The sequence below is a fragment of the Notolepis coatsorum genome (genome assembly GCF_963971535.1).
Source record: "Notolepis coatsorum genome assembly, chromosome: 13".
Lineage (NCBI taxonomy): Eukaryota > Metazoa > Chordata > Actinopteri > Aulopiformes > Paralepididae > Notolepis > Notolepis coatsorum.
The window spans coordinates 67,750,364-67,822,452 of NC_140177.1; the positions used below are offsets into that span (position 1 = coordinate 67,750,364).

At 43.7% G+C, this 72,089-nt stretch overlaps 1 protein-coding gene across 1 annotated transcript; it reads right to left on the reverse strand.

Moving 5' to 3' along the window:
* Positions 1-7,427: 7,427 nt before the first annotated feature.
* Positions 7,428-59,181, reverse strand: LOC311239636 (serine protease 1-like). The gene is made up of 6 exons (XM_084328013.1): positions 59,081-59,181; positions 51,691-51,711; positions 50,047-50,215; positions 39,298-39,551; positions 17,645-17,790; positions 7,428-8,506 (listed from the first exon to the last, which is right to left on the reverse strand). The coding sequence occupies exons 1-6, from the start codon at positions 59,136-59,138 to the stop codon at positions 8,129-8,131; spliced, it is 1,026 nt and encodes a 341-aa protein (XP_084184139.1). The 5' UTR covers positions 59,139-59,181; the 3' UTR covers positions 7,428-8,128.
* Between the last annotated feature and the right edge of the window lie 12,908 nt (positions 59,182-72,089).

Consider the following 72,089-nt stretch of genomic DNA (forward strand, 5'->3'; position numbering starts at 1 on the left):
GGACTTACACGTCTTCAGTGACGCCTCAGAGGTCGCATACGGATCAGTAGCCTACTTGCGGGCCCAAGAAGAGGGGGGAGAGATCTACACAGCATTTGTCCTCGCCCGCTCGAGAATAGCCCCACGCAAGCAACAATCTATCCCACGCCTAGAGCTCTGCGCAGCCCTAGCCGGAGCGCACCTAGCCACGCTCATCCAACGTGAGCTCACCATACCGGTGTCTAGAACAATCCTGTGGTCAGATTCCACGACAGTACTCGCCTGGATCAAATCGGACTCATGCAAGTACAAAGTCTTCGTGGGAGTCAGAGTCACCGAGATTCAAGACTTAACCGAAGAGTTAACCGGAGAAACAGAGTGGCGCTACGTTGATACAAAACAGAACCCAGCTGACGTCATCACCCGGGGAATGCCCCTAGATGACCTCACCCGTCGCAATGTCTACAGTGACGGCCCAGCATTCCTAAAGCTCCCGGAAGGAGAGTGGCCCACGCCTATCCCGAGGGAAGCCAGTCAGGAGGAGGCTGAGAATAAGAAGCCTGTGTTCTGTGGATTGAGCACTGTTATCTCCGCAGACCCCAACATAGATGATTGCACTACCATAGAGAGTGCACAACAAAGGACATTCCTGCGGCACCACCCGGAGTGTAAGTCCCCCGCTGAAATGTCAGCAGCTAACTACGAGGAAGCAGAATTGCTTCTACTGCAGCGAGCCCAGAGAGACTCGTTCCCCGATGAATTGGCCTGTCTACAGGGAGGAAAGCCCGTCCCATCCGACAGCAGATTAATTCATCTGGCCCCCGAGAGCGACGCTCATACCCTCATCAGAGTGGGTGGTCGCCTACGCAGAGCCCCCAATCTACCGGATGACATTAAATACCCGATCGTATTGGACAGCCGACACAAGGTCACAGAGCTGATTATAAAGAAATACGATGAGGATGTACATCACGCAGGAGCAGAAAGAGTCTTCGCGGAGATCAGACGTCGTTACTGGATCCTACAAGGAAGAGAGGCGGTACGACGCTTCCAGCGAACATGTCTAGACTGCCGCAAGTGGCGCGCGCAGCCCAGCATACCAAGGATGGCTGACCTTCCTCCATGTCGCCTCCGAATCGGTGACAAGCCATTCCACTCAACGGGTATGGACTGCTTTGGCCCGCTGCACATAAAGAAAGGAAGAGGAACCGAGAAGCGGTGGGGTATTGTATTCAAATGCATGACCACCAGAGCGATACACATCGAGCTTCTCCCGACCATGAGCACAGACTCATTCCTTATGGCCTTCCGTAGATTCACATCACGGAAAGGAAGACCGTCTACACTATTGTCCGATCATGGGACAAACTTCAAAGGCGGCGAAAGAGAGCTGAGAGAGAGCTTCCAAGCTATGGGCCCAGAACTTAAGACCCACCTCGCTCCAGCACAGATTGACTTCCAATTCAACCCCCCAAACGCACCCCACTTCGGTGGTACTTGGGAACGGGAAGTGCGTTCCATAAAGACAGCCCTGTACGCAGTACTTGGGGCCCAGACTGTGGCGGAAGAAGTCCTAATGACAGTCCTCACGGAGATTGAGGGAGTATTGAACTCTAAGCCCCTCGGCTACGTCTCCAGCGATGTGGCGGATATCGACCCAGTTACCCCCAACACACTCCTGATGGGGCGGCTAGATCCTGCGTTACCCCAGACAATGTACCGGCCTGAAGAAGCGAACGGCCGACGAATGTGGAGGTACAGCCAAGTATTAGCCGACAAGTTTTGGAGCAGTTTCCTACTGCACTACCTACCGTCTCTACAGACCCGCCAGAAGTGGGTAAAGGAGAGAGACAATTTGACAGAAGGAACAGTCGTCATGATTATTGATCAATCACTGCCCAGAGCTATGTGGCCGGCCGGCCGCGTAAGCAAAGTGATCACCGGTGCCGACGGCAAGGTCCGAGCAGCTGAAGTGCTTGTCCAGGGTCGCACTTACACCCGTCCCGTGGCGAGGCTCATAGAACTGCCCCGACTCCCAGACACAATCGATGATGACCATGACCCTATAACCCTATGACTTTGTGAAGTTGACTGACCCCTACAGCAAACCCTTATGTGTAAATAGACAACGCGATTAATCTGTCTCTGCTTAACTGATTAGGTCTGGGACCAATCAGGGGGTGGCTGTTGTGAAGGGCCAGATTAAACCGAATATATATATTTATTATATATATATATATTTAATTGTATTTGTATATTCTCTAATATTCCTTGATATCCCTTGTATATTCCTTGTACAATATGCATTGAATATCCATTCTAGCCTACTGAACATCCCATAATAGTCTCCATTCTACAATTGGTCGAGACCTTGGTGCCAGGCTGCCATACCCCCCAGACCCAGTTCAAACGTACCGCTCAACATGTACGAACAAGTCCTAGTTCCGCGTAGGAATCTGGCTACCGCACCACTAACGGTACTATTTGTTCATAGTGCGTATATATACTGCGCTACTAAAGTAGGACTTCATTTTCAGTCCAGTTTCTTACCCTCCAATAGAGTGACAGACGTAAAGCCTCCCCACGACGCCACGTGTGGGAGTAAGGCCAAGTTCGGCCTACCATCGGTATTGAGACATCGTGTATATTAATATTTGAATAGTCATATTTGGCACTATATCGTCGAGTTGGACGTAGTCTATTAAGCTAATAATAGTCTATTCATATGTAGTGCTTCGTGCGGTGAGAATACTATCGTAGTCAGTACCCCATCGTTTCGGGCAGAGAACTGGCTGCTTATCCAGGGTGGCCGACCCCATGTGAGGCTGCACCCGAGGAGCCCCAGAGCCGACGAGCGAGTGGACCTGCATACCGGATTATTCTACCGACGACAGCCCGCCTTCCCAGGCACGGATTATGCTTTGTATACAGTGATTATTCTATGGATAAAGACCAACACTGCCGTGTGTTGGAAACCCCCCCCCCGGAGAGGACGACAGGTGAGGAGACGCTCTACACGACGAGGTCGCTTCACGTCTCTCCATCGTGGACCGGAGGAAGCCGGCCCACAGAGAGTCCAACTGCTTTCATCTGTGGATCGAGGATCGCTGAGGCACCGAGCCGCACAACCGTGGGTTCTCCCAGGATACCCTCGGCCAGACGGATACAGCCAGACTCTACCCCCCCCCCCCCTTCTCCAGTTGTCTTACAAGCGACCGAAATTCCCCCCTAGTGTATCCAGTTCTATAATCATTAAAGTATCATTGCTATTATTCCTTAAATATTCCAGGTTGTATATTTACCGCCTGCGCCACCAGAGATTGGACGTTCTCTATTGATATACCAACGAATACTCATTTGCCATAAAAGTGCATCCTATTTCAAATCATAAATGTAATTAAGTGATTGCTCTACATACCTTTTGCTATGTATTAATTATTATTAAACGCAGACTTTCGACTTGGTACATTTGTGTTGGATCGTTTCATCTACGTGGGAGTGTTTACCATAATTATTTATGCCTAGTACTGGGTGGCCAGAGTCTAAAGTACAAGAGGTAGTGGTAGTAAGTATCATATCTAACAATACAGTCAGGGAATTGTACCCCTCAGTTACACCCACCCTCAACCAATCAAAACACTCCTGAGGCCGTGTCTGGCCTGTAAGTCAGAAAGACGATCCTCCCTCTGTTAGTTCTAAGAAAATAGTTTTCTTCCAATTAAAAACCTTTAGATTAATGTTTTCCAAATTAGAGTTAGGCGATCAGTATCTACCTCTTAAAGACAAAGATATAGATTCTTTACTTAATATTTGTACTGTTTGATTTAAGCTAAAAGCTAGGTTAAAGAATATTATCCAGCCAACCAGTCATTCTGAAGCCCTTGTTGGAATGTGCACCAGGGAGGAAGCCTCCCTCTTCGTAAATGCAACTGTGTTTGTCACACAAGGTCTTTGATTGATTAAAATACACTTGTTTTCAGCAGTTGGACTATTACAGCATATTTGGACCTTATGTCCCAGTGCTGAAGTAAAGTTTCAGCCCCTCTTATCCACTGAATCAAACGATACCAAACGATCTGCTCAATAATTCCAGTTATAATATAAACCAAGTGTTTGATATCCCTTTATTCAGATGGAGAGCCACCAGTCCTATATTTTGTTAGCTTTTGTTATTGCTTAATTTTAACTAGATATTGCTTGTAATCAAAACTCCTCTGTCTCACAAAAATGGAGGGAAAATCTACATGTGGCTTTTAGCAGCGAGTCTGTTTCTTAGATTCTCGTTTGAGGCTGGTCATAAACCCCTCGTCTCTGTATGTTCCCATGGCAACCTAACTTATCAATCACCATCTATCGCGGTCAGGCCGACAGAACCAATCCAAAGTGGTTCACAATCTGCTTTTAACATCTACTCTAAGTTACCTTTATCATCCAAAGTGAGTGTCCTGTTTACCTTAGACAAACTGATCCGTCCTTCAGGGCTTTCCCAACTAATTCTACTCAAGGTCTGTATCTGACCAATGTGTAACATATTTGCATGTAGTATTAGCCTATACGATTACGGATACCAAAATAGCTATACTAACCATTTTCCTAAAAACCAAAAGCAAATTACTCATTCTTAAATGTATATCAGCATTGTTCCACAAGTTAACCCCAACAATAGAAATACACCTCCTGGGCGGCCGGGTAGCGCAGCGGACTAAGCGTCTGTCTACCACCGCAGGGACAGTGGGATAGAATCCAGCTGCGGTACCTCTGGCTTGGTTGGCCGTCCACACTGACACAATTGTCAGTGTCAGAGGGTGGGAAAGCCAGTGGGGTGGGTCCTGGTCGTTGTAAACAGCGACTCCTACAGTTCGGTCGGGGCGCCTGCACAGCGAGGGAAGGATCTGGGAGAGGTAGTGTGATCCTTCCACACGTTACACTCCCCCAGTGAGAGTCCGCGCTGCCAGGTGAAAAGAAGCGGTGGGCTGGGTACACATGTGTCGGAGGAAGCATGTGATAGTCTCCGCCCTCCCAGACCGACGGTAGGGGGTAGAGTGCGCAACGACCAGGAAGGGGATTGGGAATTGGGAATTGGCATAACGACTAACATTGGGATGGGAGAAAAAACGGAAAAAAGGAGCGGAAAAAAGATAATACAAAAAAATATATAAAATACACCCCCTTTTAATCCCTTTCTTAGCTTTTTGAACAGTAAATTTACAAATATCTCTCAAATCATATTTTCTTTCATGTATTGAAAAAAACCTTTGCACACGGTCCGGGAGTAACTTTGCTTTAGCTCTGTACATTATTTGCATAATTTTATAATAAACCAAATAATTACATTTCATAACATGAGATTTTATGTACAGTGGATTTGTGTGGTCATAGTAACCAGCCATAATATATATAGAAATATATATAGAAGGTTGGGTAAGGTCAGGTTCATGTATCCCACCCCTTAACCATTCCCTCTCTCTCTCTTTGCCTTCTCCTACAGGGCCTGCCAGGGGCACGTCTGAACCCATATATATATATATCACTAGATGACTCACCCGCGCTGCTGGCCAACGGAGACCGACATTGCCACAAACAAGATTACAAACATCACAAAACAAACTGGTCAGACTACTACTTGACCTTACTCCTAGAACCCACCTCACCCCTGCCCACTTTGACTACCTAGGATGGCTTAGAGTAGACGACAGAGTACAGCAACTTGCAATGGGCCTGGTCTACAAGATACACTATACGACCGGGGTGCCCATGTACATGTCAAAATACTTCCCAAAGGTCAGTGAATACCACGACCACAACACCAGAGGAAGCTCAACAAATCATGTTAAACCCAGATTCGGCTCAAACAAGGGACTAAACACGTTTTCGCAATTATGCCACATCAATGTGGAATGCCCTACCCAAAGCTGTAAAGGAATGTGAATCCCTACCCACATTCAAAACCGCTCTTAAAGAGCACCTACGGGAGACTGCAATTCTAAACTGGACACGGTAAATGTGCAAACCCCCCCAGCCCCACCCCCTCCTAATAGACAGTCTCCTCCCCACCGTATGTATATATTATTATATTCTCTCCCCACCGTATGTATATTTCTCTCCCACCCACCCACCCCCTCCTAATGTACAGTCTCCTCCCCACCGTATGTATATTTCTCTACCACCCACCCACCCCCTCCTAATGTACAGTCTCCTCCCCATCACATGTACTCTCTGTCAGGATCTATGGGTAACAGTACTGTATATTTGCATATCGTATATGTCACAAATGTAACAGTACTATATACCTGTATGTCATGTATGTCCCTATAGGACAAATGTAGTTATCATACTGCATATGGACTTTCATTATAAAAGAGAAAATGTATTAAAAAAAAATCTTCAAGATTTCAGTGAGTTAAGAGTTATTTTTGTTTGTGCACATCATCACCTTAAAGCAGTAGTCCACTCAAGCAAGATGGCCGCCGGTGAACTACGCGGGAGACTCCGCCTTGAGCCATCTAGTGATATTTATCTATGTCTGGACCTGCTAGAGATGCTGCTTCTGGGAGATGTCACCTCCAGGGGCGTCCATTTGGTATGGCAAGGTATGGCACTCGCCATACCTTGACAAAAAAAAATGTAAAAAAAATGTAATTTTTCTTTTTTTTTTTACGATTTTTTATGTTGATTTAGAATTCGAATGTCAACATTATGAACGAAGCTTCGAACTATTCGGTACAGCCCTAGCATGTTTTGATATGGTCAATTATCTCACATTTACTAGGTGACTTTTGCTGTGACTAACTAAAATGGACATAGGGACGTTTTTTTGTATCAAAGGGCAGCAGAGACAAGTGACAGGGACACAGGTAAGGTCTGGCTTAGTGATTATAATAGTGCAGTTCAGCATTCAGTAACCCATACTTTTTGTGAATGTGTTTTTGATACTACATTCTGTTGAACACACACCTCAAAACCGTACCTAAGGAAAATTGGCTCAATTGCAAGAAAAGTAATAGACAGTTATGATATTACATTCTGCATAATTCGTATGCAAAATGTTGTGGTTCCCTGCTTTAGTCTGTTGACACATTTCTATACTAAAAATGCTTGTGTAGTCCTGTGTCATACCTAAATGTCATATAACTGAATTGTATAGAAACAACTCACCAAAAGTGACTATTGCACAACTGATTTGACAAAAAAAAATCACCAAGGGGGGGAAACCCCCCCTTCACCCACCCCCCCACCCTACTCGCCATACTTTGCCTTTTAGTGAAAGGACGCCACTGGTCACCTCACTGCACCCTCACTCTTACTGGGTTTCCTCATCTGACCTTCCACCACAGCCGTCTATACTAATATAATAACAAGGATAATACAAAGCTATAGAGGCTAAAAAGATGCATTACTCTACCATGTCAATTTCTAATTAATAAAAAACAAAACGTCACACAATAATGTGCATTTCAAGTATTTATTCATGGGAGAACATTATTACAAAAAATTACATTATATATGATGTAATTTGTGCAAAAGAAACGTCAGTGCTAAATGAATATATTTCCATGAGAATGCGTTAAAATTCAATATATTATGATGATATATTCATGTAATATTTTGGTGACCCGTTTAACCCTGTCATTCAGTATGCAAAAATAAAAAAAATAAAGAAGGCATACATTAGTTATACATGGCATGTGTTGGTTGCCTAACATTGCTATCAAAAGGCTCAAAGATGCCTTCATGGAACAATATTTCGTAGAGTGTATTATTATATATGAGAAACATTAAGATATTTAATGACAAAGACACTATGCGCAATGCTATAAGGCCATAGAGAATATGTAGCAGGGCTGCCCACAGTGGGTTCCGTGGGCCACCAAATTCTTTTGAGGGTTGTAGAGATTGATACAATATTCAAGTTGGTCTACTTTGATGCCATTTAATCACACCAGGGAACACATTTCTAGATAGCTTGCTTATTACAAAGCCCTTTAACAAACGCCATGGTGACGTGATGACCTTCCTACTTGTTAAATCTCTCATCTCCATTTATAATGACATTTTTGGCCTGCAGCCCACCACCCAATTTACATTTCGGCCCTCTAGGTCAAAAGGTTTGTCCAGCCCTGATGTATTAGGAACACTCCCCTGAAAGGACTTATGCTTCACCCGCCTGGGCATAGATGGACAGCGCAATAGGAAGGAGCGAGAAGAGAGCGAGGTGGGGGAAATTAATCATATTTGTACCACCGTTAAAGATACTGTCATCATCGACAGTGGTGGTGCTGCCGGTAGTTGTATGGATGTCATCGTCACATGTCACATACTCATCCCAATCCATTCCAACAGTAGAGTAGAAAATGTAGCCTGGCTGATCTCCCATGATGTGGTCGTTGATCCACATTTTGTACTGGGACACTCGGGCATAGACACCGGGAAACCAAGGAAGGGCGCAGCCAGTGCCAAAACTCACAATTCCAACCTGGATCCATTTAGCCTTTTGGTTTTTTATCACCATGGGTCCACCTGAATCTCCCTGCACAAAGAGGTTAATAACAATGTTAATTTTGGGAGCAGGTTAGAGGAACACGCCAATGCTTAGCACAATGAATGGAAGCGGACATGACCGGTTAGCCTTCGGGAGAGGTGTTAGTTGGACAATGCCTAGGCTAACCGGTCATGTTTCAAGTTTCAAGTTTGTTTATTATTTGTCATAATAAAATACAGAATACTTTATGATGAAATGCTTGTTTCTGTATGAGCCCCTGGGAGTGTGCTACATACAGTAAAAAAAAGTAAGTAAAAAAAATAAAGTAATTAAGAAGTAAGTAAAAAGTAAGTAAAGGAATGTTCAGTCAATATATAATATACAATATACAATACATAGTAAAATGAGTAACAGTAGAATAGAATAGAATAGAATAGAAATACTTTTATTATCCTGAGGGAAATTTGACACTGCAAATCGCTCAACATTTAAACATTTAGACAGAACAGGTCACGAATAAGAATAGCAAATCAAATTGCCTAAGATAAGAATAGAATAAAAATGGAATAAAATATACAGTAAATAAATACAGTAAAAATATACTGAGGTCTACAGTAGGTGTAGTATTGCACAGTGCTGTTTCAAAACTAAGAGTCCAGGAAGATGGTAACTGTCACTCTGTGCTCAGTGATGCAGTGAGGCACAGTGATACATTGTATAGTCTGATGGCTGTTGGAATTAAGGACTTCCTGTGCCGTTCAGTGCTGCATTTAGGTAGTGTAAGCCTTAGCCTGGCACTGAACATGCTTCTCCTGTCAGCCAAGTCTGTGTATAGTGGGTGGGAGGGGTTTTCCCTCCATTCATTGTGCTAAGCTAGGCTAACATGCAGCCAGATAGCTTTCTACTGAACGCACAGAGAGGAAACAGGTATCTATCTTCTTGTCTCTCTCTCTGGAGAAGACGGTAAGTAAATTTCCCAAAATGTTGGCATGTTCTTTTAACCTCTTATGATTTATGTCACGTCACAAATAAATCAATACAGTCCTTATTAAGTGATGTTGCGTTTCTTTTTCAAATGTAGCCAAGAGTAAAAACCCTAACCCTATCAAAACAGCAGTCAAAGTGTATCTTTTCAGCACTATGTTTGTTTACCAATGATTTTAAGTAGGGATGTCCAATATTATCGGCCTACCGATATTATCGGCCAATATCGGCATAAAAATGTGATATCGGAAAATATCGGTATCGGCTTTTTTTTTTCTTTCATTTCTATAACCTTTATTTACCCAGGCAAGCAAGTAAGAACAAATTCTGGTTTTATTTATTGTCAAAAGTATGCATAAATTCTGTGTTAATTCCACAACAAGAGATATGTAATGTTAATTACCTGAAATTATTAGATTTTTTGGGGGGGGGAATCCCTGCATATATCGGTATCGGTTGATATCGGTTGATATCGGTATCGGAAATTAAGAGTTGGACAATATCGGTATATCGGTATCGGTAAAAAAGCCAATATCGAGCATCCCTAATTTTAAGTGTTATTAGCAAAATATGAGCTTATAGAAATCTCTGCGCATTGCACCAGAAACCGGATGATTTAGACATGACGCCGTGACTCCTACAGTGACTCCTACGGGTCGGTCGGGGGGGCTTGTTCAGCAGGGAGGTGATAGCGTGAACCTCCGCCCATGTTACGCTCTCCCAGTGAAACTCCTACTGTAGCTGTCGGTTGAAAAGAAGCGGCTGGCGATTTCAGTATGACATTTCGCTTTTTGTTTCTAGCTTGGGAAGAGACTTGTTCATTCATAAATCAAGACTGTTGATATGTGGACAGAGTGTACAGACAGGTCTTGTGGTAGGCTAACTCATGTGACGAGAAGCATAACATGGCAATTACAGAGAAGGTCAACAGCATTTTGATAGCATCGCATTAACATTAGTTGTTGCTGCTTACATATAGCCCTGCCCTATACTTTGTTGTCACCACATAGAGTTTAGAGGAAGTGTCAGGCAACATAAAAGCATACAGGTATATATGGAAACATTAACAGCTGGGTGTTTATGTTGGGCAATTATAGGGAAAGTACACTAAAACACTTCCAAGCTATTCAGAAAAACCAGCTGGCAATATATTAACATTTTCACGTTTTAACAGGGAAAATCTCTTTTGGGATGATGCAGTGCCTTGTTACATGTGGTTTAAACCTGCAATAACTATTTTCTGACCACTAGGGCCATGAGTCGCCACTAAACAAAGCCTTGAGTTCCCAAAACGAAAGCTTTGTCACATATAAACATACAAATGCCTTGCTGTACGTTCAGATACAACGCAGAGAAAGATATTGTCCCACTTTCTTAAATTTTTATATATCTTTTATTGGTGAAACATAGGTGGTACAGAGAAGCAAAGGTTGGTTATCAATCATATCACCATGATTCTTTTTTTGCTTTTATGAGACATGATGAACCCACTTTCAGTTTGACAGTTGATAACTAGTGAAACTAGCATGACAATCTGCTTGTGTGTTGGGTCTCAACAGTGGCATTGTTGACATTTACAAAAACGAGACCATTTCTAAATGTAGGATAACCTATATCTAAATATCTATAGGCTATTCATAGCAGTCTATGTGTTTCAATTTACTTTGTATGCATTATATATTACCTTTACATTATGCATCATACATTACCTTTACATTTAGCATAATTTACATTTCTACCACCTCTGAATTTAGTTTTGTGCTGTATTCTAATGTACAGCTGCAGGCACAATCTTGTTAGCCTGCATAAAATAGGTGGGGCTAGGTGGGCCAGGGTTTGTCAAGAAAAGAAAGGATGGAATAACAACAGACTGGCGGCGCAGGGTTGTTTGAGTATACACACGACTCAGTGAGACATTCTGATGGCAGATGGTCATAAGACGTTTTGAAAATGTTAGAAATACCTAAATACTGGAGATTCCTGCAAATATTGACCATTTTAGCAATTGGGTGGCAACCACTCCTTTCAGGAAATGGCTCAGAAAATCCCACTTATTGTCTGAATGTCTTATTGTCTCTGAATAGCCCAGGTTTCTAGTTTCTAGTTGTAACGTTTCATGAGGCTGTGATTATACTAGTCACAATAGGTCATTTTACATTATTGAGGTCAAGTTTCCAAAACGGTATCACCACATTCAAAGGGCTACTATGAGGAATCACATCGTCACACATGAATACAGTCATGGTCACTGGAGCCACAAGAGATGCTCATCATTACAGCCATTCAAGTAAAGCCACAGTAGGCCAGTGGAGGTTTCTCCATGACAACACGTGAAACACGAATTCACTCATAATTCATAATTATTATTAATTTACATATATATATATATAATTATAATTTTTTTTTAATTATTATTATTATTATTATTATTTGTATTAGAAATGTTTTCCTCTGTAAAAAAAATATTCTGTGCATTTTTTTTTCTTTTCAAAAATGGCCAAAAGTGACAGCTCTGAGCTCTCTGGTCAGGCCTGCAGTCAGTCATGGCTAGCTGTCAATCACTCAAGTGCAACTTTCCCTGCACGTGTTGATATTTTTATTCTATTATCCAATCAAAATAGGCTATTTGAGTCATCTAAGCCGTGACCGTGCAGATTTGCCTCACGCCACCCACGAACGCGGGTTGAATCATTGACAACCTTCAAATCCAATCAGAGATTGGCCCCAGCTAAACCTACGGAACTGTAGCTGGACTGTTTTGACTGTGTGCAATGTCAGCCTTGAAAGAGGCTGAAGAGCTGAAGAGATTAATTTGCCTAATATAATTCATATTTTAAGATCTTTATTCAATTGTTGAACTTCATCAACTTATTGTGCACTGCATCGTTTGATGATATATTTTGGCAACTTGGTCCATATATGGGCTTATGCGAGTGCGTGACGCGAGGGATTCCCCTCTGCAGTCTGCAAGCATCCAGTTTACGGAGGAGACCAGACTTATGACGGAGACCAGCGCTGCTCAAGCATGCAATTATGACTTTTGAAGAGAAGAGGATTATTATTGCAAGAGGCTTTTAGGACTTCATGTACAAATAAGGTAGGAAGTGTGCATATTTTGAGCATTATTTTGTATATTTGTGTATTGCATTGTAAATAGCTGCTGCGATTTGTTGGCCCGCTGTGTTTATTATGTGTGTGTGTGTGTGTGTGTGTGTGTGTGTGTGTGTGTGTGTGTGTGTGTGTGTGTGTGTGTGTGTGTGTGTGTGTGTGTGTGTGTGTGTGTGTGTGTGTAATTAATTGGCCCGCTGTAGCCTTGCGTGTGTAATGCAGGACCTCTTTAGGGGGTCTTTATTCAGCATGCAACGAACTGGACATGCAATTGGAGCGGCACACACACACCGGGATACACACACACACACACACATGCATTGTCTTTCCTCAGTCGGCGATGCGACGCGCGGCGCACGTGAGTGTGTGTTGGCGACGCGCGCCGTGGTTATTGATATTGAGTTGGAGCCTGTGTTGATTATGAATTAATTGGCTGTGGGTCCGCTGTGGCCTGGCCTCTGTGTGTGCGTGTGTGTGTGTGTGTGTGTCAGGCCACGTGAGCGGATCGGCGCGGCCGAGAAATCCGCTCTTCGCTCTTTAAAGCTTGGTCCGCTCCGCTAATCGCTCATGTTGACCCCGCCCCCAAGTCGCTCTCCGCTCCCTCACCGCTCACCTTGAATCGAGTGCTCCCCGCTCCCCGCGCCAGATCGCTCGGCTTTTTTTTATTTTTTTTTGGAGCATGGTGTAAATTAGCTCAAACTACAACAGTCTACACCCCCTGGGCCCCTTAACAATTGTTTGTATTGAGCAGCATTGTAATTGTACCCATTCTGCAATGTTAAATAACGTTGTTTATCCATTCACTAGCTCTATTAAGCGATGATAGTTAGCCAAGCCACAATGCTATGGTCGCTGCCATTAACGTTAGCATGTAAGCTAACGACAACAACAATGGCGTCGATACTTTTCTAACAGGAGTGAGTGAAGGAGGAGGAGTGAAGCCTGAACAGGATATCACAGGTTCACCCTTCTCAATTCTCATTGGTTGAAAATGGCCTTCATGTTTGTACATCGCCATCTGTTGCTTTGGCATTGTACTACATGTATATTATTACATCAGTGTTAAACCACTGTGTGAGCGTCCCGGAGTGGATTGGAGCGGAGGAGAACTCTCGCTCCGGACGTCGCGCCGACCCATTTTAAAACCCACTCCTCGCTCACGTCAAAACCGCCCGCTCCGCTCCCCGCGCCGCTCACGCTCCGATCCGCTCACATGGCCTGGTGTGTGTGCACGCACGTGTGTGTGTCGTTCATTTCCTATAGTGCTGAGTGATGTGAATGTAATGTCCGACTCCTAAGCCAACCCCCTCCAATGTACAGTAAATTACCTGACCCAAGAATACACGAGACCCTCTTCTACCAAGTATGGTTTCGTCGATATTCCAATGTACAGTTTTGCTTGTACAGTTGTACAGTTTCCCCCACCCCGCCTACCCATATAATTTCCTATAATTTCCTTTGTTGTGAGGGACCAGATTGGGAGACAGTAAGATATTGGTGAAAGAAAAATTACATGTAGATATGTGTTTGAAACAGTGAGGGTGAGAAATGGTCTGATGATCTGGCTGTAAACAAATAGTTTTTGATTTGCCTTCTTGACTAAGCTATTGATGTGATGTTTGTAAGTGAGGCGTGTGTGTCAAGAGTTACTCCTAGGTATTTTACTAGTGCCTGTTGTCTTTAACTGTAGTGTCTGTCTGCTGTCTTCATAACCACACTGTGTGTCTGTACTTCTTTATTAAATTTTTTTTTTATCTCTCCCGTCCTCCCCAATATTTTTAACTCACAGCCACCACTGACACACATTGGGGGATGTTTTACAAATATAATTTAACATATAATATAATATAATAATTTGTGCTTCACCAAAAGATTTGGTCAGCAGCCGCCACTGCAGTAGGCCTATGCGGAAATAAAAAAAAATGTTTAACTGCTTGGGACAAGCATTGGCACTATAGCAACCGTTCATAATACATTGGAGGTAAAGTAGAGTTATGTTTGCAATTTGCAGCGTGGCCACAATTGACAGACCTGTGCTACGATTAAGTTACTAACTCACATTAGTCTGCCTTGCTAAAACATTAATTCTGTGAAATGTAGTTATTTACCAACTATAGAGCTACAGTAGACTCGATAGGATTGGACAAACTGGCAACACCAAAAATGTACATTACAACCTTTAATTTGATCATGTCTGTGATGCGTTGAACATGAACAACTGACCATTTCTGCCATTGTAAGAGATTTTAGAGTGGATTCTTCGTTTAAAGGTCACACATTATACTCATTTTGGACACACATTATACTCCTTAGCTCTAAATTAAAATTAACCATGTTTTTACGGTTCAGATAAATTCAGATAAAACTGTGAAACTAGGAGTAGCAGATACAAAATATGAATTAAGATCCAGCAATAAGATCCTACATGCATTGTAAAATGTTCTCAGAAACAATATTTTATTGAACTTTTAGATGGAAAAAGAGAATGAGCAAGCTGCCATCTTGTATACATAGGACCAAGAAGCAAATCTGAACGGTTCATCTAAAGACCGTTTATGAATACTTGCACAATCTGACTGGGTTGTCTTATTTCATGGTTTGTGTTTAACCTCTTCCACCCGGAGCCTATTTTCTGAAAATCTGCCTAAAATATATACCTAGGTAAATGGAATATTGCTCCACTTCTACAAGGACAATTAGCATATTCCTGGTATCTAGAGACATCTACGGACCTCAGGGAATGTATTCACAGTGTCAGAAATATTGTGTCTATTACTAGGCTTGCTTAAATTGGGATGAAACAAAGGAGAATATGAATTATGATTTTTCTTTGCATCTTTGACAGTGAATAACACCATGCTAATAATGACCAAACATTATAAACGGCCACTGATCTCGTTCAGTACCTTGTTGAGATCATGTGTACACAAAACCGAAGGAAATTAATAAAGGGAAGATGATTAAACAGAAGGTTCTGTAGATACAGTACTGAATTCTCCCATCCGGACCAATGCAATTTGAAATATTATTATAGAATATAGAATAGGTGTCACAATCCACCTGTTCAGTCTGGCCATGTCCCCCCGCCAATTCAGAGACCCTTCCCTGCACCCCTCTTTCCCTCAGTCTGCCTAGGTCAGCTCTCTTCTCACCCTGCTCCCATCCATAATCCTGTACCACCATCATGCTTGTTTTATCAATCTGTCCTTAATCTTTTTTTTTTTATTGATCTTTTTCCCCCTCCATTTTCCTCCGATTTTCTCCCATCCCAATGTTAGTCGTATGCCAATTCCCAGTCCCTTCCTGGTCGCTGCGCACTTACCCCCCACAGTCAGATCATCTGGGAGAGTGGAGGCTACCACGTGCTTCCTCCGACACACGTCCAGCCAATCACCGCTTCTTTTCACCTGGCAGCGCGGATTCTCATCGAGAGGGCGTAGCGTGTGGGAGGACCACACTATCCCCTCAAGTCCTATCCGCGCTTAGCAGGCGCCCCGACCGAACTGTAGGAGTCGCTGTTTACAACGACCCGGACCCACCCCGTCAGTTTCTCCCACCCTCTAATACAGCCAATTGTATTAGTGCAGACGGCCAGCCAAGCTGGTGACAACCCCGGAGCTGTGAGCTGGATTCGAACAGGCGAATCCAGCTCACAGCTCCGGGGTTGGTGACGAACGCAATCTCCGCTCGGCCACCTAACCGCCGCCTGTCCTTAATCTTTAATGTAATCTCTGTCATGTTGTTCATGTTGCCTACTCTGTTTCCTGGTCTGGTCTAGTGTGTTGTCTCTTGTATGTGTATGTATTGTTATTCAGTCCTGTCATGTATTTGGTGTCACTTTGTTTGTCAGCTTGTGTCTCTGCCCATGTGTGTCTTGTTGTTAATTAGTCTCCCTATATATGCTGTGCTTCCCTGTTACTCCCCTGTCGGTTCGTTGCCTGTGTTTCCTGTATCCTGTTAACCTGTCTCTGTGTACTTGATTGCTGCCTTGTGAAATACAAGTAAAGCCTTTTCGTTGAACTACACCCTGTCGTGTCCTGCCTGTCTCTCTCTTCTCGTCCTGTTCTGCATTTTGGGTCCACACCACCACCTAACCGTAACAATAGGAGGCTTATAAATTACCTTATTATAGCCAATTCGCACATTTATATATATACATATATTATCTTTCAAATGCCCGAGTTCAATTTGGATTTAGTATCACCAGACGTGCATAAGAACAGATAATTAAATCTACTGTACTTTTTTATTTTCCCCACAGTGCAACCGTTTTGAAACTAATTTCAGATCTAATTGTTCCTACATGTTAACAATAGGGAAGAGAAACTTGAAAGCCTTTCAATATTTGTCAAAAACGTTACCTTTTGTGGCTTATTATCCCGAATATTAACAGTTATTGAAATAATTCATACAGAACTCTGAACCTTGAACCCCATAAAATCTTCCAGGAACGATATCTGTGGAACTCTGCTACAAAATGGCAGCAAAAAGACTAAAATTCCCATGGTTCAAAATATCCAAAATGGTCGCCCTCTCGGAATAGACTTTACCAAATCGAAAAGTTAAATCTATCTAATGACACTTTTAACCTATTGCTAAACTAACGTATTGATGATAATATACATTCTACATGCTGTTGTGACATGTTCATGTTAATACTTGAATACGTTTGAAATAAAAATCGCACAAAATAACACAAAAAATAACACAAAAAACAACACAAAATATTGATTTATGACCAGATGTCATTTGCGGTCCGCCGATGGACCGCACGGGGGGAACAGGTTAAGTAGGACCATCAGAGACCCGTACAGTATGTGCACAAGCACTGAAAAGTGTGTTTTTCACAATATGTCACCTTTAACAACATAAATACCCACATCCCAGCAGGTCAGAAGGCTTTATATTCAGATTGAGATTCAGATTATTTTATTGGCACAGCTTTTTTAAATGTACATAGCCTACATTAAGAAAAATTTACATACATTCAGAAAAAACGTGAGATGCTTTTTTTTTATCGTTTGTATATTCATTTGAACAAAAATGTACATTTGCAACTGAGATTGATAATGGCTTTGATCAAGCAGATGCTACCTGACAAGAGTCCTTCCCTCCTTCATCAAGTAAACCAGCACAGAGCATGTTCTCGGTGATGCCTGAACCATAGGAGCATTTGCACTGTTTGTTCCCCACCACTGGAACCTGCACTTCCATCAGGTCCTCAGGGAACACCCAGGAATCTAATAGGAGAGATACAAAATAGTTTACACAAAGGAGTTTAATATAGGAGAAGGAAAACCTTCTGTTTACTTGGTCCTTCCCCTCCCCAACATGAGCAGCAGTGGTGGAATAATTAATACACACAAGATGCTTGTAAAGGCCAAATGAGTGTTTTTGTTATAGATTATTATTATTATTATTATTATTATTATTATTATTATTATTAGTATTATTATTATCTATATATTATATTATATATTAGAACTATGCACTGTTTAGACTGTCTTATTTATGTTTGGACACTAGAGGGCTCACCACCCATTACAGCCCACTCATATAAATAGCCAAGGTGATCACTGCAATCTTGGTGCACCTGCGATGAGGATACAACTTTCTACCTGTTTCACTGTTGGATCTGACCTTGGGGATCAATTGACAACTGTTCTGTTTAAACCCTTCATTCACTACCATTGGACAACAATAAACCCTGTAAACCGTAAGAGGAGCAACTTTGGACATTCAATTAATTCAACATCACAACTTTGGGACTGAGTAAGATAGTTAATTGCGGGTGCATCGTGGACGCTTGTCGATTCATTGGGGAGCGACAAGCGGCCACCACAAAGTAGAAAAATTACCTCATGTGCTGAGTGAGTACAAAGCTGGAAAACTCCTCACGAAAGAAGGACATGTGTGAGTATAAAGTAGGACAAGCTCCCTCACCAAAAGGACTCCAGAGGTAAGAATATTTATGAATAACACCTCTGTAACTGAGGGGTACAATTCCCTGACTGTATTAATAAGTATGGTATCATTAAACCACTACTGTCTTATGTACATTACTACTGGCCATACAGTACACAGGTATATGATATGAACACCTCCACAATGACACGGTTCCACAACAAATCTTGGTTAGAGTAATATTTATTATTATAGCAACGGTAGGTTACAGAATGATAACTATGAATTGCGCTTGTAAGGCGAAGAATGTGCGTGAGTAAGTCAAGAGCGTAAGTCCATTAGAATAGTACGCAGGAGATAATAAATACCACCTGTATCAATAGGAATTATATCTATGGTACACTAGTAGGGCAGCGGGAGATACTAGTAGGGTCCCTCCGGTTGTAGGCCAGCAGGGGGAGGAAATGTTCGAATGCAAACTCTGGATCAACGGGGAATCAATAAGCTCCAGCTACGGGAGTCGGTACATTACTCCCTTGATCGGCAGACGAAAGCAGCAGCTGTAATCCAAGTATGCGTGCAGCATAGGTGAAAGCCCGCCAGCCTCTCCTAGAGACGGGCTCGAGTGATGTTCCTCACGGGTAAATCCCACACAGTAGTGGGTGTAGACGATTCTCCTCCGCTCCAACAGCCACAGGACCAAAACAATAATCCAGTCGGAAAGGGCTCTGCATTCACCGGTGTAGATTCTCCGGTGCGCGGTACTTCACATTAACTAGGTCGAACTTGACGTTATTCCACTAAGCTCTGACACTTTACTATCCTATTCGCACGCGGTTATAAGTGCTCTATTTAGACGCACGGTTGCTCACTTCACTTGGTCGTTGACTCGTGATGAAGGCTTTAACGTTTTAGGGTAACACGTTTCTAGGTTAACTTGACTTTAGGCTAAGTGCTGCTGTATCCACCTGCGACGTATTTATACGTACGGTGAATAATCTAGTACCAGCCTTATTCCTGTCTCGTATTCTTGCGCAGAACCGGGCATGTCCAGGCAAGCCTTGGCGGTGACTTTGAACTAGACCTTGGGGGTATGGCAGTGGCGCCTAGTGGATCGCTTCCAATAGGAGAACGAAATATTATGGTCTGTACTAGGTAAAAGGGATATTCCGTGTATATGTACAAAGAATACACAAGGGATATCAGACGATATACAAATATTATGCAATATATATCAAGTAGTAAATATATATATTCGGTTTAATCTGATCCTTCGTAACAGCCGCCTCCTAATTAGTCCCACCTAATTAGATAAGCAGGGACAGATTAACCGCACTGTCCACTACTCAATGTCCGTTGTGAGGGTAGGGCAGTTCACAAAGTCAGTGGGTCATGGTCGTCATTAAGCAAGTTGGGGAGCCTTGGCAACTCTATCAGCCTCGCCACGGGTCGGGTGTATGTCCGCCTCTGGCCGAGCACTTCTGCCGCTCTGACCTTTCCGTCGGCACCAGTGATCACTTTGCTTACGCGGCCGGCCGGCCACGCAGCTCGGGGTAGTGACTGGTCTATGATCATGATGACTGGACGGGATGAAGGGGGGCTTAGGAGGAAGCGGGCCTGAGACTGCTTTGATCTGTGCTTGGCTGTGCCTCCTCCTCCTCCGTCTGTTTCTCTTGTTTGCTCTGTACCCCGTCTGAGGAGGGGCCGGTTCCGGCCGCCCCGTCAAGGAGTCGCTCGGGGTGCTGGGTTCGAGGTCAGCTACGTCTGAAGCGCAGCTGAGGGGGGTGGAGTTCCGAACTCCCTCTTGTGCCCACGGTTCTCTCACAGGCCTCTCGCTTAATGTCAATAGCCTCTCAACGGGCTGTACGAGGGAGTGGCCGGTGTCGCTCGCCTTTGTGTGTAGGCAGCGTGTAGACGTGGGTTGACTGTCAAGTCCGTAGAGGGGGCCCTGGAGCGTCCACCCCAGTCGGGTCTGAACCGCGACTGGGCATCCTTTGGGTCCGATGTGGGCCGCCTCAATTGGGAGAATGAGGTCCGCGTGGTCGGAGCCGATGAGCAGGGTCGGTGTGGCGCCGTCGATAAGCGGTATAGGTAGTTGACGTAGGTGCACATACTTGGCCATCAGCTGTGGGATGGGGTAGGTGTACTGTGATAGGCCTATGTCGTGGCTGGTGAAGACGTTGGTTATACTATACTGCTTCTCGGGCTGGTCCACCGCTGCTATCTTGAAGGAGACCTTTTCACCTTTTATGGTCTTCTGGTCCCTTCTGATGGTGCGTATGGTCATGGTACCTTTGGCACCCCGCAGGCCCAACTGGGCTGCGGCGGAAGCGAGGAGGAGAGTCTTTTCAGACCCATCGTCCAGGACGGCGTAAGTGTCCAGGACCTTGTCCTCGTAGCTCAGGAGCACTCTGACCACTTTGATGAGCACTCGGGGGGTCCCGCTATGCTGGTCAATGTGGAGCACTCCTGTTGGTCGGTTGCTTTGGATCGTCTGGGGTGGTGCCGACTCGCGGTCGTCCGAGTAGCACCGTGACTCCCAGTGTCTGCTGTAGCAGTCGGGACAGTAGGGAGCGGTCTGGTGGATCTTTGGTACTGGTGCCACCGCCTCGGCCTGGTACATTACCGTGACGGGCCCACTTTGTTGTCCTGGCGGACGCTTGTTGATGTCATGCAGGACCTCCAAGTGGGTGCCGCCGCACCTGCCGCACTTCTTCTTCAAACGGCACTCAGCTGCCATATGGCTGCGCGCGCAGCGGAAGCAGCGGCGGTGGTCCTTGATCCACTGACTCACCTCGTCCGTGGTCAGCTTCCCGAAAGTGTCGCATTGATACAGCCGATGTTCCCCTTCACAGTACTGGCATTCAATCTTCCACTCCTCTTTCGTCGAGGGGGTGTTGTGGTTCTTGTGCTGCGGTACTGATTCGGCTTGGTGCATAACGGTCACCGACCGGCGGTTATCAGTTGATCCCAGAGGTCCTAGTCTTGGGCTTGGTCCACTCCATACGAACGTGTCCAGTCGTAAGCTGCTGACCTCCCTGGCGAGGAACTCAGACAGGTCTAGGAGGGATGCCTCTGGGCCGTTGGGGTCACGGTGGTCTCTCTGCCACCGAAAACGCTCTTGTCGGGCGGGAGGGAGCTTCTCTAATATTCTCTCTACATTAGAGTTAGCGTACAGTTCGTATATCCCTTTTTCCTTTTGGGACCCCAGCATCCCTACCAGGGACTGTACCTTGATAGAGAGGTCATCCAATGCTCTGTTGTCTCTGGCTGGGGGGAGACGGTCAATGTCTCTTATCTCCTGTATCACGTAGTCCCATATGCGTCCATAACGTTGGTCGAGGGCTACTAGAGCCGCGGTGTATGGGGTAGTAGAGTTGGAATATGCCAGCGCTATATTGTGCGCTCTGGGCACCTTCAGGTGCTTGAGTAGGATAGCATACTTGTACGTTTCATCCGGTACATCGGACATCATTGTCTCTAAGCACATCCGTAGCTCTGTGTACTGTGCTCTGTTCTCGTGTGTGAAGTCCGGGAACGTCGGTGTGCCAAGGTACGATGCCATGGATGGCTGGCACATCGGTGAGCGTTGGGGGAGAGGCCTCATGGGCGAGTCTCCCTGTGCGTGTCGTCTTGGGCTGGTACTTGGTGGGTACCGAAGGTCGGGTACCCAGGTGCTGTTCCTCGGGGCTGGCGGTGCGTCAAACTCACCCGTGAGTTGAGTCGGGGGTTTGTAGCGCAGTGCCTCGGGGCTGACGTCTGAGCTGTACTGGGCTTCCTGGTCCAGAGTACGTTGCTGCTGGTCGGGGCTGTACTGGGCCTCCTGGTCCAGAGTACGTTGCTGCTGGTCGGCTTGACATTCCTCCTCTTCCTCTTCCTCTGCTAGGTCCTGGAGTCTTCTGTTCAGTCTCTCGGCGTGGTCCGGTTCTTCCCGGTTGCTGGGTCTCGTATGGACCGGCCGGGGAGGGGGTTCGGAGATGTGGACAGGATCCTCCTGTTGGCGGGGTCCCGGGTCGCTTGGTCGGGTAGGGGAATGTGTCCTAGACCCTTGTCGTGACGATCTCCGGGAGCTCCGTGCGGAGTGAGGGGGTGTCGCCATGGCAATCAATTTGTCCATCAGCTGCGCCTGCAGCCGGTCGCGCTCTGCCTCGCGCTGGGCATGGGCGGCTTCGCGCACTGCTTCGCGCTGGGCATTGGCGGCGTCGCGCTGCGCATTGGCGCTGGCATGGGCGGCGTCGCGCTGTGCATTGGCGGCGGCGCACTGTGCATTGGTGCTGGCATGGGCGGCGTCGCGCTGTGCATTGGCGGCGGCGCACTGTGCATCGGCGCGGCTTCTTTCAATGTTCTCTTCCGTCTGAAGGCGTCTGGTCTCCAGTCTTATGCGGTCGTCTTCACTCCTTTGTTGCGCCTGGAAGCGCTCTCGCTCGGTTGCAGAATGTTCGCGTTCACTGAGGGCTTGCGCTTGGAGTTGCGCGTGAAGGCGCCCTCGTTCGTCTGCAGCTTGTTCGCGCTCGCTCGTCTGTTGCGCTTGGAGTCGATCGCGTTCACCCTGAAGTCGATCGCGTTCGGTGGAGGCTGCCAGGGTGGCGATGAGTGCCTGCGCCAGCATCTTGTCTGCTTCGCTGGGGGAAGACACAGGCGGAGGTGATCGGCTTCTGGCAGTGCTCGTTGGAGATCCGTTCTCCTGTCGCGCTCCGAGGAGGTCCATCTCCTGGGTGTGCGTCTCTTCTGGTAGTGGGTCGGGTTCCGTCCCTGGAGCGCTTTCTTTATCCTGGAGCTCTCCGGGGACTACCTCGTTGGCGTCGGCGGGGGGTAAAGTCATGTCAGGTCCCTCCTGGTCCCCCCCGTGAGCTTGGTCAGTTACGTTAGAACCCACTAGGGTCTCTACTGGCGGGGTCTCCTGGTCGGTAGGGTTTGACATACTTTGACTATCCGCTTTATTTATTTTATCCGTATTTAACTTCTTTATAAAGCTAGGTATTAGACTGACAGCGTATGCCTCTAGATAGGGAGGTGGCTGACGTCTGCGCTCCGGGCGATCTAGCTTAGGAGAACCGTTTGTGGAGTGTTCATCATCGGCCATGTTAATATTAATATTATATTAATATTACGCTAATTACCATCCGGCTCGAAGGACCAATTGTAACTGAGGGGTACAATTCCCTGACTGTATTAATAAGTATGGTATCATTAAACCACTACTGTCTTATGTACATTACTACTGGCCATACAGTACACAGGTATATGATATGAACACCTCCACAATGACACGGTTCCACAACAAATCTTGGTTAGAGTAATATTTATTATTATAGCAACGGTAGGTTACAGAATGATAACTATGAATTGCGCTTGTAAGGCGAAGAATGTGCGTGAGTAAGTCAAGAGCGTAAGTCCATTAGAATAGTACGCAGGAGATAATAAATACCACCTGTATCAATAGGAATTATATCTATGGTACACTAGTAGGGCAGCGGGAGATACTAGTAGGGTCCCTCCGGTTGTAGGCCAGCAGGGGGAGGAAATGTTCGAATGCAAACTCTGGATCAACGGGGAATCAATAAGCTCCAGCTACGGGAGTCGGTACATTACTCCCTTGATCGGCAGACGAAAGCAGCAGCTGTAATCCAAGTATGCGTGCAGCATAGGTGAAAGCCCGCCAGCCTCTCCTAGAGACGGGCTTGAGTGATGTTCCTCACGGGTAAATCCCACACAGTAGTGGGTGTAGACGATTCTCCTCCGCTCCAACAGCCACAGGACCAAAACAATAATCCAGTCGGAAAGGGCTCTGCATTCACCGGTGTAGATTCTCCGGTGCGCGGTACTTCACATTAACTAGGTCGAACTTGACGTTATTCCACTAAGCTCTGACACTTTACTATCCTATTCGCACGCGGTTATAAGTGCTCTATTTAGACGCACGGTTGCTCACTTCACTTGGTCGTTGACTCGTGATGAAGGCTTTAACGTTTTAGGGTAACACGTTTCTAGGTTAACTTGACTTTAGGCTAAGTGCTGCTGTATCCACCTGCGACGTATTTATACGTACGGTGAATCGCTCGGTTGCAGAATGTTCGCGTTCACTGAGGGCTTGCGCTTGGAGTTGCGCGTGAAGGCGCTCTCGTTCGTCTGCAGCTTGTTCGCGCTCGCTCGTCTGTTGCGCTTGGAGTCGATCGCGTTCACCCTGAAGTCGATCGCGTTCGGTGGAGGCTGCCAGGGTGGCGATGAGTGCCTGCGCCAGCATCTTGTCTGCTTCGCTGGGGGAAGACACAGGCGGAGGTGATCGGCTTCTGGCAGTGCTCGTTGGAGATCCGTTCTCCTGTCGCGCTCCGAGGAGGTCCATCTCCTGGGTGTGCGTCTCTTCTGGTAGTGGGTCGGGTTCCGTCCCTGGAGCGCTTTCTTTATCCTGGAGCTCTCCGGGGACTACCTCGTTGGCGTTGGCGGGGGGTAAAGTCATGTCAGGTCCCTCCTGGTCCCCCCTGTGAGCTTGGTCAGTTACGTTAGAACCCACTAGGGTCTCTACTGGCGGGGTCGCCTGGTCGGTAGGGTTTGACATACTTTGACTATCCGCTTTATTTATTTTATCCGTATTTAACTTGTTTATAAAGCTAGGTATTAGACTGACAGCGTATGCCTCTAGATAGGGAGGTGGCTGACGTCTGCGCTCCGGGCGATCTAGCTTAGGAGAACCGTTTGTGGAGTGTTCATCATCGGCCATGTTAATATTAATATTATATTAATATTACGCTAATTACCATCCGGCTCGAAGGACCAATTGTAACTGAGGGGTACAATTCCCTGACTGTATTAATAAGTATGGTATCATTAAACCACTACTGTCTTATGTACATTACTACTGGCCATACAGTACACAGGTATATGATATGAACACCTCCACAATGACACGGTTCCACAACAAATCTTGGTTAGAGTAATATTTATTATTATAGCAACGGTAGGTTACAGAATGATAACTATGAATTGCGCTTGTAAGGCGAAGAATGTGCGTGAGTAAGTCAAGAGCGTAAGTCCATTAGAATAGTACGCAGGAGATAATAAATACCACCTGTATCAATAGGAATTATATCTATGGTACACTAGTAGGGCAGCGGGAGATACTAGTAGGGTCCCTCCGGTTGTAGGCCAGCAGGGGGAGGAAATGTTCGAATGCAAACTCTGGATCAACGGGGAATCAATAAGCTCCAGCTACGGGAGTCGGTACATTACTCCCTTGATCGGCAGACGAAAGCAGCAGCTGTAATCCAAGTATGCGTGCAGCATAGGTGAAAGCCCGCCAGCCTCTCCTAGAGACGGGCTCGAGTGATGTTCCTCACGGGTAAATCCCACACAGTAGTGGGTGTAGACGATTCTCCTCCACTCCAACAGCCACAGGACCAAAACAATAATCCAGTCGGAAAGGGCTCTGCATTCACCGGTGTAGATTCTCCGGTGCGCGGTACTTCACATTAACTAGGTCGAACTTGACGTTATTCCACTAAGCTCTGACACTTTACTATCCTATTCGCACACGGTTATAAGTGCTCTATTTAGACGCACGGTTGCTCACTTCACTTGGTCGTTGACTCGTGATGAAGGCTTTAACGTTTTAGGGTAACACGTTTCTAGGTTAACTTGACTTTAGGCTAAGTGCTGCTGTATCCACCTGCGACGTATTTATACGTACGGTGAATCGCTCGGTTGCAGAATGTTCGCGTTCACTGAGGGCTTGCGCTTGGAGTTGCGCGTGAAGGCGCTCTCGTTCGTCTGCAGCTTGTTCGCGCTCGCTCGTCTGTTGCGCTTGGAGTCGATCGCGTTCACCCTGAAGTCGATCGCGTTCGGTGGAGGCTGCCAGGGTGGCGATGAGTGCCTGCGCCAGCATCTTGTCTGCTTCGCTGGGGGAAGACACAGGCGGAGGTGATCGGCTTCTGGCAGTGCTCGTTGGAGATCCGTTCTCCTGTCGCGCTCCGAGGAGGTCCATCTCCTGGGTGTGCGTCTCTTCTGGTAGTGGGTCGGGTTCCGTCCCTGGAGCGCTTTCTTTATCCTGGAGCTCTCCGGGGACTACCTCGTTGGCGTCGGCGGGGGGTAAAGTCATGTCAGGTCCCTCCTGGTCCCCCCCGTGAGCTTGGTCAGTTACGTTAGAACCCACTAGGGTCTCTACTGGCGGGGTCGCCTGGTCGGTAGGGTTTGACATACTTTGACTATCCGCTTTATTTATTTTATCCGTATTTAACTTCTTTATAAAGCTAGGTATTAGACTGACAGCGTATGCCTCTAGATAGGGAGGTGGCTGACGTCTGCGCTCCGGGCGATCTAGCTTAGGAGAACCGTTTGTGGAGTGTTCATCATCGGCCATGTTAATATTAATATTATATTAATATTACGCTAATTACCATCCGGCTCGAAGGACCAATTGTAACTGAGGGGTACAATTCCCTGACTGTATTAATAAGTATGGTATCATTAAACCACTACTGTCTTATGTACATTACTACTGGCCATACAGTACACAGGTATATGATATGAACACCTCCACAATGACACGGTTCCACAACAAATCTTGGTTAGAGTAATATTTATTATTATAGCAACGGTAGGTTACAGAATGATAACTATGAATTGCGCTTGTAAGGCGAAGAATGTGCGTGAGTAAGTCAAGAGCGTAAGTCCATTAGAATAGTACGCAGGAGATAATAAATACCACCTGTATCAATAGGAATTATATCTATGGTACACTAGTAGGGCAGCGGGAGATACTAGTAGGGTCCCTCCGGTTGTAGGCCAGCAGGGGGAGGAAATGTTCGAATGCAAACTCTGGATCAACGGGGAATCAATAAGCTCCAGCTACGGGAGTCGGTACATTACTCCCTTGATCGGCAGACGAAAGCAGCAGCTGTAATCCAAGTATGCGTGCAGCATAGGTGAAAGCCCGCCAGCCTCTCCTAGAGACGGGCTCGAGTGATGTTCCTCACGGGTAAATCCCACACAGTAGTGGGTGTAGACGATTCTCCTCCGCTCCAACAGCCACAGGACCAAAACAATAATCCAGTCGGAAAGGGCTCTGCATTCACCGGTGTAGATTCTCCGGTGCGCGGTACTTCACATTAACTAGGTCGAACTTGACGTTATTCCACTAAGCTCTGACACTTTACTATCCTATTCGCACGCGGTTATAAGTGCTCTATTTAGACGCACGGTTGCTCACTTCACTTGGTCGTTGACTCGTGATGAAGGCTTTAACGTTTTAGGGTAACACGTTTCTAGGTTAACTTGACTTTAGGCTAAGTGCTGCTGTATCCACCTGCGACGTATTTATACGTACGGTGAATAATCTAGTACCAGCCTTATTCCTGTCTCGTATTCTTGCGCAGAACTGGGCATGTCCAGGCAAGCCTTGGCGGTGACTTTGAACTAGACCTTGGGGGTATGGCAGTGGCGCCTAGTGGATCGCTTCCAATAGGAGAACGAAATATTATGGTCTGTACTAGGTAAAAGGGATATTCCGTGTATATGTACAAAGAATACACAAGGGATATCAGACGATATACAAATATTATGCAATATATATCAAGTAGTAAATATATATATTCGGTTCAATCTGATCCTTCGTAACAACCTCTGTTGTTGAAGACCTCTGTTGTAGAAACCTCTGTTGTAGAAGACCTGGATAAAGGAATTGATAGTAGCGTGAAGAGCTGAACCAGCCTTCTGTGAAGATAAAATTGTTTGGACGCTGCTGCATTTATGAATGAAACATGACTCGGGACATTGCTACTTTGTTACGCTTCCGTGCGAACGCTGTTGAGTATTATAACGTAGACTGACAAATTGATTAATTGTGATGCTGTGGATTATGGACGTATTGGACGCCGTAATATTTGGAACCATTGCAATTAATGTTGTCAGTCACTCTCGACGTGTGGAAAAAATAGACAGCGTCAGACTAATTGAATTGCGATACTGTGGAATGGATCATGGAACGGACTATGTGCCGTATTAGAATTAAGTATACCATCGCAATTAATGTCTGGACGTGTGGAAACTAAATGGTGCAATGGACTGATTTAATTCGGATACAGCAGTGGACTACGGAACGGAGCATTGAGGTATTGCAATTAAAGTCACTCTCGACGTGTGGAAACGAAATAACGTCGGCACATTGGCAACCTAATTGAGTTGCGATATTGTGGATAAGGAACTGACTGTGTGCCGTATCGTTTAGAAGTGGAGCCATCGTAATTAGTGTCGTCACTGAACGTGTGGAAACTAAATTGTTCTCTTGGACATTGTAGATGTGTGGCAAAACTAAAGCTATACTACATTACTGCATAATATACTAAGCAGAAAGGAAAGGAAACCCACTTTTGAAGGCTCTGACGTCACACCAAGTGAATGCAACATTCAAACTACAAAGGATAAATAAAAAGAATAAATAACATGTCTGAAGCCAAGATGAGGCCAACCAGTCATGGAGGTAGTAAAATAGCCTCTATGATTAGAAAGGCTAAAGCTGAAAAGGCAGGCTTAATGGTACGCCTTGCCAATTTAAATAAAAAGCAAGAGCTTGAGAAACAACAAAGACATTTGGAATATGAGACTGCCCTTGCCAATTTAAATAAAAAGCAAGAGCTTGATTTGGAATATGAGACTGCCCTTGCCAATTCAAAGAAAGAACAAGAGCTTGAGAAACAACAAAGGTATTTGAAATATGAAACATTGGAATTGGAAAACAGACAAGCCAAGCAAGCATCATCGATAAGAGTCATTGAACCGGCCAATGAATATCACAACAATGGTGCTGATGATGTTTTTACTAATCACTGTGTTGATTTCAGCTCCAAGGTGTGCGAGCACAAATAAATACATAAAGCCTCCCTGGAACTTTGCAAGCCATGGTCAGAGTCCAGAGGAAAATACAGCGATGATGATGAGGAGGACGAGTCGACCCCCACTCATGTTCCCTCCAAGGAGTGGACGGTTGAAGGCGACCTGCTGAGTCCTACCCAGAGACTTCCTCCGAATGAACCAGATGACAATGGTGAGGAAGAAGACGGCGTCGATGATGAGGAAGAAGAGGACGACAAAGCGGGCGCGCCTCACGTTCCCTCCAAGGAGTGGATTGTTCCTCAGACAGTTCCTCCGAATGAACCAGATGACAATGGTGAGGAAGAAGACGGCATCGATGATGACGTCGATGATGAGGAAGAAGAGGACGACAAAGCGGGGGCGCGCCTCACGTTCCCTCCAAGGAGTGGATTGTTCCTCAGACAGTTCCTCCGAATGAGCCAGAGGAGAAGGACAGTGAGGAAGAGGACAGTGATGAAGAGGAGGACAGCAAGGAGGACAGTGATAAAGAAAAGGAAGACAATGGAGTAGAAGAGGTGGACCAGTGGCCAAGCCATACTGCTAAAATAAGATGTGCTGCCCCTGCTGGTCGAAGCCGGCATGTGCTGCCAACAACCTCTCATACTCAAGCCCCTCAGTCTCACACTGATCTACACCAAACAAGCGGAAGCAGCAACCTAGCATCAGATGATGGAGAAGACAAGGAAGCTGATGATGGGGCAGAGGCAGAGGATGAAGACGGAGGAGAGGAAGGAGAGGAGGGGAACCAAAACGCTGGATGGGCGGAAGCCATGGCTAAGATCCTGGGAAAGAAGACCCCAGAGAGTAAACCCTCCATCCTACTGAAGAACAAACAGCTGGACAAGCTGAAGGAGAAAAAGAAACAGGTTGACAAGAAGCGGACCTGGGAGATGATGTGTAGAGACAAACCTGACCTGGTCAAAGACAGAGGGATGGAACGAAATCTAGAGAGAATTGCTACCAGGGGGGTGGTGCAGCTGTTCAACGCTGTGAAGAAACAAGCTTATCAAGTGAAGCCCATGGAAGCCATGGTGTTACCGGGGCCGGTGATGGCCAAACACTTTTGAATATGCCAGTTTCCAAAAGGAGAAACTACAAAAGACGACGGCGTAAAGGAAACCTGGTGAAGAATGGCTGAAACCTCCCGACCGACTTACCGCAGAAAGTCCTGACGACCCCGATGGAGAGTCACAACCAGTGGACATTGGCTGTATGCTATCAGAGCTATAGGGCTCTGTTGAACTTTGAATATACATTGGCTATAAGCCTATCAGAGCTATATGGCTGTTTGTTAAAAAAAAAAAAAAAAAACTTTGAATATTATCATTGAGTTACCTTGACTGTTATTTGAATGACTAATTAATTTGTTCTTCCCATGCACAGGGACAACAAGCGAAAACCAGGACCCAGTCAAGCGTCTTCGTGTTTAGAACTATGATTTGAAATAGATTATTATTGAGGATTGCCAGCTATAATGAACACTCACCGACCATGTTATTTGTTTTGTAATTGTGTAGGCACAATTAGGGGCCGGTATAAGGCCAAATGAGTGTTTTTGTTATAGATTATTATTATTATTATTATTATTAGTATTATTATTATCTATATATTATATTATATATTAGAACTATGCACTGTTTAGACTGTCTTATTTATGTTTGGACACTAGAGGGCTCACCACCCATTACAGCCCACTCATATAAATAGCCAAGGCGATCTGTTATGGTTTGTAACCGACCCCAATCGCACAACACAAGACAGGTATGAGAGTAAGCCAAGAACTGGGCATTTATTGAAAACAACAGAAAACGGCACTGTCCCTTTAAGGGAGAACACAAATTACAGGAAAACATGAACTTGGGAAAATAGGCACAGTGCCTTTAAGAGGCGAGCTGGCTAAGGGGAAGGCTAAGGGAAGGCTAACGAACTGGGCCAGGGCAAGGGACAAGGCAGGAACAGGGAGGACTAGGAGGACTGGACAGGGAGGACTAGGAGGACTGGACAAGGAGGACTAGGAGGACTAGAAGGACTGGACAGGGAGGACTAGGAGGACTAGAGAGGGGAAACAGGGACAAAGGCCCGCGGAGGCGGGCTGGGGACAGGGATAGAGAAAACAGGGTAAGGCCTTGGAACAGGGCGAGGGCTGGAGCTGCTTACAGGGAGGAGTAGGAGCGCGCAGGCTAGACGTCTGGAGGAGAGCGCGCCGGCTCGGAGAGCGCATCTGGCGCGGGGTCTGAGTGGTGCGCGTCTGCTTGGAGTACGCGCCGGTACGGAGAGCGCATATGGCGCGGAGGTCTGAGTGGTGCGCATCTGCTTGGAGTACGCGCCGGTACGGAGAGCGCATCTGGCGCGGAGGTCTGAGTGGTGCGTGTCTGCTTGGAGTACGCGCCGGTACGGAGAGCGCATCTGGCGCGGAGGTCTGAGTGGTGCGCGTCTGCTTGGAGTACGCGCCGGTACGGAGAGCGCATCTGGCGCGGAGGTCTGAGTGGTGCGCGTCTGCTTGGAGTACGCGCCGGTACGGAGAGCGTATCAGGCGCGGAGGTCTGAGTGGTGCGCGTCTGCTTGGAGTACGCGCCGGTACGGAGAGCGCATCTGGCGCGGAGGTCTGAGTGGTGCGCGTCTGCTTGGAGTACGTGCCGGTACGGAGAGCGCATCTGGCGCGGAGGTCTGAGTGGTGCGCGTCTGCTGCGCGGAGGTCTGGAGTGGAACACTGGAATACCTCCCGTAGAGGATTGGAGAGCGCAGTACAGTGTCTCCCTCCAGGCAAACGGCGACAGGTGGCGAAGGCTTGAGCGCATCTGGCGCGGAGGTCTGGAGTGGAACACTGGAATACCTCCCGTAGAGGATTAGAGAGCGCAGTACAATGTCTCCCTCCAGGCAAACAGCGACAGGTGGCCAAGGCTTGCACCTCGTCTCACGCCGGAGATAAAACAGCATACAGACAGAAACAGAAACTCCCGTAGGAGCCTACAGACAGAGAACCTCCCGTAGGAGTTTGGTGATAGAGATATGATACGGAACGACCCGACCAGGACTGAGGGGAAGAGCGAGGTATTTAAAACCCACAGGGGCGCTAATTAGAATACACATCAGGTGCGTGAAGGTAATTGATACTTGAACTAGAAGAGTGTGTTCGGCACGAACCAATCAAACAGATACTGACAGATAGTCCAAGGGTGTGGGCTGCTGAAGAGCAGACGAGGCTAAACGAGCACGAGGGTGGGGGCTGGAGAAGTGAGGAGACAGGGAATTAAGGTCCAGGGAGAGGCGAACCTCACAGTACTCCCCCCTCCACGGGAGCCACCGGGCGACCCAAAAACACAGACAGAGGGGCAGGGGAAAAAACAAGGCAACAAACAAAGAGTACTGGGCCATGCTAGCAGGGGAAGCTACAACAAAAGTGGGGCTAGCAAGGAACAGGGTAGCTGAGGGGTAACCAGGGTAGCAGAGGGGTAACTAGGGTAGCCGAAGGGGTAACTAGAGGAGCTGAGGGGTAACTAGAGGAGCTGAGGGGTAACTATGAGGAGCACCGGGAAGGGGCTAGCAGAGGGAAAGGGTAGCTGCCAGGGCACTGATAGCTACAGGGCCTATGCTAGCTGTACTGCTACATTAACATAGAGGCTGTGCTAGCTGCCGGAGCTAGGCTAGCAGACAGGGCTGGAACAGGGGCACTGGAGAGGGGAACAGGGAAGGGGCTAGCAGAGGGAAATGGTAGCTGCCAGGGCACTGATAGCTACAGGGCCTATGCTAGCTGTACTGCTACATTAACATAGAGGCTGCGCTAGCTGCCGGAGCTAGGCTGGCAGACAGGGCTGGACCAGCATGAGAGAACAAGCTAGCTGGAAGGACAGTCCTAGCTGTGGGGAACTGACCTTGCTAGCTGAAGGGGCAGTCCTAGCAGTGGGGAAAACTGACCTTGCTAGCTGAAGGGGCAGTCCTAGCAGTGAGAGAAAACTGACCTTGCTAGCTGAAAGGGCATTCCTAGCAGTGGGAAAACTGACCTTGCTAGCTGAAGGGGCAGTCCTAGCAGTGGGGCAAACTGACCTTGCTAGCTGAAAGGGCAGTCCTAGCAGTGGGAGAAAACTGACCTTGCTAGCTGAAAGGGCAGTCCTAGCAGTGGGAAAACTGACCTTGCTAGCTGAAAGGGCAGTCCTAGCGGTGGGAAAAAACTGACCTTGCTAGCTGAAAGGGCAGTCCTAGCAGTGGGAGAAAACTGACCTTGCTAGCTGAAAGGGCAGTCCTAGCAGTGGGAAAACTGACCTTGCTAGCTGAAAGGGCAGTCCTAGCAGTGGGAAAACTGACCTTGCTAGCTGAAAGGGCAGTCCTAGCAGTGGGAAAAAACTGACCTTGCTAGCTGAAGGGGCAGTCCTAGCAGTGGGAGAAAACTGACCTTGCTAGCTGAAAGGGCAGTCCTAGCAGTGGGAGAAAACTGACCTTGCTAGCTGAAAGGGCAGTCCTAGCAGTGGGAAAACTGACCTTGCTAGCTGAAGGAGCAGTCCTAGCAGTGGGAAGGCTACACAAAAAGTGGAGGCCATGCAGAGGGACCGGGTTAGCTGCCTGGGCATGGCTAGCTACAGGGCCTATGCTAGCTGCAAGGGCTGCATTAACATAGAGGCTGTGCTAACAGCCGGGGCTAAGCTAGCAGACTGGGGCCATGCAGAGGGACTGGGTTAGCTGCCTGGGCATGGCTAGCTACAGGGCCTATGCCAGCAGCAAGGGCTGCATTAACATAGAGGCTGTGCTAGCAGCCAGGGCTAAGCTAGCAGACTGGGGCCATGCTGGTAGTAGAGGCCTAACAAGCTGCAGGGGAGCTAACGAGGCTAACAGGGAAGCAAACAGGGGAGTCAAGAGGCTAACAGGGGAGCTAACAGGGGAGACTAACAAGCTAACAGGGGAGCTAACAGGGCTAACAGGGAAGCTAACAGGGCTAACAGGGGAGCTAACAGGGAAGCTAACAGGGAAGCTAACAGGGGAGACTAACAGGATAAACAGGGGAGCTGACAGGGAAGCTAACAGGGGAGTCAACAGGGGAACTAACAGGGGAACTAGAGGGAACAAAAAAAAAAGCAAACTCAACATACACCGTCTGTGCTGGCTGGGGTCGTCGACTGGTCGGGTCGTACTGTTATGGTTTGTAACCGACCCCAATCGCACAACACAAGACAGGTATGAGAGTAAGCCAAGAACTGGGCATTTATTGAAAACAACAGAAAACGGCACTGTCCCTTTAAGGGAGAACACAAATTACAGGAAAACATGAACTTGGGAAAATAGGCACAGTGCCTTTAAGAGGCGAGCTGGCTAAGGGGAAGGCTAAGGGAAGGCTAACGGACTGGGCCAGGGCAAGGGACAAGGCAGGAACAGGGAGGACTAGGAGGACTGGACAGGGAGGACTAGGAGGACTGGACAAGGAGGACTAGGAGGACTAGAAGGACTGGACAGGGAGGACTAGGAGGACTAGAGAGGGGAAACAGGGACAGAGGCCCGCGGAGGCGGGCTGGGGACAGGGAGGACTAGGAGGACTAGAAGGACTGGACAGGGAGGACTAGGAGGACTGGACAAGGAGGACTAGGAGGACTAGAAGGACTGGACAGGGAGGACTAGGAGGACTAGAGAGGGGAAACAGGGACAGAGGCCCGCGGAGGCGGGCTGGGGACAGGGAGGACTAGGAGGACTAGAAGGACTGGACAGGGAGGACTAGGAGGACTAGAGAGGGGAAACAGGGACAAAGGCCTGCGGAGGCGGGCTGGGGACAGGGATAGAGAAAACAGGGTAAGGCCTTGGAACAGGGCGAGGGCTGGAGCTGCTTACAGGGAGGAGTAGGAGCGCGCAGGCTAGACGTCTGGAGGAGAGCGCGCCGTCTCGGAGAGCGCATCTGGCGCGGGGTCTGAGTGGTGCGCGTCTGCTTGGAGTACGCGCCGGTACGGAGAGCGCATCTGGCATTGAGGTCTGAGTGGTGCGCGTCTGCTTGGAGTACGCGCCGGTACGGAGAGCGCATCTGGCGCGGAGGTCTGAGTGGTGCGCGTCTGCTTGGAGTACGCGCCGGTACGGAGAGCGCATCTGGCGCGGAGGTCTGAGTGGTGCGCGTCTGCTTGGAGTACGCGCCGGTACGGAGAGCGCATCTGGCGCGGAGGTCTGAGTGGTGCGCGTCTGCTTGGAGTACGCGCCGGTACGGAGAGCGCATCAGGCGCGGATGTCTGAGTGGTGCGTGTCTGCTTGGAGTACGCGCCGGTACGGAGAGCGCATCTGGCGCGGAGGTCTGAGTGGTGCGCGTCTGCTTGGAGTACGCGCCGGTACGGAGAGCGCATCTGGCGCGGAGGTCTGAGTGGTGCGCGTCTGCTGCGCGGAGGTCTGGAGTGGAACACTGGAATACCTCCCGTAGAGGATTAGAGAGCGCAGTACAGTGTCTCCCTCCAGGCAAACGGCGACAGGTGGCGAAGGCTTGAGCGCATCTGGCGCGGAGGTCTGGAGTGGAACACTGGAATACCTCCCGTAGAGGATTAGAGAGCGCAGTACAATGTCTCCCTCCAGGTAAACAGCGACAGGTGGCCAAGGCTTGCACCTCGTCTCACGCCGGAGATAAAACAGCATACAGACAGAAACAGAAACTCCCGTAGGAGCCTACAGACAGAGAACCTCCCGTAGGAGTTTGGTGATAGAGATATGATACGGAACGACCCGACCAGGACTGAGGGGAAGAGCGAGGTATTTAAAACCCACAGGGGCGCTAATTAGAATACACATCAGGTGCGTGAAGGTAATTGATACTTGAACTAGAAGAGTGTGTTCGGCACGAACCAATCAAACAGATACTGACAGATAGTCCAAGGGTGTGGGCTGCTGAAGAGCAGACGAGGCTAAACGAGCGCGAGGGTGGGGGCTGGAGAAGTGAGGAGACAGGGAATTAAGGTCCAGGGAGAGGCGAACCTCACACGATCACTGCAATCTTGGTGCACCTGCGATGAGGATACAATTTTCTACCTGTTTCACTGTTGGATCTGACCTTGGGAAGCAATTGACAACTGTTCTGTTTAAACCCTTCATTCACTATCATTTACCTTTGGACAACAATAAACCCTGTAAACCGTAAGAGGAGCAACTTTGGACATTCAATTCATTCAACATCACAACTTTGGGACTGAGTAAGATAGTTAATTGCGGGTGCATCGTGGACGCTTGTCGATTCATTGGGGAGCGACAAGCGGCCACCACAATGCTGTTTAACCTCTCGGGCAATGGAGCTCGTTTTTTATTTTATTTTGACTTATAGCACATGCATGAGTCTGATCTCTTTTGAGGTTTCTTACACAATAAAGAAGAAAAATTGCTTTGAATGCTAATGAAATAGAGAAAACATAATGGTTTCATAGCCTGAAGTCTTATGTAGTACAGGTCCAAAGTTTAAAAAAATCCCACGGAAAATGTATGTTTTACAAAGGTTTTTGTAATGTGTGTACAGGTAAATATTCAGCATGATTATCCAAAATGGCCATCCGCTCTAGTCAAAACAAAGGACTTCTTCGTCTTCTTGTGTCACATTCCGCAGTGCTCAGCGCCCGGCTGGGATCATTTTCGGAGCAGACGTTCCTTGGCTACAACGGTGGCAGTGACTGGTCAGTTCAAGACCGTTTACAACCGGACATGGTCACGATCGAAAGGCGGCAAATTCTACTTTCCAACAATGTATTGGTTGATCGGCGAAAATGCAGCCGGAGCCGACAGACGAGGGCAAAGTGCGAATACGGGCCGTCCGATCCTTATGTGGTTAAATGATAACACTAGAATAATGTCACAATTAATACACACAAAAGGCCGTTTAACACTTTGAGTGCCACGGACGTTTTTTGTCGTTAGTTCATGCCGCCAGTTGAATGCCAGCAACGCTATATAACGTTTGTTTGTCGCTTTTCTTTTTATTAGCGATTTGAATTCATATTTCATCAATCGAGCCTCACGCTAGTGCTGCAGACTCTCTCTGAGCTCCATTGGGAAAATACCGCCCCCTATCGTCTCTCCCTGTGTAACTGCACCCCATTGGATTAGACTGATGGGGGGGGGGGTCCAGTTTCCTCATTCTACTTTTCCGGCGAGCCATCTGAAGAGACCGAAGTGATTGCAGAGCCGGAAAACAACGTGGAATACATATTTACAGTACCCAGCGCTGAATCAATAAACACGATCGATATTTGGAATGGCAATCAGGAATTGGAATAATCTTTTTGGAGAACATCTGATATGAGGTAAGGAATCTATTTGACCAGTCTTGGGGTAATCGGATCTGTTTTCACCTATATATCAGCGTTTGCCCCATGTGTGTGTGTGTGTGTGTGTGTGTGTGTGTGTGTGTGTGTGTGTGTGTGTGTGTGTGTGTGTGTGTGTGTGTGTGTGTGTGTGTGTGTGTGTGTGTGTGTGTGTGTGTGTGTGTGTGTGTGTGTGTGTGTGTGTGTGTGTGTGTGCGTGCGTGTGTGTGTGTGTGTGCGTGTGTGTGTGCGCGCTGATCAGGAAATGAGAGAATCAATTTTTCAGATCGCTTCTCTAGCGTGCATAAGTACACATATACTATCGATAATCTAGCGTTTATTTGAAAACGATTCATAAATAGGCCGAAACTTTCAAGAAAACGAGGGCTTTTCAAAATACTATAAAACGTAAATGAACCGATTAAAAAACTATCCGTTTCGACAATGTTGACTGCAAACAAGTCATTGATAAGCGACGGGCAGATTAGACACATAGCCATAATTTAAGACATAGATTATGCGTTTACAACGCTATCATTGAAGTGGGTGCTGGCATTCAACGGGGGTAAGGACAACACTGGAATAATGTCAGAATTAATACACACAAGATGCTGTTTAAAGGATAACACTGGAATAATGTCACAAGAGGCTGTTAACTTTAACCTATTAAGCATACAACGGGCCGTCACATTGTTAATGTGAGTTACATTGTTAATTTAGTTTGTATTTACTTTTCTAGTTTAAGTTAATTCAATTAAAGAAATTGTAACTACAATGTAACTACAATTACATTTAAAACATTGTTTGTTTTTCCACCATATCTGTTGACAATATAATTTCTTTATATATTGAAGGCTACATCCTGCTACCTTTTTCAGCTTCTCTATTTCAAGGCAATATTTACAAAAACTAAACTAAAACTAGTAATTTCCTATACAAACATGTTTCCTACTATTTATGCACATAATAATCATTATAATCATAATGCTGGTCTGAGCTGTTCTGTGTGCATGCCGAGGGGATCACCACTGCACCACTGGTGGAGAGTGGAAGAGGGACATACAGTATAGTGAAATGAAGGACATGAAGCTTGGATGGTGATGATAGGAATAACTAGTCGGTAGCTGGATCTTTATTATAGTGAATTGGTGATGAATTACCTCCATGCATGAATCATTGAAAGGAGTTATTTTTTTACTTTAACAATGCCTTTATGACACGATGTAACAATACAGAAAAAATAAATGCACATAAAAATAGTGGCACAAAGCATATTATCAATATTTTAGAGACCCCCTCCAACATTTCACAAACCATGTTTTCAGAGGAGAAAACCTCCTAGCTCCTCCATAGTTTGCACACTGCCTGGAGTCATTGTGATACGTTAAAATAAAACCAGGGGGGGTTCTCCATTACATATCAGGTACCACAAGGTATATAGTATTCAATAAGACTGATTTTGTCATGATCAGTAAGTGAGGACAGTGTCCCCACTAACGCACCTCTCCAAGTCTAACATATGTGTGGAAAGACACTTTTCTTTTTTGTAATTCAATAAATAAATAAAAAGTGAACATTCATTCTCATTTGCAGTAGTTTGGACAGGACAAACGTGTCACATGGAAAGCTTTTCAGCATTTGAATTTGAAAATAAATTGAATTGAGCTCAACCCTGCTATGGGGAGGATTTCAGAATTGCAATTTTGTTCAAACTATTTATTCCATGGCCTTTCCACTCACCGTTAACGTGCATCAACCCCCTGCCAGTGATCCAGACATCAGTCCCATTTTTGAGGTGGGATTCCGGCGCTGCCAGGCAGACAGGCGCAACAAAGTCATTAAACTCTACAGCGGCAGAGAGCTGCATGAGACATATGTCGTTGTCAAATTCGTGCACATCAAACCCTTGATGGCAGGAGATCCAGTGTACTGTCCGCATAACCTGCAGCATGGTCCCTTTGGCCAAAACCACAGTCAGACCAGTGGTGTTAGTGCTGGGGGAAAATAAAAGGCAAGGTAAGATGGTGTGAAGTTCACATTGTAGTGGAAGAGGCACTTTGCTCGCCTCTTTTTATATTTCGTACCACTTGAGAACAAGTGACTTCGGGTTCTTGAGAAGCGCTATACAAATAAAATGAAATTTTATTATTATTATTAACAAACTGAAAACTAGAATAATGCACCCGGTAGAGCGCAGATCTCCACCAAGGCTTAATCTCCCCACATTGCTGTTACTTCTATGCTCAGCATTTGACTGGGTAGCTGACAGAAATGATAGTTGCTTATATTGCCAATCCCAACAGGCCTATAGGGGCTGTAACTCCATATGTATCAACATCGGTGATACTACCTTTCATCACACATTCACACATAACCAATTACTTCCTGTTTACCATGACATTTGATTGGGGGCCATACAGTTTGACTTAAGTTATCAATAACAAAAATACAAATCAATGCCGTTAGTAAGATATCACAAAGGGAAAACACATTATAAATATCATCATGATGACAAGCTGTTCAAATTCAATCAATCAATCAATCAATCAATCAATCAATCAATCACCATGAGGCCATATAATCTAAAACTTCACAGGCTATATTTTTCCAGTCTGATTCAAATGGCACTGTGTGTTCACTAATATCACATCACTTCCTGTTTGCCATGTGTTTATCTGAATAGGATCTGGTAGATTGGCAAACAATTATGTAAATAATACAGTTAGATGCCACATAGCAAGTTTCATGAGATTCAGCAACAGCCCAGGAGGAGTTTGGGAAAAATAGGGACTTTCACTACCACACTACCAAATGGTTAACCCTTTCACTGTGACAATACAGAAGGTTAACCCTTTCACTGCCACGTGACAAAGGGTAAAGAAAACTAAATCCAAATGGCAGAAGATCCAATGTGGCAGACAAGTTGGCAAAGTATGGCAAATGAGTTGTACGCAAGGTGCTGCATTTATGGGTATCACTTTTGTGATTGTATGAGTAAAGAGTATGGAGATGGTGTTTAAGATAAAATAAGATAAGATTCCTTTATTGATCCCCTTGGGGAAATGCGGGCGTCATAGCAGCATGGGGGAAGGGTACAGGCAGGGCCGCCTCAGGGGGTGTGCGAGCAGTGCGGTTGCACAGGGCCTCGCGGGAAGGGGGGCCTCGCAAAAAAATTAATAAAAAGAAATAAATTTTTTTTTTTTTTTTTTTATTATTTTTTTTTTTTTTTTTTTTTTTTTTTTTGCGAGGCCCCCCTTCCCGCGAGGCCCTTTTTCATCACAGACCTAAAATCTAGTTTTGCTTATATGCTTATATATTTCACATTAGACACATTTGTAGAATGTGTCTGACTTGTTCCTGGGTCTGCAGACATACTCACTATTGGAGCTCAGCCTCTGGGGTTCTGCAGCAGACATACTATTGGTTTCAACGAAAGGAGTGGTTACTTACATCATGTGTAGTACGCCGGCGTGAGTCAGCTGCGTTTGACTATTTCGCGCGTGCAGCTTTTGACTATTATGCTTAGTTATGCCAGCCAAGACGAAGAAAGAGGTCGGTCATTATCAGTCGGTCGGTCACCAAGGAACGTTGACGAAAGGCCTCTCGCTGGCGGGACAAATGGCCGGAGCCTTGTCATGGTATAGCCATGATGATGTCGGCTAGTAGCTAGCTTAGCTAAAGGCTAACTAGCGTTAGCTAACCTAGAGACAGCGCATACAGCCAAGATGAAGAGGATGGTCGTTTGGCAGATGAACTTCGTCAACTCCACGCGGTTGTCTCCATCCTCTTGGACGTTTGGTGAGTTTTTAACCTATTCTATTAACTCTATTCTATTCCCGCCGTGGACATCTCTCTGAATGAATGAATGAATGAAAACTTTATTTAACAGATTGCAGAATGGGTACAATACAGTACGGCTCAGTACATACAATTGTTAAGGGGATGCAGACCTGAGAAAGACGTTTGTCTTGTTTCCATCAGGGTCCCCCATTTTCAATTCATATAGACATATATGACATACATGACATACAGATAGTCAGTACTGCTACATCTATACATTTATGACATACCAGATTTGCAAATACAGTACTGTTTGTGATACAGAAGGAGTCAAGAAAAGGGAGTATATACATTTGACGTAGAAACTGTACATTGGAGGTTGGGTGGGGGGGGTTGGGTACATTGGGATATTGACAACCATACTGGGTAATTTACATTGGAGGTGGTTGGGGGGGGGGGGGGGCGGGGGGCACACTGTATAAACAAGTAACACTGTACATTGAGGGGGGGGGGGAGGAGACACTGTACAAACAAACACAATTGTACATTGAACTATTGACAAAACCATACTAGGTAAATTACTGTACATTGGAGGGGGTTGGAATGATTGGGTTAGGATATTTACAGGGGCCAGTGTTGAATTGCAGTCTCCCGTAGGTGTCCCTTGAGAGAGGTTTTGAAAGTGGGTAGTGATCCACATTCCTTTACAGCTTTGGGTAGGGCGTTCCACATTGATGTGGCATAATTGCGAAACGTGTTTAGTCCCTTATTTGAGCCGAATCTGGGTTTGACATGATTTGTGGAGCTCCCTCTGGTGTTGTGATCGTGGTATTCACTGACCTTTGGGAAGTATTTTGACATGTACATGGGTACCTTGGTCGTGTAGTGTATCTTGTAGACCAGGCCCATTGCAAGTTGTTGTACTCTGTCGTCTACTCTAAGCCATCCTAGGTTGTCGAAGTGGGCAGGGGTGAGGTGGGTTCTAGGAGTAAGGTCAAGCAGTAGTCTGACCAGTTTGTTTTGAGATGTTTGTAATTTTGTTTTTAGCGCCTTTGAGGTGCTTTGGTACCATGAGGTGCAATCATAGTCGTAGTACCCCTGAATGAGTGCTCCTGCCAGAGTCTTCAGGGTGTTCTTGTTTACCAGAGAGGAGATCCGGTACAAGAATCGAGTTCGTTGGTTGACTTTTTTTATTACATTGGATGCCATTTTGTCACAGGAGAGATTAGCCTCTAGGATGGACCCCAGGTAGGTAATTTCATCTTTCCTTGTGACAATATTGTCACCCACTGTAACTGAGAAGCCGTCGGTCTTGCTGAGTTTGTTATTTGAACCGAAGAGAATGGACTCTGTTTTGCCCATGTGTAATGATAGTTTGTTATCAGCGAGCCATATGCAGATTCTGCCTAGTTCCGAGCTGAGGGTTTTTTCAACCTGTAACTTGTTCTTGTCAGAGACCAGCAGGGCTGAGTCGTCCGCAAACAGGAACAAGTTGCAGTCACAAGCTGACGACATGTCATTTGCATAAATTAGGAACAGTAGCGGTCCTAGTATGCTTCCTTGTGGAACACCACAGCTCACTGTGAGGGGGGGGGATAGGGTACCGTTTACCTCCACCATCTGTTCCCTCCCCTCAAGGTAGGATTGCATCCAGCTCACTGATAGACTATCAAAACCAATTGCTTTTAGCTTGTCAATCAGAATGGAGTGATTGACCGTGTCAAAGGCCTTTTGTAGGTCCAGCATGACCATGCCGCAGTATGTGTGTCTCTGTCTCTCTCTCTGGAGCTAAACTGGCCGACTAGCTGTTGTAGTACTACTAGTAGCTAACGGTGTGTGGCCTGGTGTCAGCACCTGTATGTAGCCGCATAGCTTGCTTCTGCGTTAGCTAATGGTTAGCGATAGCCTGGTTGAGCTAACTGTTAGCCAGTTAGCTGTTTAGCTACGACGTTAGCTGCCGGCTGCGCTCGGCTGGGAACGTTCGTTTGATGCTATCAGTTAGCCTTGAGTTAGCTGTTAGCTTGTGCTACGACCATTGACATTAGCCGTGAGAATAGCAGGGGGTTATTTTTGTCCCGCCAGCGAGAGGCCTTTCGTCAACGTGGAGACCTGTGTTGCGGCCTTTCGCCCTGCGTTCCTTGGTGCAGGTAAGATTAATGAAAATCATGACATTACCCCACTCTTCCTTCCTTCCCCTCCCGAATGTTTTGTTAATAACGATGTTTTTTTCCAGGCAAAACATATGTTACTTCACAACATTTGGAGATACGACATGTGCTGTGTGTGAATTCATTGTCTTGGTCGTTTGTGTAGCTTGGGTAGCGTTGGGCCGTTGGCCAAAGCTGTGTGTGGCCTGGTGTCAGTAGCCTACCTGGCTAGCCTTTAGCTGTCGGCCATTGGCTCCTTGCTGCTTTGTTTTCTCTGGTATAGACCCTCTTCTCTTTGGATTTAAGTGTTGATCTTTGTCCTTTTGGATCTATGTATATTCATGTTGCCTTTGTGAAGTTATCTTTTCCTTCTGTTTTGTTCTTTCATTAAAAGTTGAATATCCTTTAGGGGGTCATCTTTGCTTATCTCTCTCATACATGCTCTCTCTCTAACACACATGCTCTCTCTCTCTCTCTCTCTCTCTTTCTAACACACACAGTCTGCCTATGGCGGCCTTTCTCGATGGCTAGGCTGTGCTCGCTGAGTCTGTACCTAGTCAAGGATCTTCAGTCACAGTGCTCAGGTATTCTGCCACTGTGTACTCTCTGTTTAGGGCCAAATAGCATTTCAATTTCTTTCCAATGTGTCTCTCTCTCTGTACACTGTATATTGACTGTAGAACGGGAGCTCTCTCTCGCTCTCTCTCTTGCTATATGTTGACTGTATCATGCCCAGCCTCGGGCAGCGCTATTATTTACGAATATGTTGACTGTATGAAGAAAAAAATAAATAAAAAATTATATAATTTTTTTATTTTTTTTTTACCTTTTGGGGGGGGGGGGGGGGGGGGGGGGGGGGCTCGCGTTTAAATCTCGCACAGGGCCTCGCATTTCTCCCAGGCGGCCCTGGGTACAGGTATGGGCAGGGTAAGTAGTAGAAAGACATAAATATAGGCAATAAAATGATGGTGGCATCAGAGGAAACGTCATGGAGTCACCAAAGTCCATAGGTTTCTTCCTCAAGGGATCATATATGTTATTTACTATATGGTCCTTTGTTCTTGTACTGAGTTTTTTTTTTTTTTTTTTTTTTTTTGCTTGATAAACTGTTCCAATGCCATGCAAATGTTCCATTCATACTGACTTTTCAATTGTCAATACATCAGGCACATAGTATCAGCCAAGCAGCCCCAGTCTTTGGTCAGCTATACATCCGTGTATTATGACAGGACTGAGCCATTAATTAATTGAACGCCAAAAACTAGTATACTAGTTTTTCAAAGCCAACCGTTCGCTGCCAAATACGTAAATACTCTTAAAAAATATATATTATTATTATTATTATTATTATTATTATAAACAGTCCGCCGGACCTTCTTGTGTGTGACCTCTGTGTGAATTGGAATTGAAATGACGATTGAATCCCGATAGGTGGCAGTATCGCCTACCTTTTGAACTGGGCTAGTTTACTGTGGGGAAGGGGGTTGCTCACTCACTGCTGGCCAGAGTCGTAGCCACTAGCCTGCAGACTGTCTATGCAATGGCGAGGGAACTATTGGAGATTATTATGAAGAGGACAAAACTATCACAATTATGGATGATAAGGTGCGTTTTCACCAGACTTCATTGGACTCAGCACTTCTGGTAAATCATAAAAATACTATTGTCAAACCGGCCGAGCATGTAACATCTGTTCACCGCTCCGCGGTAGTCGCCGACACTATAGTTGAGAGCACTCCAGACTAGGGCCAACTAACGTTCGGCAATGGCGATCGCCTAGACGAGCGAACTATTAGAGATTATTATGAAGAGGACAAACGGTGACGATCCATCCATAGCATAAGGTGCGTTTTCACCAGACTATGTTGGATTCTAGTATTTTCAAACAGGCTGTTTGGATGTAACGATAACGTTATCTGTTGGGCGCTGCCAGGGCCAACTAACGTTATTTATTGTTCTGACCCAAGACACTTCGGAGAAAGAGTGGACAGGGTTTTGGTGGACCTACTGACAAAGGTAACGTCTATTTTACCGAACCCCATCATAAAACATGCCTTTGTAATGATCCCAGCGTCAGAAAATGATTCCACGAAGGGGACCCCCCCATGGTTTGAGAATCATTCTACTATGGTCATGTTACCTTTGACCTGGAAATAATATAGGTGGCAGGCGAGCAACCCGCATGAAATGTGCATATGCGCATGTAACCCAGGGTTCAGATTCATAACTATCATAACTATCATAGGGACATAAATAGTTAATGCTAGTAGGTAAGAACTTTCTAGAACGTAAAAACATTCTAGAACCAGCGTATGATGTCATGATAGAAGGTTCTGGGACCCTTGTGATGTCATCCTATGATGTCATATAGAACGTTCCGGAACATCTTGGATTCCTATAAAAACAGCCAGCTCTCCAACAGCCAGCTCTCTTTCCTCCTCGACATCCGAACCAGCAGCATCGACCAGACGGACCGGACTAACCAACCGACTGAAACCCGCAAGTCTCAACCAGCATCCCGGAGCAGTCCAGACCACCCATCACCACGTGTGCCCAGCTGGATCGATACCCGATGGCGAGCCAACCCCGGAACATTTGATATACCTCCAGGCTAATGCCAGCCTTATGTGAATACCCCTGATGCTCAACTATTGCTCAACTATTGCTACACCAACAGTCCGGTAGGATTGAACTGAACGAGACTACAAGGACTTCCAAGGGCGACGACCCCGTTCACCTTGTGTTATTTTGATATTGTATTTTGTATTTGATTTGATTTAACTTGATATATGGGTACGGATATTCTCCTATAATAATTAGAGGGTAAATGCTTAACCACTGTATGATGTCATAATAGAACCTTCTAGAACATAGAACCTTCTAGAACGTTTGTGGTGCGGTCATAATAGAACATTCTAGAACATTGACCCTTCTAGAACGTTTGTGGTGATGTCATAATAGAACATTCTAGATGACATATCGATTATAGCTGAATCTCTGCTAGTTTTCCTGTAAAGAAAGAGGGTTTAAAGGGCCAATTCAACTAATAAGGTATTTGCATTCCCTGATAAACTGATATAGATTTACCGATGATAACCTCAGAGACGTCTGAACGAACCCCAATGTGTTGATCCAATCAACCTAGGCCTTGATATTGACCTAACCCTCCCGAAAGGAGAGGTTACTGAAATAACCTAAAAGGGATACTTCAAAGCATTACTTGTACTTTACGTCTGTATGTATTATTACTGTTTATCTAGCTTTTAATTAAAACACCGGTTATTGTTATAACTCTGCCTCTGGTCTACTATTCTTTTAATTGTGCATATTACTCCTCGTCTCATTCGAACCTAGTCCTTGGAACAGGCTGTCATCCCCACCTGTCTGAAGAAGTCCACCATCATCCCTGTACCCAAAAAATCTACGCCCGCTTGCCTCAACGACTACCGCCCTGTAGCCCTCACCTCCATAGCCATGAAGTGCTTTGAGAAGCTAGTGAAGGGCTACATCTGTTCCTCCCTCCCCATCGACCTGGACCCCCTGCAATTTGCATATCGCCCCAACAGGTCCACGGAGGACGCCATAGCCCATGTGCTGCACACAGCAGCATCACACCTGGACAAGAGGCAGGGGAACTATGTGAGAATGCTGTCATCGACTACAGCTCAGCATTCAATACCATAGTCCCCTCCAAACTCATAGCCAAGCTCAGGGACCTGGGCTTGAACTATGACCTCTGCCAGTGGGTCTTGGACTTCCTGACGGGCAGACCCCAGGTGGTAAGAGCAGGCAACTGCACCTCCTCATCCATCACGCTCAACATAGGGGCCCCCCAGGGCTGTGTTCTGAGCCCCCTCCTCTACTCCCTGTACACACATGACTGCGTGGCACAGCGGAACAACAACACAATCATCAAATTTGCTGATGACACAGTAGTGGTGGGCCTGATCTCTGCCAACGACGAGAGGGCCTACCTGGAAGAGGTAGAGAATCTGTCACAGTGGTGTCAGGAGAACTGCCTCTCCCTGAACGTCAGCAAAACAAAAGAGATGATTGTGGACTTCAGGAGGTCGGGGGTCAGGGACTACAGCCCCCTCAGCATCGACGGGGCACCGGTTGAGAGAGTGAACAGTTTCAAGTACCTCGGAGCCCACATATCCGAGGACTTGACATGGACCACACACATTGACAGTGTTGTGAAGAAGGCACGACAACGCCTCTACTTCCTCAGGCGCCTAAGGAAGTTCCAAGTCAGTCAGAAGATCCTTAGGAACTTCTACTCATGTACAATAGAGAGCATCCTGACTGGCAACATCACCTCCTGGTTTGGGAATAGCACTGCACAATACCGTAGCAGACTACAAAGAGTGACACGTTCAGCCGAACGCACAATTGGAGGGGGGCTTCCCACCCTCCAGAACATTTACAACAAGCGGTGCAGGGGGAAGGCTAAGAGAATTATTAAGGACTCGAGCCACCCGAACAACTGCCTCTTTGAACTGCTGCGGTCAGGCAAGCGATACCGGAGTCTTAAGGCGAGCACAGAAAGACTCAGAAGAATCTTCTATCCCCAGGCCATCAGGCTGCTAAACGAACAATAAACACTATGCAACAACCATCAAATGCACACAGCACACACACCCACACGCACACACTCACTTAAACAAACAACACACTGCAGCACCCACTCTCCACACTTTAGATCACACAAACACACTTTATATTTATTGATAAAGGATTTGCACTACAACTCGTACACCTACTGTAAATTGTACCTAAATTGCACCTCATCCCATTTCTGCCTTGCACTATATAGTATTGTATATTAGTACACTGCATAGTATTGTATATTATATGGTAACTCAGTTACGTCTATTCTGCATCGAACATTGTACATATGTCTATACTGAACACTGTGACCTAATTTTTTTTACTTATAATTTACATGCTATACTATGTTATTTTATTTCATACTTATCTTGTCTTGCACAGTCTCTGGAGCGTAACAGTAAGAAGCATTTTGTATAAAAGTATTCTGTACTTCTGTATGACAACTATTAAAGAAACTTGAACTGTGCCCGTGGCGAACAGCTGTTACTGTTAGTGACACAAGTGCTACACGCACAAAACACGTCATATCTCGCGTTCGGGGAAACGGAACTGGATTATTTTGAAACGGGACGATTTTTTGCATCGGATAGCGCAGGAACAAAGGTATGTAGAACTAAATGTTTTTTTCCCTGTTGGAGTATAGATATTTCCTTTCAAATGAGCCATACTTTTGTCTCCATAGCTATAATAACATAATATACGATGGGTCTGCAAACATCGTGAAAATGGTCAAAAAACGCTGGCGCCAGGGAGTACAGATGGAAAAACAGCGTGGCAGTCAAAGAGTTAAGGGTACTTTGTTTCTTATGGGGGAGAGAGGGAAATTATTCACACCAGGTGGAGAGAAATTTGCTCTTGTATATTGTTTTATTTTTATCATCATCCATTTCCAGTGGGTTGGAGGCTGACAGCGCATGCAGTTACTGAATAGTTTATTTCACTCTGGGTTGCCAGGTTGTCCAAAAGAAGCACTGTGACTGAACAATATTCGATTTTCTCACACTCTTTTTAATTTGACCACTCAATAAAAAAAAGATCTTGCAGCTTCCTGCCCCCTCTGCTGTGTTAATGCTTGTTCACAAAGTCTGAAATCAATAGTTTAACTATTCAATTTGACTCAAATGTGCTGCTTTCAGTCTTCCGCATCACAAAATAGTTTGCCCCAATGTTTATCATTGCTAAGCAACCTCATACCAGTTAAATTGTAACAATCTTAAATACAGTCAGCGGCACAGTGATACTTTTACAGGTGATTTAACCGTTCTGAATATCAGCACGGTTCAGAATGCCTCTCAACCAATCACAACGCGCGTTCAGAACTACCTGTTGTATAATGTGCGTTTTTGTTTGTGTGTGTGTGCATGTGTATGTATGTATATATAATATGTATGTGTATATATATATGTATTTATAAAAATAAAATTTGGACCTGTACTACATAAGACTTCAGGCTATGGATTTGCGGTGTTTTCCAGCTTAGGCCTATACCTTTTATTATTATTATTATTTGTATTTCTTTTTTTGCAACTACTACAGAAAAAAGTGAGTACACAAGTTCAAGTTCAAATCAAGTTCAGCCCTATTTTACTCTATTTCATTAGCACTAAAAGTGAATTTCCTTTTTTGCATTAGTACCTTCAGATTATGTTATCTTTCAAAAGAGACCAGGCTTATGCATGTGCTATAAGCATAAAGTATAAAGATACGCTTAAAAAAAAGGTATGCACTCCTCAAGTTCAAGTAAAAAAGATTGCCACTTTTCTGGGTGCATGTTAAGAGGTTAATGGGTGGATTTATACATAAGATACCACGTTTTTAGGGTATTGCAGAATTGCAAAATGCTGGAGGGTCTACCAAAGGACTTCCAAGCACATTCTTGTGCAGACATGAATACAGTCATGAGGACAGGCATGAATATCTGAAATGTAAGCTTGTCACAATGATTCCTTACCTTGTGAAGCAGTGAGCAGCAGTCAGGACAGTGATATTGTTAATGAGAGATCCTCCACAGAAATGGAAACCATCGCTTTCCAGACTGGCCTGCCAGGGCCAGCTTCCTGCTCCGGCTACATCTCCTCCAACAATCTTGTTCTTAGGGTTCCTAGGAGCCTGCCCACACACTAACAACGCAAAGGAAAAGGGTGAGTATATTGGAATTGTCTGTCTTATTATAGTGCTCACAGGAGCAAGAGAATGAGGATAGTTTAGACTCTTATTTATTGAATCTGTCGCCACAGCGAGCACTGGGTCAAGTGAACTCCCACTGTGCTACATTCAGGTGATCTCAAATCCGCCCTCTTTTCTTGATCCTCCCTTGGAAGCAACGGTTGTGACTGGAGGATCAACCAAAGAGAGCAGGGTTTGAGATCAATTCAGGCCTTTAGATTACAGCTGTTTGTTTGCTAGACACTTTATACTGCATGCTGACTGACATGGGGGTGAGTAGATAATGACAATTCAATTCACAGTTCAATCCAATGTGTATTGTTTACATGGACAAAACTAGAGCACACAGAACCAATTACTCAATTACTCTGATGTCATCAAGAGGCAAAACCTGGAGTTGCTACTCTTACTGTCCGCAGTTTGTTTGAGATACTACATCCAGGTGCTGTCTGTGTGTGTCGACCACAGAACTAGGAGCCTCCTCTAGAGTATCATGGTAATCTCTTTTTGGAACCATCAAACAAGATTGTTGCCATATAATCTTTATGGACAGTGCATGAAATTCGGAAAGTTGGAATGTTCAACGGTCACTGGAATGTTCATCTAAATGCCCCCATTGCCAAAGGTAATACATTCATAGCCCCATGTACCCAACCACAATTTATATCAAAGACTATGATTATTAAACATTCTATGGCAGCTACTGTATGGAGTACCAGCCAAATGACCATTCATGAATGTTAATTGGCCTATCTCAAACTAAGTTGATCAGAGGGAAGCAACAGTTGTGATTGGAGGATCAAGAAAAGAGGGCGGTGCATTAGATAGGTCAATTGGAATGGAAAAGGAATGGCCATTCTATCAATTCCTGTTCTGTTGTGTCAATCAGGCTGGTACTCCATAGTACACAATGAGGATTTGTTTAATTATTATAGTGCATCTTGGCTGTCTTTGTGGGAGACATGTTTTATATTTATGTTCACATATATTAACTATGTGAGGTCATTGATCTAACTAACACGTGAATTACACCCCCTTTGATAACCATGTTAGAGTTGATCTGCAATAAGTATAGATGGAATTCACTATGTTAATTATTGCTGGTGATGACTGTTGTATCAGCAGACTGGTCTGATGTACTGACCCCCCCCCCCCCCCCCCCCCTGTGTGCACTATATTTGTATTGTCAATATAATTTTCCATCTTTTATTGTTATGACATTATCTTTCATTCTGAGACGGTCATCAAAAGGCAATAATATGTTCTTAACAATAAATCACTTGTCTCATTAAAGGTTAAATTAATACATTCGATTACATTCCAAAAACAAGTATGAATGACCTATTTAATAAAAGTCACTAGAGGAAAAGACACAAACAAAAATTAAATCCATAAACCGGTATGATGTGAAATTAGTCTAAATACTTACCAGACAGCTGTGATTGACAATCTGAAAATCAAGACACAAGAGAAAAGAATTCATTGTACAGTAAAAGCAAACTGATTCTATTGTGTGCATGTGTGTATGCAAACGAGAGAGAGAGAGGAGAGTTCTTTGTGTCATTTAATCTTGGTATGTGCCTGTGTGCTTTCACATGCAGGTCAGATTCTGACAAACCGGTTATACCACCACAGAGACACATCACTAGATTTGCGAGACAGTGAATAGGCACTTTTATTTTTTTATTTGTTTGCTTCCCTAACATGTCTTATTTCAAACTAGTGGCAATAAAATATCAAAAACACACAAGTTGTTGTTTATTTTACTTCAGTTTGTCTGATTGTGTCAATAAATCACAATTACAATACAGAACTTTGAGAGGGCGTTTTCCCAAAAATTAGTTTTTATGTGTTTTTCTTACACGTAAGAGATTAATGTATCCATTTCCCTAGCCCCTACACACCATACTTTCCACATATCTTCCTATATATGTCCTGCTTCTTCCAGAGGGGTTTGTTGATATATCATTCATAGCCTGATTTATAGTACATTTATACCAAAAAACCTGGCGAAAATAGATATTTTTATGATTGTATTTCCTGATTTATGGGATGATAAAAATACATAGCCACAATCCCTTCTGTAAAAAGTGAATTGTAATGAAAAGAAATATGTTATTACATTTTTAAATCATATTTAATTAGGTAACTATATTGCATATATAAACATAAAATCTAGATTAGTTGTTCATTGTTATGTACATAACAAACTGGGAGAGTTTCATAGTGATATCTATTAAAATATTTGTTTTGCCTATTCACCTAGGGCTAGGCCTGGGGGCTGTCTCGTGAGGGAAATGATTTGCAGGCTGGTTTTCAGTGCTATTGAAATGACCCTGACGACCTCCACCATACATCTCAAGGTCTTAACTCACAAGCCAGTCCCAGTAAAAAAAATAGAAACAATTCCCTTGAAGCGATGAAAGGTTCAAAGAAAGGATGGTGGTACGAGTACAGTATGTACTGTACCATAGACTTACTTAACCTCTTAAGTAAGCCGACGTGCCCGTGCACGGAATACACGAAAGTCTAACGGCTCGGGGCTGCATTTTCCCGCCGGAAATATAATATACCTTTCGAAAGATCTATTTGTTGCCTTTCGAACGTCACCTCACTCGACCGTGCCTCGGTTCTCAAGTTACATGACGATATGTCAGGTGAGCGTCTTTTTAAGCGCCACACATCACAAATCACAAATTATAATGCTGGTTTAAAAGGGAACAAGGGAAAACACACCTGTGATCATGACAGTAAAACAAGTAATCTGCTTGTAGCTTTTACTTGGTCTACTTTAGAAGTTGTTGATTTACACTGGTAATTGACACACCGATGCCAGCGAGGAGGGGAAATAATAGCCAGCTCCCGAGGACTAAAGAATGAACCAGCTCCCAAGGACTAAAGAATGAACCAGCTCCCAAGGACTAAAGAATGAACCAGCTCCCAAGGACTAAAGAATGAACCAGCTCCAAAGGACTAAAGAATGAACCAGCTCCCAGGGACTAAAGAATGAACCAGCTCCCAAGGACTAAAGAATGAACCAGCTCCCAGGGACTAAAGAATGAACCAGCTCCCAAGGACTAAAGAATGAACCAGCTCCAAAGGACTAAAGAATGATGGTGAATTTGACAATCATTTGCGTACCTCAGATGAAGGTCCATATAGCTCCCTTTTAAGTTTTCGGAAAAACAATGGGTCTCATTCTCATTTGCATACAAGACAGGCCTCCGAGAGCTCCTTATAAGCCGGCTCGTGCCGTGTGCCAATGAAATTGCAAAAAGTTGAGAGTTTAGACACACCTGTCCAGCTCATTAAATGCAACTGATGCAATGCAGCCCTGTAAAAATGGTGGCGGAAGCGCTTTGCGACCGATCAAAATGAGATTCGATTAATGTATTGTCATCATATATACAGGCTACTACAGCTCGTGGCCACCTGCCGCAGCGCGCGCACACACGCTTGCAGTACTGTATAGTCTATACGTGCGTAATGAATGAATGCAGTAGGATATTATTCGAATGACTTGTTTTATTAGGAAATCACAGATACTGCGCTGCCTATAGCAGTCCACCAGCCCGCTGCCCGACTCTGGCGGCCTTAATATGTGTACTGTACTTACTGTACGTATAGGGCAGAGCATATATATATAGTATCTACTAAATCCTAATTAAACAAGTAATTAGAAAATATAAGCCTACTGTTCATTCATTAGACACGTATACCTACATGTGTATTCCAATATCTGTTTTATTGATTAATGATATATTTGAAAGAATGCAGGTTATAGCTATATAAAACAAATGTCTGTCCCACAATCAATGGGATATATTGCATGTTGGCTATAACCTGCATTCTTTCAAATGTATAATTAATCAATAAAACAGATATTTAACAAATAATGAATACAAATGCCACAGAAGGCATTAAATAATTATTATTTTCAATCATTTCACAATAATTGCATAATTGTGTTTGAATATCTGAGTAATTAAGTAATTATACATTTGTCCAAAATATCTGGTTCAGATATGGGTAAGCTGCCCTGTGATCAGATGAATCCATATTATAAAATTTTCCGACATCAAATGCGTAATTTTTTATCGTACAAATATTGTCATATTTATTTTAATTATGATTCATTAATTAATTCCAAGGAGGCCTGTAGGGTTGACATGAAAGAATCACTATGATTCCTCCCAAATAAAGCCCTTAAGAACACGAAGCACACCAGTCTGTCAAGTTAAGTGTGCTCCTCAGCACTCCTAAATCCTGCTCTCAGCCACGGCCGAATCCAATCTTAGGGACGGTTGGGGAATCCCACAACCGGCCCTACGATGTCTCAAATGGCCCTGAGAGCAAATTTCTTGTCGTAAGTCCGTTGGAGAATGAGACCCAATGTTTTCAAACGTAATGATCTAAAGATGGTAAGTTAGAGTGTTGTGTACACCCATAGTTAAAGACAGTAGTGGTTGAGTATTGTGATGTATATCACATTGACTTTACAACTGCAAATACGTTTCAAAACGGAGGTACAGTATAGGGTTCTTCGGAGCATCAATTATACAGTATTGTTTAGAAAAAACGTGAATATGGCCTTAATGACCTGCCGGTTTATAATTTGTCAAACGGCTTCACCTTATGCAACATGCCTTTTTTTTAAATGCACGTGTTATTCCTGTGCCCCAGAACAGTGAAGTCAATATTTGTGAACATGCTCCACTCTCTCATAAAGCTAGAAATCAGAGAGACGATGACCCTCGAATTTGGGATGTTCTCACACCCAAATGAGGGGTTTATTCTAAAAAAGGAAATGCTAACAGATATCAAGCAGAGTTGAACCTAATTTGTGTACAAGAGCTTATGCAAAAATGTTATTGGACCCACAAAGTCTGTGCCCCATTCAGTCTGTGAAGCAGTCCCTGATTTTACATCCAGGTGACATCACGAATGCAAGGCAGCGGTGCAGACGTTCACAAATATTGACTGGTTTGTGCTTCTATAAATATATAGTAACAACAGGAAAGAAAAAGAAAAACAAGTAAAATATAAAAAAATATTTTTTTAGGGGACATGTACTGCTATTCCTAGCACTATTTGTGTGAGGTTTGGTTCGTTCCCCGCCACACGCTCTCCTGAGGTACGGTGCTGATTGGTGCATTCCCCGCCACACGCTTTTTGAGCGATTGCCACTTTCATCACGCAGCTGTCATAGTTTGTGATTAGCGCCCCAGAGGGCTTTACATACCTGGACCTTCCTTCTATCGTTGTCGGGTCGTTCTGGAATACAACTGCATTTGCCTGTTTTTTCCCCGTTGCTGTTCCTGGTCTACTTTCTCTCCAGGACCTTTCTGTGGAGAACCGCTGTTGAGAACCTTGTTCCCCGTTTGGAGCTGCGCCTCGTTTTCCCGCTTTACGAGTTGCGCTTGGGTGAGTGGAACCAAACCCCTCTGGATTATTCTGATTGTGTGTTTTAGAAGAGACACTGAAGATTTCGTTACCCCTCTGGATTATTCTGATTGTGTGTTTTAGAAGAGACACTGAAGATTTCGTTACCCCTCTGGATTATTTTGATTGTGTGTTTTAGAAGAGACACTGAAGATTTCGTTTTGTTTGCACTGACTCAGCTAATTGTGTGTTGTGGGGAACACTGAGGACTGTCACTGTCAATTGGTTCTGGACACAGCTAAGGGAGGAGGGAACCACACTGCCTCTGTGTTTCGTTGGACTGTTTCTGATACCTCTCTCTCTCTCTCCGTTTTCCACCTTGAGTGGAGGCTGGGAGTATCTGCAGAGCCGCTACAACGTCACATGCCATTTCCCCACCGCTATCACCAGGAGGATTCTGCAGAGCCGCAGATGACTCTGCCGAAGGCAGTCTCCCTGTTTGTTTGATAATTGTACTTTACCCTTTTTTGACTCAGTAAATAAATACGCCCTAGTATTTGGCTAACTCTGAACTACCTGTCTGTGCCGTTGCGTTTGAGGTCGGTTACAAACCATAACAATTTGGGCAACTTTACACAATTCCTGTGAGTGTATTGAAGACATCTGTACGTTTTTTTTTATGTTTTATATTTCTAATCAAGTACTCAAAACCATAATTTTTCAGCTTCAAGATTTCAGGCTGTTATGGCCTGGCTCCGCCCATAAGCACTTTGAGTGACAGTCAGTCCACACAGTCTGCGACTGGTAGACAGAGAGAGAGAGAGAGAGAGAGAGAGAGAGAGAGAGAGAGAGAGAGAGAGAGAGAGAGAGAGAGAGAGAGAGAGAGAGAGAGAGAGAGAGAGAGAGAGAGAGAGAGACAGGCCGTTCTTTTTTTCTCTGCCTCTCGGTGTGCTCGTTGTGGGGGGGGCCCTCCCTTCCTCCCTCTCTCTTCCTTTTTTTCTTTCTATCACTCTCCCGTTCGGAGGTGTGTGTCGCGCGGACCTCCGCTCGGCAGGTCCCCCCCCCAAGTGCTCCTGAATGCTCTCTATCTCTCTCTCTCTCTCTCTCTCTCTCTCTCCCTCCAGACTAGTGCATGCAGAATATGAGGAAGTGGTTTTCACTCGCTGTGTACAGTCAGTCTATGTAGATTGTGGGCGGGCATTAGCTACAACCACAGAGCCAATCACATCACTGTCTGCTACCCAGAGCCTGAGTAACGTCATTCAGGCCTTCAAATCAGGATGGCCTAATTTACTGGAGAAGGGAAATGATCTGAGCTGAATCAGAGCAATCCGCCAATATGGTATTTAGACACTAAAACACATTGATACGAACTCCTATTACTATAATACAATGCTAGAGACTGAAAAATGACATTTATAGTACATGTCCCCTTTAAAATAAAATATTAAGTAAACATTTTTATAGTGTTGCAATATACCATTTCCATCATGGACAACCCCTCCCACCCACTATACACGGACTTGGGCCAATAGAAGGAGCATGTTCAGTGTTAGACTCTCCCAAGATGCAACACTGAACGACGCAGGAAGTCCTTTATACTAACAGCCATCAGACTGTATAACGCCTCACTGTGCCTCACTGCCTCACTGAGCACAGAGTAACAGATCATTAAGCATTAAGGCATCTACAAGCAAATTGAAATTGAAATACTTTAAATATATTTATCTATGCAATACTTTTATTTAAAAATTTGTACTGGACTGTATAAATCCTTGTACATCTTCCTGTACATTTTACTGTATATTAAAATGTTTATTGTGAGTGATCTGTGGTGCTGAATTTCCCTCAGGATTAATAAAGTACTTCTATTCTATTCTATTATATTCTATACCACTCAGATCACAGAGGATTGTACTGTATATCTAACCTAATCTTGCCCATCTACAAATAAGTGCATAAATGAATAAAATAGATAATAAAAAGTTCAGGACACTTTTATCCAAGTCCTTAACCTTTTTGACCATAGCAGTAGCACATTGTTATACATTCCTGGTAAGTATATGTCCAAACATATTTTATTATTAATATAATAATAAAAGAATTAAAAAAATGTATAAAGTGTGTGTATGTGTGTATTTAGGGTAGTTCTATTAAGATAATTCTATAGATGGTTTTGGGTTATCACAGAATTAAAGTTCCTATATTGTTCTCTGTGACCGCATGAACAGTTGATTCATAATTAGACCTGTTTAAACAGCCAAAACGTAGGATACAGAAGACAGTGTGATGTCTTCAAGCCAAAAGTCAAAAGCGTGACATCAAAGATATACCTCTCTCTCTCTCTCTCTCTCTCTCTCTCTCTCTCTCTCTCTCTCTCTCTCTCTCTCCCTCCTTCTCTCTCTCTCTCTCTCTCTCCTCCTCTCTCTCTCTCTCTCTCTCCTCTCTCTCTCTCTCTCTCTCTCTCTCTCTCCTCTCTCTCTTCTCTCTCACAACACACACCTTATATGATTGTTAGATTGAATAAAGCCTTTCTTTAGCTTCTTCTGTGTCCCCCACAAACACACAATTCAGAACAGCACATAAAATGTTCTTTCATCTCATATTCTAACTTAACACTGAAATATGAAGCTAAAATATAAATGTATGCACACATTGATTTTGTTATACCATAGTTAGTATAACAAACCTTGCAAAAACCTTGGAATTTCATTTTTTTTGTGACAAGCTATTTGAATGAAATTAAACGTCCACAACATTAATCTTGTAGGTCAAACAGGTTAACAGATTAACAGCTTAAGGCCATTTCAAGTGTACATAAAACAAGACGAAAGTATTTTTCTGGTCTGCATCCTCTTAGCAGTTGTATTGAGCCATACTGTATTGTACCCATTCTGCAATCTGTTAATAAAGTTTTCAATCAATCAATCAATACATTTGGATGGTACATCTGAAATTAGACACTCTGAACTACCCCATAAACACAATGTTATCCATTTTAAATCACATCAAACATTTAACCCTATTGTCACATTTCAGCCCCCTTAATAATTCAAACCTTTATTTATTCTCGAAAAGGACAATTGAGGTCACCCTCATTTTCAATGTCGTCGAGACTTAGACATTTCAATACATACATTTTTTATAATATAATAATAATAAATAATATATCTATCTATATACAGTAGCACCCTTCACACATGGACCGCGGCCCAAAGTGCCCCACAGCAAGTAGCACAAAATGAACATACCGGTAGGCATAAAATCAGCATACAGTCGACAGAATAAAAGCAATGTATAAAATGCAGACATAAGAATAGGTATAAAAGACCATAAAAGTAGTCCAACGTGCAGACATAAGAATAGACATAAAATAAAACATTAAAAAATATAAGTACATTGATTTGAGATGGTAATAATTGGACTCGCATTCTCACCTTGGAACAGGAGGATGAGCATCAAAGTTGCCACACACAGGAACTTGTAGAGAGCCATTGTAATCTGTAATCTGTTTCTCTCACCTTGTCTTCATTCTTAAGTAGCTGTCTCCCTCTGCTCAGGCCCCTCCCACACTCACACATTTAGATCATATACCTGACCACCTTTTCTTTGTCCGTGTGCACATTTCAGTGAGTTGGAGGCTGACAGCGTCACTCAAGAGTTTCTTTTACCCTAGGTTGCCAGGTTGTACAAAAGATATTAAAGGTAGAATCTGTAACACCGTCAAACAGCCACCTCTCGGCAAAGGAGCCCCACTTGGTATTGCGCTTTGCTTACTTTTTTTGTTTTTGTCTAACGTGCGAGTTGAGGTTTAGTAACTTAATATACTGTCAGGCACGTGCACACATAGAGCCCAAGGGGTGCTTGAGCACCTGCCTTTTTGAGCCTCATAAAAAAAGTGCCCTTTTTGATTTTTTCTTTTTTTTTGCCGTTACGCATATAGACTGCCCTTCCAACTGAAAAAAAATGTTTTTGGTTGATAAAGTGGGCAGGTTTCAGCTAGGAGAGGGTATCAGGCAGCCAGAAGATGCAGAGTTTAGGGATAAATAATACATAAAGATAGAATAGAAAAGAAAAAGACCATTACTGCATCAAAAGTAATCAACAAACTATACTATAAAAACTGATCAAACATTAACCAAATGGTCTCTTTCTATTCTTTTGTAGAGGCTGCACCCAGCTAAACTTGCCTTCCTGGATTTTGTACATAATACAAGTTCATGTTAAAAGAATGACACAAAAAGCCAGACCGAGGGCTTGTTTCAGTTTTATAATAAACAATCAAACTGAGAATTTTTTTTGCCTGCCTATTTGTTTGGTGGAAACTTGATAATGAAGTAAAAAAAAAAAAAAAAAAAGTAGTGCCGATGTAGCTAGCTATTTTTGCCATGTTCTTGTAGTGTAGCTTGCTGCATTTCTCTGGGGATAGCTTCCATTGTAGTTGAGCTATATTTAATCGAGAGTAACTTGTAGTTTAGCTTACTACATTTTCCAAGTAGCTTGCCCATCACTGTTTATATTAAACAATACAGAATATACAGCACTTCTTGGGGTCTGTAGGGTAAGCACTTATTCCCTCCCCCCTGAACATTTATGGAGATGTATGGGCCTTTTAAGTCAGTGATAAAAGTGTCTTTCAAGGATAAGTGAGCTCCTGCACTGATTATTATAGTTCAATATTCAATATTTGATCACCAAACCCCCCCCCCCCCCCCCATGCGCGCTCGGTTAAAACACACAGGTATAGTGCCCTTTTTAGCCTTTGAGCACCTGCTCCTCTACAGTCCTGTGCACGTCCCTGTATACTGTAGTACTGTCACTGGGTATAGGGGGAGGGGTTGCTACTGCTGGCCACACTTCAGGCTCCGCCAAGAGAGGTGTGGAGAGATTCACAGTATATTAAGTTACTAAACTTCAACCCGCACGTCAGACCAAAACAAAAAAGTAAACAAAGCACAATACGACGTGGGCCTCTTTTGCAGAGAGGTGGCTGTTTGTCGGCATAAACAAATCCTACAGAAATCTAGGGCGACCCCCCAAGCCTCCAACTCGCTGAAAATGGATGAGAACAAAAAGAAAGCAATATTCACACAAATACTCACCTGGGGTGCATTGTGTTGACTTGCTGTGTGTGGTTGTGTGTTAAAGTGGAAACAGCACGCTTCCTTTCCACTCCCGCTCCTGCTCCCTCTCCCGGTCCTCTCCACGTGCGCAGAACTGATTGAGGATGTAACCTTTCCTACCCAGAGACTCACAGTGGTCCATTAGGGTGGCAGGTGACACCTTTCATGGTCGTACCAGCAGTGCGTGCGCGCCTCTTAATACCAGAGCTTTATGTTGCATGCCATTGTTGCGGGCATTTGATTGAGTGCATGTTTTCCCCTGTGACTGTGTCTGAGTGTCAAACCTGAGTGGCTCATAGTTAAGAGCGTGAGTCAGTATAGAGTATCCCTGAACCTATGCTGTGTGTTTTTGTGTGTGGACATTCTTTTGCTATATGGGCACTTTACCATTGTGTGTGGCGCTCAGTGCTGGTAGGCCAGGGTACCAACGCATTCTACTGGGTGCTACGGTCACCTAGGGTTCCTTGTCACCATGCTGCACTGCCGTCAGGGCCCCAGCAAGCAGTCAGAAACCAGGACATTTCATATTCCTGTCTCCCATTGTGTTTTTCTGCACTTTGTAACAAAATTGGCAAATAAGGATTTACCTCGGCCACACCTTCGTCTGTTGTCTCGCTGTGTCGCTGTGTCAGGAACCCTGCCTCATTTACTTGACCTCAGGCTCTGACAATAGCCTTCAGAATGTCCGTGCCGAATAACTGTCTATAGGAGATGCCTGCTAAATCAGAATGTCTGGTCAGAACAGGTAGGTATGAATGCAGCCTTTATGGCTTGCTGCCACCGGAGTGTCCTGCTTAGCTTAAGTTACATCTAAACACTGCTGGGCCCTGTTTCATGTACGTGGTTCAACTAAGTCGATCAAGATGTCCATTATCCAGCTTCAGTTAACCCGATGTTCGAAGCCGGGATTTTCCTGTTTCACAAAGGTGGATTCAGTCTTGTTAACTCAAGCCAGACTTGCGAGTCAGGCTAAATGCGCGCGGCCGTTTTAGGTGAAAAGCCAGCACGTATCGATGGCAGAGACCCTGATTCTCAACGGCATTGATTGATTAATTGATTTAAGACTTTATTGACAGATTGCAATACGGCTCAATCGCCTCGCCGACAAGTTAAATGCGTTATCTATAGGCTAATTCTAAGTCCCTCATTACCTCAATCAATCAGACTATATTTCTTTAAACTTGCCTGCTGGATTGAATAATCAAATGAGATCTTGCTAGCGAAAAAAATTAGTTAACTGTTATACAGAATTACGATACGGCCCTCTTGCCCATTGATTGATGTATAGTCAATCTTTAACTTATCTCCAATGTGGTCTAACGGGTTGTTCTTTTGACTTTCACACGGACGACCGGGGTTCAAGACCCTAGTCGTCTCCTTTTTTTTGCAATATAGGAATAATTCAATTTGGTGCACGTTGAGAGCTATATAAAGAATGACATCCTCAATGCATGTAGATTTATAATATTTTAACTTAAAACCAGGCTACTTTGGCGTATAATCATTAATATTATATTCAAAAAAATTATATTGGAAACACCAGGATTTGAACCCGGGTCGCAAGGTTGGCAGGCTTGAGCACTACCGCTGGGCCACTGTGCCAGATGGGATAAATGCATTGTTTATACATTAATGAACGAGAGACCCGTGTTTAGAATATTCCTTATTTTGAATGAAGTTTTATTTCTTTATCCTCATTCATTCATGTGACGTCAACGGCTCATTCAATTTCTCAAATCCGTCAAACAGCGCATCTCATCAGACATCTTAATCCCAGTTACAATTAAAATAACCACATTTTTGTGTACATCGCACGAGCGAGCGCCACCGTCGCCACGGTATATATAACGCGCATTATTTAGGACAAAGTGAATTTAATATCAGCATTTTGGGTCTATTTTACATTTCAAAAGCCCCCTCTGGAAGAATGGAGCACAAAAACGTAATTCAGAATGGTATAATGCAGATCGTAGACTGTGGGAATAGTTTCAGGAAACGAGCTGTCACTTCTTTGCGGGGGCGTGGCTCTGCGTGATCGGGCTAACTTGAACTTGAACTCTGCTTTCGAGCAGGCTCAAACTTTTGGATCTGTTGGCATGGTGATCTGGAAAATCCACGTACATGAAACCGGAAAGTCCGGCTAACCCAGTTATCCAGCTAAAGTTATCCGGCTAACTCAGTTATCCAGGTACATGGAACGGGGCCCAGGGTCAGCTATACATAGCAATACAGAATTGATTCCGGACCGGAATATATAACTAGGCCAGAGTCAGAATGAATGAACTGAAACTGTGCTGTCAATTCATTTTATACAACAGTAAGTTCCAACCAAGTCATTTGATTGGACAAGAGGCATTCCATATTCAGTGTAACAGCACTGGGAACTTTAACTATAATGTGCTACGCACAGGTGTTCATCATATTAAAAAACGTTAATTAGGCAACGGTCCAAGTTCAAGAGTGCAGTTGTGGAACAATTCAGATTCAGCTTTATTGTTGCATCTTTCTCATATTCACATACAAAAAAGAGCAAAATTGCCCCCTCGACCTACAGCCTGGCAATAAAATACACAATAAAACAATACAACACAAAAAAACATAATAAAAACCATCATATATTAGTGATGTAAGAGAAAGTGACAGTGCTGAGTGTGGTTGATATAAAAGTGCAACAGTAGAATAAAATCTACCTAAAATACTTAAAAATACTTAAAATACTAAATACATAATCAAATAAATACTAAATACTTAAAATGACTGAATAGTATTCATGAGCCTGATGGCTTGGTGATAGGCTCTGAGGCTGCGGTAACACCTCCCGGAAGGCAGCAGTTAGAACGTACGGTTATGTATATAACCATAGTTATATGAGTGAAGTGACGCTCTGCGTCTATTGCAATACTCTTCATGTCCAGTATTGATACTGAATAAATTCTCACATGCACCTTTACATACCATACCATCTGTCTGGCCACACCCCCATCCGCTCCCTACATAAGCAGGGGTGTGGCCATACCATCAGCTCCTTCCCAAGGCTTTCACCACAAGGCAAGATCAAGGGGTCCTCAGTGAGTCCGACGCAGAGCGTCACTACACTCATATAACTATGGTTATATACATAACCGTACGTTATACATCGTGTAGCTCCGCTCTGCGTCTATTGCAATACAGGAGCTGAGCAGAGCGGAGCTCGACAAATGTACCCGCTGAGGCCCCCCATAACCATCAGAACCGGGGAGGACCCGAGCCCCCAGATACAGCTTCTGTCAGACCTTATAAGGGCATATAGCCATGATTTATGACCCTAAGTCCCGCCCCCTTTTCTGATTGGTCGAGGATTCAAGGAGGCGGGACATCCGGTTTTGAGGGGAGGGACATCCGGTTTAGGAGGGGGAGGGACATCTGGTTACGGAAGGGGAGGAGTTTTCAGAGTTTTTTTCAAAATAAAAGTTTTAATTTCTTTTTTTTTTTCAAAATAAAAGTTCTTCAAAATAAAAGATTCAAAAATACGTTTTTTTTTAATTGTCAGAAATAAAAGATTCAAAAAAAATTCTTTTTTCAGATTGTGTGTATTCCAAGGTTTTCAGAATAAACATTTCACAATATCTTCAGAAGGTATTTTGTGTGTGTGTATCTTAAGAATATGGTTTCACAATAAGTATTCCAAGGTTTTCAGATTAAACATTTCAAATGTGTGTGTGCATCTTAAGATTGTGTGTATATCTTCAGAATAAATATGTGTGTGTGTGTGTGTGTGTTCAGAAATTGGTTGCATGGAGAATTAAGTTACAGAATTAAGAATAAAATACATTTTGTGTATTCCAAATGCCAAATGTAAAATACAATGTATTATTCTTCAGAAATGTTCAATAGCCGTTCTGTCAGTATGCTGTTTGTGAGTAGAAAGTGCTTTCTTCCAAGTGGTGAGTGTGTGTAGATTTGTTTGAGTAGAAAGACAATGTGTGTGTGTGTGTGTGTAGAAAGAATTCTCCCTCTCAGTAGACTGTCTCCACTCTGTAGGCTGAAATGACATTCAGAAACATTAGAGTGGTTCTGACACTCCACCAGCGCTATGACATCCCCCTTAGCTGTCATAGAGAAGGGGTGTATGGATAGCGAATGGGATGGCTCAAAACTGCCGTATGTAGCTTCTGTCACTGGCAAAAGATTTACGACGTCTTACTTCCCCCTTTCTGCAGAGGAGTGTGTGGCTATGTGTGTATGTACATGTTTGTGTCTGTTTTCATGGATAAACCCCCAATGCATGGTGACCTAAACATAGACTGGCTATCTAATACCTGCTCTATGAGAAGAAAGCTTAATGACATAGCCACGGTATGCAACTTGTCCCAAATGGTAAACCTACCGACTAGAATAAACGTCAACAAATCAGGTTTATTATCCTCAACTTGTATAGATCATATTTTTACTAATTCAACAGATAAATGATCAAAAGTTGTTTCAGTGCCAATTGGATTCAGTGATCATAACATGATTGCTATGGCATGAAAAGTCCCCAAAGCAGGTCCTAAAATCATACATAAAAGAATCTATAAACATTTCTGTGAGAATTTATTTATTCAAGACGTGCACAACATAAACTGGAACAGTGTATTTGAGTGTATTCATACTGAAGAAGCCCTAGGAGAATTTATGAAGTTATTTTCCTCGGTCTGTGACAAGCATGTGCCCATAAAAAAACGTACTGTAAGATCTATCAAAGCACCTTGGCTAGACACTGACCTAAGGAGTAACATGAAAGAAAGAGATAAACTGTAAATAATCGCTCTAAATTCTCAAAACAAAGGACTTCCATGGCTTATTCTACCATTCTACCCATTTCTCGTTGCGATCAGCCCCCGCTTAAGTGGTTAAATGTGTTGATTTGTGTTAACTGTAATGTTTAATGTATGTTTTATACAGTGTACATAGTGTGTCTCTATACATAGTGTACTAGTGTGCTAATGTAATAGTGTATAATAGTGTAATAGTGTATAATAGAGTACAAGTCTATCAGTATTTTACACAGTCTATCAGTCTTCTCTTAGATTCATTACTGGTGATAGTTATGGCACGCATTGCATCCTGTATGATAAGGTGGGTTGGTCTTCTCTATCAGAGAGGTGAAATAGGCATTGGTATCTGTTTATCTTTAAGGCTTAGGCCATTGATGGAAAATTGTCACCATATATCACAATTATGCTAGAATGGAATTATGGACCTTATCTGAACCACTCAAATGTTTGACTTTCACTTAAGGTCCCACATGTTCAGTCTGAACTTGTTACGTCTGCCTTTTGTTTTGTTGCACCAGCTTCCTAGAATGATCTTCAACTCACACTAAAAGACAATATCCCACTATCCTATGGACAATTCTAAAACATTATCACAAACCTCCCTACCTCAGTATGTAATGTTTTTAATTTGATCTTTGCTGTTTTCTCTTTTCACTTGAGTCTTTGTCCTATTTATGCAAATGTTTTTTTATCCCTTTTATATGTATAACTGTTTGAACTGTAATCTCGACAGCATTGCAAATGAGGGTAAACCCTCAATGTCCATTTTGATAATAAATAAAGATTTAAAAGTGTGATAGTCTACTAGTGTGCTAGTGTAATAATATAATTGTGTGTAATAGTGTAGTGAATTAATAGAATTTTCCCACAGGGATGAGGTTTATCTTATCTAAGTATGCTAGTGTTTAATAGTGTATAGGGACATAGTGTAATCATTTTGTAATAGTGTGCAATAGTGTAATCTTTTGTAATAGTGTAATGATGTAATAGTATAATAGTGTAACAGTGTGTAATACTGTGCGATAGTGTCATAGTGTGTAATAGTGTCATAGTGTGTAATAGTGTAATAGTGTGTAATAGTGTAATAATGCAATAATGTAATCATGTAATAGCTTGTATTAGTGTCATAGTTTAAGAGTGTGTAATAGTGTAATCATGTAATAGTGTGTAATATTGTCATAGTGTAATAATGTCATAGTGTCATGGTGTAATCATGTAATCATGTAAGAGTGTGTAATAGTGTAATATTGTCATAGTGTAGTCATATAATAGTATGTAATAGTGGTATAGTGTAATATTGTGCAAATGTGTAATCATGCAATAGTGTAATAGTGTGTAATACTGCAATAGTTGAATACATTATTTTGTTTTATTTCCTCAAACAGACATGTTCATGTAACTTGCATCAATCCGATCATACTCATTATAATCTATACCCTTAATTTCAGTCACCTTTCAGCCAACTGAGTTTAAGTGATTTTTCATCGTGGGACGACTTCACATCAGCTAGTTCCGTCTGGTCAAGTGGCTGACAGAGTGATGTATGAATGTACAGTAGATCAGATCTATCCTCCGTTTTGCATAGGCACACTCTAATCCAGCCGACGACACACCCCTCATTCTTAAACAGAGCTCTAATAATGCCCTTTTTACGGCGCTCTTTTACATCCTTGAGACAACACATCCATATAGAGGCAGAACAAGCCATATTAATTGACCATATTAATGTATTCATATACAAACCCTTACAACCTCACATGTAAAAACAATCATGCTCAAATTATCATACTAATATTACGCCCTTACAAAAGGAGGACATGCCGACTTAGAGCAGAACTATGGAACGGTTCACATAACATAATTATCCTCTCTACTGGATTATGTAATAATAATGCACAAAGTAGATTCTAGAGAACATGCAAACTATTTATTAATTTCAGCTTACATGTCTGAAAATTTGACTTGTTCCAAGACCAGATGACGTACGAAGGAAACTCAAGATATTGTATGAGGTGTTTTTAAAAGGGGCGAATGAACTATTTTTTTACTAGATTGAATCAATAGTCAGAAGGATAATGCTATTTTAGGCACGGGTTGAGATATATCACCCTCATGACACCTCACTCCTTTGTAAGACAAGCAGTTTGATGTTGTAATTACAGTGATTAGGCTCGTATGCCTGTCTTTAATTTTTTTTATCAATCTGCTTATTGTGTATTTTTAGGTGTTTGGTTATGTTTTATCTGTCATTTTGACCAGGTCTAGCTAAAAGGGGATCTATGATCTCAAATGACTAAGGTTTACCAATTGTCATGCATGAATTTCAACTCTAACGTGTTACATAAGTAAAACAGACTATTTGCAAACAGCATTGTTCTAAACAGAGTATTACAAATACAGTGTATTTGTATTTATATCTTTGTTATATGAAAAACATGTACTTTGGTAAAAACATGAGAACATAATCCTAGTGAATTCTGAATTTGTTGTTTATTGGTTGAGTGTCAAGGATACACATAAATTATAAACATCTAAAACCATGAAACTGATCGACACTTAAAACAGACATGTCAACATAGTTTTTTTACCTGTTTACACACTGATGAGGTAAAAAAACAAAGTGTTTCAATACAAATGTATTTTTTAGAAGTTTAGTACGATCAAGCCCCAAAGGTATTTTCTTTAACCTGATCTAAGGTAAACAAATAGCACATTTCTGAATTACTTTGCAGTGTCTAGTTCTTTCAGGTGTAATAAGAAAGCCCCCTGAGTTTTATGCTCTCAATATTTCGATATACATTAAATCCTACACACGATAGGAAATATTCAAACAGCTCAAAGATGATAATTCTAAGGCAAATACATTTTAACTCACTCACCATAGTTAGTGTATAGTATGGCTAACATGTATGAAAGTTGTTGATACAATATTATAATTCATAATAATTTTGCCGAAAAAAGCTAAATACAGTATTATAGAGTATTACCGGCGAGGTTGTTTGATTTTTGTCCCGATGATTGAAGGAAATTCATTTTAAGAACCATTTAGCATGAAACATCTTAAGGGGAGACACTGCAGGTGAATATAGGCAAATATACTTTTTTTTGTTGATTTTGAGATTTTGTTATATTTTGCTTCCTAAACATGTCTTCTATGAAACTAGTGACAATAAAACGTCAATAACACACATTTAGTTGTTTATTTTACTTCATTTTGCCTTATTGCATCCATAAATGTGCACATATTTAATGGGGAAGTGCCTCATTTGCATATATAAACATAAAATTCTGAAAACTTGCAATATATTTTTTCTTAGTTTATATGTACATAACCAACTGGGAAAGTTTCATAGTGATATCTATTCAAATATCTTTTGTCTATTAGGGGGTACTACACTGTACTACACTGTTTGTAGCCTGTGTGTAGTTCTGTTCAGTTCAATAACATCATTATTATTATTATTATTCAGTTATCAGGCATGTGTTTAGGTTGTCTATTACTAATGGTTTGATTAGGTATTGTGTTTGTAAATATCTGTTCAAAAAAAAAAGTATGGCATTTTACAATACAGAACTTTGAAGGCGTTTTCCCAAAAATGAGTTTTAAGAGTTTTTCCTCATACTCTGAGCCAGAAATCTCCACTTCAGTAACACTCACATACACCAAACCTTCCAGTTCTATTCATATCTATGTTCTGAAGGTATTTACAGAAGGGTTTGTTGATATCGCATTCATACCCTGATTTATATCACATTTTATTCCTAAAAACATGGCGAAATATGGAATTTTACCATAAAAATGGACTGAATGGAGTATTTTCTGATTTATGGAGTGATAAAAAGAGATATCCAAAATCCCCTCTGTAATAACCTTTGGCTCTAATATGTCAACAAAATGAAACTATAATTTTGAAAATGGCTTTATCCAATGTTCAGATTTCTGTCCTGGAATTATATGCAAATTATTGCAAATTTAAGTAGATCATGCCTCATTTGCATATTTAAACATACAATTTCAGAAAACTTGTAATACAAAAAAGTCTTGTCTTAATATAAGTAATCAACTGGGGAAGTTTCATTGTGATATCTATTAGTTAAATTTTTTACCCTATTCACCTGTAGTGTCTCGCCTTAAAACAAAGATGTATTTTATACATTATAACCATGAAAATAATACAATGTTAGGTTTTACCGTGATTATAGTGTTCACAGATAGGAATGTATCCAGGATACATTCAGTAACATCAGTAACCCTGGACAGACTTGTGAAGTCAGAGATAGGAATGTATTATTCACATTCAATTATCCAAATGTACTCTGTTTGAGTCAAATTTACTCTGTGAAATGTATTGTGTAGCAAAAACAAATCATATTGTTTCAGTGTTGGCCTGGCTGATAGGTCTATTGTCGACTTGTCTTATTTCTACATGAAAGATGTGCTTCGTTCACACAATAAATATGCTGTTTGTGTAAAAATAATGTATAATATCTGGACTGATTCACGGTATAGTGAATCCAGGGGTATAGTGGATCGATTATATTTTGTATGAAACACCTTAAAACAATGAGGCATTTCATTTATAATATCAAAACATGTCTTATGTTCTATAAGATGTTCTTATGTCTCTACAAGTCTTATATAGAATGATGTAAAAAGAGTTCTACTAATATATTTCACTTAAAAAACGTGTACAGAAAGATAAATATCCGACTCCTGCTATGGGAATTACACCTTTTTCTATACATAGCAAATGTGTTGGTATGCTTTATTGTAACTGTTTGGTTGTTTTTAGTGCAAGACTGTCAGCAACATTTAAGAAGGGTCTAGGGTTATCTCCTCAACACTAGGTCTGAGATGCATTTAAGTCCTATTGATAGGTTTTTCCATACCTTTGCATGGATATGTATGACTGTGCTGCATTCATTTATTTTAAATTTGGTGGACTTTATGGTATTTATAGCTTATTCATGATTTAATGTGATACTTCTTATTGAATTATTTAAAGAAGATGTGTATGACCCAAGGGGTCATTAATGTATAGTAGGACCTTACAAATATGATTTGATCCTAACGAATGTTAAAAATGTTTTCATGCATTACATGTAACAGACAGTGGTGACATTTCGAAGTCTTAAAGGGATCACATTCACATAGCTGAACTTAAAATCATTCAAAACAATTATTACACTTTAGAGGTAGAAAGAAACGCAGTTGGTTATATTATAATTTTTTTTATTAAAGAATATTGCAGATCATGCTGTAACCTTTTTTATCAATAATATAAGCGTGGATAACATCAATAATGTGATTAATATCTAAAGTTTCTAAACACTTATGATTTGTCAGTTTAAAAGCCGTAACATCCACTATTACGGTGTATAAACATAACAGGTGTGCTCTGTTAAAATGACCATTCATATGATCTAAAATAGTAACTAAGCCGGTTTCAGATAGAAGACTTTCATCCTCTGAGAGTGTCTCTATCATATATTGCCAATTATTTAGCAAGCCTTTCTCTCTCACCAGCTTCAACATATTTTCAAAAAGCCTTAAGCGCAGGCTATTGACATTCCCGGTTACCCATCGATGTACAATTGTCCTGACAGCTCCGCGGCGGTCACTAAGGCTTTAAGAGTAGCTACTTTGATTGGGAAGTGGAAGGTTTTTCTTCTAGTAGGACACAGTCTCTTAACCATACCCCGGGTTGGGGATGGCAGTGATGATGTTTTGTTGTTTACATCAGCGATAGGTATTTCTTCGGGGTCAGGGTGGAATACATCAGATTCTAATGTAAGAGGGGTGTACCAGGGGCTATTAGGATCCATACACCTGACAGGGTTTGGCGGTGATGAATCCGGCGACGAAGTCTCCCAAGGACCCGTGTACCAGGGGCTATTACGAGGAGGGGGATCCATACGTCTGACGGGCTTTGGCGGTGATGAATCCGGCGATGAAGTCTCCCAAATCGTTGTAAGAGGGCTGTAACTAGTCCTAGGGGTGTCTAGGAGGCTTTGCAATGAAAAAGTTTTAGTTGAACCATACAGGGGTACGGGTAATCTCAACATCGTCAGGCATGTATAGCGGAGACAGGCTATCTAGTGTATCCAATGCATTCTTAGAAGGATCTTCCCCTTGTCTCACATAGTAAGCAAAGTTTGGTCGCGTTGAAGTAGGGTCACCGAATCTATAACCGCCAGCGGGTAGTGTCTCAACATCGTCAGGCGTGTATAGTGGAGACAGGCTATCTAGTGTATCCAATGCAGAGTTAGCAGGATCAGCCTCATGTGTCACATACAAAGCCATGATTGCTATCTAAAAGTACAAAATGCACTGTAAGTCTTTTTAAAGGAGGATTTAGGGTTGACACGCCCCCTCCGGCGCCTCCTTGGTGAGAGAGTAACGCTCCAGGTCCCCTGATTTGCAGGCTGGAAGGAGCCTTCTTCTAAGACGATCCAGGTCTGTCCTCACCTTGACTCCTTCGTTAGTAGCCAATCCGCATGACCGTAGACATTCTAGCCAGGCTGTT

Excerpts from the sequence above, each read along its gene's own strand:
- LOC311239636 (XM_084328013.1), bottom strand. The coding sequence starts at position 59,138 with ATGGCTCTCTACAAGTTCCTGTGTGTGGCAACTTTGATGCTCATCCTC. Across the intron at positions 50,216-51,690 it reads TTGTCAATCACAGCTGTCTG|TGTGTGGGCAGGCTCCTAGG; the intron begins GTAAGTATTTAG and ends TTGCGTTGTTAG. Across the intron at positions 17,791-39,297 it reads GGGGTTGATGCACGTTAACG|ATTCCTGGGTGTTCCCTGAG; the intron begins GTGAGTGGAAAG and ends CTCTCCTATTAG.